Raw genomic sequence first — 72,089 nt, 5'->3', positions numbered from 1 at the left:
AGAGTTCTCACCGCTGTGCCGGGCGCATCGCCTGTGTCTAGTTGTCCTGGTTACTTGGCGTTCATCCCGGCTTGGTGTGCCCCGTTGTTACTGTAGTAACCTGACTGCTGGAAGCTGTCTCCTGTCAGGGACCGGGCCAGAGGGGGGGCGGGGCGGGGGTAATTACTGACAAGTAATCCGCTGCACTGGGCACATTAACTCCTCCAGTGCTGGGTCACTTCCGTCTTAACTGCTTAAAGGAGAAGTGCGTAAAAGTGACCCCCATCACCCGACTAATCATTTCAACACGCTTGGGCTCCATTCACATCTCTGCATTATGATTTGCAATAACAGCATATCGCAGGACGCCCGTGCGTAGCCCAGTCAATTTTAATAGTACCCCAAACGTGGTGCGTTTTTATTTTTTTATTTTTTTCGTGATTCGTCTGACCGGCAATCGCGATAAAATTGCACTAACAGAATCCCGTGATGCTCTTCACCCAAAAGAAGTCCACGAGCTTCTTTTGGGCGAAGGGTGTCCCGTGCTTCTATCTGTGCGATTTTTACCGTGATTGTCGCCCCCACTTCACACCCCCCCCCCCCCACCCCCATACACCAAGATGCGAACAGAGCCTTAATGCTCAACTCCATTGGGGGGAAAAAAATCAACCCTTGCATTAGCACCCACACCACCGCCACACTGCAAGCATTATTTGCTCGTTATGCCTGGGGCATGTGTCAGTCCGGCCCGCCATACTATTTCATGTGGCCATTGCACCTTAGGCCTTTTTTTAGTTTTTTTTTTTTTTTTTGCCTGAAAGCAAAGCCACCTCCGGCTTTTGCCCTCTGCTCACCATTGTCACTGTCAGAAGCCTTCTGTATTTATAAGGACTACTTTCCTCTTGGTGAGTCCCACTGGTTCCTGCCAGCCCTGCGCTCACCGTAGGGACCAGGTGCAGTGAGATTGTGTGTTTTTTTTTTTTTTTTTTTTGGGGGGGGGGGGGGGGGGGGCGGTGAGGGATGTGAAGGGAGATGTGTGCAGGGGTGGAGGATGGGGCAGAGTGGTGCAGAGGTCAGAGCTGAGGACGGGTGGAGGTGAGATGTGCACAGCCTGTAAGAGAACTGGACCCTGCACTCTGTTTATAGCACACCCCTGAATGCTGCACTCAGTGCGTAGTACGCCTCTGAACTCTGCACTCTGTGCATTGCGCACCCCCTGAGCTTTGTGCGTAGCTCATCCCCCCCTAGCACTACTGTTTCCCCTTCCCTTGTGTACACTTCCAAAAGTAATGAGACTGTTGCTGGATGCCGCCATCTTGGATGTGACAGCAGCCCAAGCAGACTCGAGCGATGTGCTATAGTAGTCCCCTTCATGTATACCTTGGCAGCTACGCAAAAGATTTTGAAGGAGGTGGTGGAGGAGGTGGTGGAGGAGCTGGGCCAGCACAGTAATTTCACAAGTAGGGACACTACATCTATATTACAGGTGCGCAGGCAGCAGACTTCAGTAAATAGTTTGGGTTTGGAAGTACAACACACAATGTCTTTGGGCATCTGGGTGGTGTACAAGTTTTGGAGATGAGGACAACTGACCTTTTGGGGTCTACACAGCTGATCAGGTCAGCCACTTAGGAAGTGTTGAAGTCAGACAGCCGACGTTTTCAGGAGGAGGGAAGTAATAGTCTTGGTGTGGTGTCATTGCCGGCGAGGTGGGGTGTTGGTGCTGGTGAGGTGGGGTGCCATGGTTGGTGGGTAATGGTCCGTACTGTTGCTCTCATTGGGCAGCTTATTTCCTGCATATCTATATCTCCTACACGGAGGACTCTATGGTCTGACGGTGTTCTTGTCTCTTCCAGCTGTATAGATTCCTGGTTTGAAGTGAACAGGTGTTGTCCGGAACATCCTTCTGATTGACTGGCAGCCACTCTATCTGGCTTTATTTTAAGGTAAGTAGAGGTCACCCCCTTGCTGCGCTGCACAGGTTTTTTGCCGGGCTCAGTGCCAGCTCTAGGCCCTTTTTATTGACCGGTTAGGGCGGTGTAGCCAGTATGTGGGCTCCACTGGGGCTACTCAACGTCGGTGCGATGGTTCAGTGTAAGCTGTGCTTGTCTCCTCCATTGAGGGACACGGGAAGGCTTTACCCTTCATGCTATACTGCCACCTACAGAAGGATAGGGCACTGTACACCATCTCAAGATAACCCCTTCCACTACCAGCATGCCTCCGGTTCTGGTTGTGTCCGAGGAGGATGGACATCTTCATCTATTCTGTATTAAGAGCTTTCTGCTTTTGTTTGTTTTTTTTTTTTTTTTGTTTTTTTTCTTTGACCACTTCAGCCCCGGACCATTTTGCTGGCCAAAGACCAGACCACTTTTTGCGATTCGGCACTGCGTCGCTTTAACTGACAATTGCGTGGTCGTGCGACGTGGCTCCCAAACAAAATTGACGTCCTTTTTTTCCCACAAATAGAGCTTTCTTTTGGTGGTATTTGATCACCTCTGCGGTTTTTATTTTTTGCGCTATTAACAAAAATAGAGTGACAATTTTGAAAAAAACGCATTATTTTTTGTTATAATAAATATCCCCCAAAAATATATAAAAAAAACTTTTTTTTTCCCACAGTTTAGGCCGATACGTATTCTTCTACATATTTTTGGTAAAAAATTGGTTTGCGCAAAAGTTATAGCGTTTACAAAATAGGGGATAGTTTTATGACATTTTTATTAATTTTTTTTTTTTTTTTACTAGTAATGGCGGCGCTCAGCGATTTTTTTTTTTTTTTTTTATTTATTTTTTTTTTTTTATTGTGACTGCGACATTATGGCAAACGCATCGGACATTTTTGACACATTTTTGGGACCGTTGTCATTTATACAGCAATCAGTGCTATACAAATGCAGTGATTCCTGTGGAAATGGCAGTGAAGGAGCTAACCAGTGGGTGGCAGTGTAGGGGTGTGTTACTAACTGTGGGGGCTGGGCTTTCTTTTAGTGAACACTGATCTCTGCTCCAATCACATGGAGCAGAGATCAGCGTCACTTGTTACTAGGCAGAATGGGGAGATGCTGTTTACAATGGCATCTCCCAGTTCAGCCGCCCCATGAGGCGATCGAGTCCGCGGGACCCACGGCCGGACTCACGGGGGTCCCGACCGCCACACGGCGGCGCGCTCGCGATGACAGGGCAGCATTTAAAAATTTGACGTACATGTACGCCAATATGCCTGCCGTGCCATTCTGCCGACGTACATCGGCGTGCGCCAGTTGGGAAGTGGTTAAAGTGGAGCTCCGCCATGTTTTTTATAAAATTATCTCAATCAGATTGCGTTAATGTAATGACATAAATCTGACTCCCCCCCCCCCCAAAGTACCTGTATTTTACAGATGTTCTTCTCTGCTTCCTTTTCGTCTAGTCTGCGGATATGGGCGGGTATTGTGCGGCTATTTTGTCATTTCCCTTAAGCCAGCACTGACTCCTGGGAGCTTGTGTCATTGTTCCCATTAGTCATTGTGGAGGCCTTGTGCCAGTTATCGCGGGATTTGAAGAACGGAAGTGACGCTGTTACGACTGTCGGTTTACTTTTTTTTTTTTTTTTTTGCCATCTCAAGGGGTGGGAACTTCCTGCGACGCCACCTGTTGTGATGGCAACCAACTAACTTTATGGCGCTCCACAAAGCTACTATTGAGCATGCGCGGGGAACGAGCAAAGAATGCTGGTAGCTCAGCATCGAGAGAACAAGGAAGTAAATGCTTGTGGCTTCACATGCCACAAGCAAGATTAAACAGATTGAATAGAAGTCGATCTTTACAACGAAAGCAGACAGGGCAAGCTCAATCTCCAAAACAGTGAGTGTGCAAGTGTCAGTGTTTTGATTGTGTTTAATGTTTGCCTAAAAAAATAAATAAAATTAAACCCCAGTGGAGCTCCACTTTAAAGTCGTTCTCTACATCACATGCTGGAGCTTCATATCTGTATTGCAGAGTGGTTGTCCTCAGCCAGGGAGTCACATTTGGGTGTTGGGTTTAGTGCTTTCCAGGTGTTTTTAATCATTTTCTTGTAGTCCTTGGTGGGGCAAAGGTCACCCCCTTTTGTGTTTGGGAGCATGCTGATGGTGGTAGTAGTAGGGACTATATTGGATCTTTATTTTTTTTTTATCCCCATTAATGTCTGATCCTTCTGTACATGACCTTATACATTGAAGGGTAGAGACCTCTGATGTCTCTCAATGAACTCCCAAGTATTTTATGGTGTATACCAGCGATGGCAAACCTCGGCACCCCAGATGTTTTGGAACTACATTTCCCATGATGCTCGACTACACTGCAGAGTGCTAAAGCATCATGGGAAATGTAGTTCCAAAACATCTGGGGTGCCTAGGTTCGCCATCACTGGTGTATACCAAAATCTTGTTTCTGTAGATATGATCCATGGTCTCAGGCAGGGTCTGTAGTTGGCCAACACAAGGGCAGCTCTTATGGCTAAGTGGTGAGCACCCTTGCCTTATTCATATTATAGCCATCTTCACCTCTTGCCACCTGCCGCGGGCAAATATGTGGCTCTGTGTAAACCACTTGCCATGCTGAGAGCGCGCTCCCAGAGCGATAGCTATTGGGGTATCCGTAGCTCCCAATGCATACTTGCGATCGGGGCTTTCTGATCATGTGACTGCTGCGACAGCCAATCACAACAGTCACATGGCCCAATTGCTTGCCTCTGCCGCCCTGAGCTTAGAACTCTTAAAGGAGTTTTAAAGGCAGAAGGTGCATTCTATGCATTAAGATAAAAAGCCTTCTGTGTGCAGCAGTCCCTCTAATACTTACCTGAGCCCCGTCTCTATCCAGCGATGTTGGACGGGAGCCTCGGCTGGCTGGAACTCTATCCTCATTGGCTGAGACACAGCAGTGGGTGCCATGGACTTTGCCGCTGTCGATCAATGAACCAATGAGGAGAGAGGGCGGGGCTGAGCTGCGGCTACATGCCTGAATGCACACACAGAGCAGCAGCTCAGCCAGGGTGGTCCCATAGCAAGCTGCTTGCTGTGGGAAACTCAGCAGGAGGGGAGGAGCCAGGAGCGCTGGCAGAGGACCCGAGAAGAGGAGGATCCGAGCTGCTCTGTGCAAAACCATTACACAGAGCAGGTGAGTATGACATGTTAAAAAATATTTTAAAAAAAGACCTTAATATCACTGTATTGGGCTGGGAGGCATTCGATTAGAAGACCATTGAACAGGATCTTCAATCTGTTAAAAACATTTTTTTTTTTAAATGTGATCGGAAGCGACAATACTGTAGCTTCTGACTTTTAATAAAAGGGGACTTGCCAGAGTCTGTTTTTTGACAGTCTCCGGGTCCCCAGCTCCCTGCTGCTTCACAGCTGGCTTCTCACTGTACTCTGCCTTAAGACCTGCAGCCTCCTGGGACCTGTGATGTGCCCAGGAGGTGAGCTGGTGGCTCAACTTCTGCCAGGATCACCTTAGCAGCCCAGCCGAAGTGGGAGCAGTTACCTTTCAAAACCAGGCCCTAGAAACACAAAAACCTAAAGTGGGGATGAGATGCAGAACTTCCCTTTTCAGGTGAGTACCACTTTAAGTTTTTTTTATTAAAGAATTGTTCCAGGCATTGTATAGTTGGTTGCATTGTTCCAGCTTGGACCTATATAACTATGTACCATACCTAGCTGATGCCCCTGGAGGCTGGAAATCCCTGTAGTAGGCACCGCTACTACAGTGATCTCCACTTCCAGGTCCTGTGCTGAGCGGCCGGCCTGATGCCATCAGAACACAGGAGGTTGGCTGCTGTGCACCGGCTCCATTCAGAGAATAGAAAGCACTCTGTGATTGGACGATGCAGAGTGGTGACATCCCTTTATCAATTTGTCATCAATCAAAAACTTGGAATTTTTTATTTTTTTTTGGGCTACCCATACACTTTGCTGATAGAGGAAGCAAAGAAAATACGTTATAATTTTAAATATAAAGGACCATGTGACTGCACAGGAGCTTGTCTATTGGCTGAGGGCGGTCACATGAGGAAAGGGAGGTGGGGGGTATAGGGGTTTAAGTTGAACCTGTTGGCTTTGCCTGCTTCAGCAGATCACAAGTCTTCTCTATTGTACCGGATTTATTATTTTCTAAATTTCCCGTTTTGTTTCGCTGTTGCTAGCAATGCTGTCTAAGACACCAATTCCATTTTTGTCTTTCAGATTACTGGGTCTCGCCCGCTTTAGGATCACAGAGGTCGTTCTCCACGTCCTCTCCGGGATGTCTAAACTGCTTTACACACACGTGTCCCTTCTTTCATGCGTTCCCTGCGTAATCCACGCCGGAGAATCCGGGGAATAGCAAAAGCCAAACTGAAGCCTCTTCCTATCATCCTTTAAGTCCTGCCGGGAGCAAGCGCCGGGGGTGAAGCTGCAAGAGGTGTAATCTTTTGCGCAGCCCAGCTATCGTTCCTCCCAAAGGTGGACAACGCCAAGAGGTCTTTAGGTCAGCGTCTTTCCTTTTTTCTTTTTTTTTTAAAGAGGGACTGAGCCCACGCAGTATGAGGACCCTGCCCACGTTTAGCCCTTTCACTGCTATCGGACACAGCAGGAGGCGTTGTATAATGTGACGACCACGACGGACACAGGAGGCTTTGTATAATGTGACGCCATGACGTACAAAGCAGGAGGCGTTGTATAATGTGACGCCACGAGACGGACACAAAAGGAGGCATTGTATAATGTGACGCCACGAGACGGACACAGAAGGAGGCGTTGTATGTGACGCCACGACAGACATAGAAGGAGGCGTTGTATAATGTGACGCCACAAGACGGACACAGGAGGAGGCGTTGTATAATGTGACGCCATGATGGACACAGAAGAAGGTGTTGTTATAATGTGACGCCACAACGGACACGTACTTTTTATTTCCTTGGCAATTTGCACTGAACATTTGGAGTTTATAAGGGCACGGAGACCCTGCCTGCGCGCAGCGGTCTACAGTCGGAGGACTGCGCGCACAGTGGCATGCTTGCGGATAGACTTTTGGCAGCAAGCTGTAAGCGGAGTTTCTTCTAAACCAGGGTCCTTTCCCAGTGCTTCCCAGAGGTCTGTAGGAGGAGGCAGGCACTGACCTGTTTATCGGGGAGGGGAGGGGGGGATGGTGGTGGGTGGGGGTTTGGCTGAAAACCATCTCGTCTCCAGCCGAAATGAGGTTTTTGCACATAACTTAATCGCAGAGCTGAGGAGAGTCCGGAGGAAACGTATTTTACCGGAATGAGGATGCAAGGTCGGGTAAAAGGGTGTTTACTTAGACAAGCTCGTAATTGCCAACTTCCCGGTCCTTTTCCTGTATATTATAGATAGGATAAATAAATTATTTCTGCTGGATAGTGTCAGACACATTTTGAAGGATCTGTTGGTGTTTTACAATCTGTTCCCACCCCCCCCCCCCCCACCAGTTCCCCCCTCCTGATCACCTTTCCGTTGCCCACTAACATTAGTGTTATTTTGTATATATATCGCAGTAATATTTGTACATCTTTAGGTGCTGGATTTTGGGGACGACTCCTGATTTTTACACATTGCTGGTCCCTGCTGCTGTAGCCGAGCTATCTGTCATATTAGCTGATCGGCTTCCATTTTGTTCCAGGACTTCAGGTGCTGAAGGTTGGCGCCAAGGTGCTGGTAATGCGTTAAACCCAATGATAAAAAGGATGCGGCTATTGAGGACAATGTCAGATCGGTGTTTATAAACCTGCTGCCTTTTTTTCTACCAGAAATTCGGTTTATCTTCAGCCAACTGAGCTGATTAAAGTTGAACTCCAGAGATGGATTTTATCACATGTTCCAGCTTGACTAATGTAAGGCTTCGTATGCCATGGCTGTGGGACTGCCATGGAAGTTGAGATTTGCTGTCTTCTGGGTCTGTGGCAAGAAAGTGACCGCCGCCGTGGTTACTTTGCAGCGGGGCGCCATTCACAAAACTACCGCAAACACTGGTATGTGTTCCCACATATGTGGCAAAAATATACACAGGTTAGCTAATTGCACAGACGGCATTCCATTATTTAATGGCCCTACCAGAATGCATTGCATTTTCTCAATGAATGCAAGGCATTCTGTTATTGGATAAGGTGGAAATTATGTCCTTTTTATCCCTTTGTCCGGTCAGTGAACATCTTGCATTCATTAAGAAAAATGCAAAAGCTTCTGCGAATGGCACCCAAGCCGAGCAAATGACCATCAATGAACATCTTGCATTCATTAAGAAAAATGCAAAGGATTCTGTGAATGGCACACAAGCCGAGCAAGTGACCATCAGTGAACATCTTGCATCATTAAGAAAAATGCAAAGGCTTCTGCGAATGGCGCGCAAGCCGAGCAAGTGACCTCTGGGAGGGCATAGAAAGGATTCCAATAACCGCAGGCTTTTATAGAAACAGAACAGAAACACTCCTGTGCATCAGTTGACACCAGACCGGCTATGAAAAGACACAACGGGCCTTGCTGCCCTCAAGTATGGGGAACTCTAGAAGTTAAAAAGAAAGAGAAAAAAAAGGGGGCGCACCAGCCTTGTGCATTATACTTTTGGATATGTGTTTATTGGAAACATAAAAAAATAAAAATACCCACAAACAGTAGTATAGATTCTTGCAGTAAGAATAGTCGTCAAGAAGCAGAATCTAGTAACAGATGAGCGGAACTCTCCAGAGGAGCTCACACAACTCACTGCCATCTGACGCGGTTTCAAAGGGGCCATCCCTTCTTCCTCAGAGCTCAGCAGTGGGTACTCCCTCAGCAGTCCCTGTAGTCATCCTTCATACAGGGAGCTCTGTGAGTTCTGGAGAGTTCCGCTCATCTGTTACTAGATGCTGCTACTTGATGACTATTCTTACTGCAAAAATCTATACTATTATTATTATTCAGGATTTATATAGCGCCAGCAATTTACGCAGCGCTTTACAATATAAAAAGGAAACAATACAGTTACAATACAATAAAATACAAGAGGATCCTGCTCAGAAGAGCTTACAATCTATACAACTGTCTGTGAGTAGTTTTCTTATTATGTTTCCAATAAACACATATCCAAAGGATAATGCACAAGGCCGGTGCGCCCCCTTTTGTTTCTCTTTTCTTTCCAGTAACCGCACACCGTCCTGAGCCGTTTATCATGGAGATGAAAGGTTTGACTCATTTCGCCCCATCCCAGGGCTTAGTCATGGAGATCCAGAATGGGACTACTTTCCAGCCCCAACCCTCCAGCGGGATCTGAATAGGGCCAGGGAAGTCTGAGTGGATCCAAAGCTGCGTTGAGGTTCAAAGTGACACCCTGGGGTTACTACACGGCAGGTTTGCTGCTCACTTGGCACGGGCGCCATTCACAGAATACCTTGCATTTTTATAAAAAAAAAAAAAAATACAAAGCATTCTCTTATTGGACAAGATAATTTGTGGCGTCATCTTCTCGTCTTTTCCTATTTTCAAGTTGGCAAACTCCTTGCATTCTTTCAGAAAAATGGAAAGGGTTCTGCGAATGGCACCCAAGCTGAGCAAGTGACCCCTTGTGGTTACTATGCGGTACGGCAGCCGTTCACTTGGCACAGGCGCCATTCACAGAACACCTTGCATTCATTAAGAAAAATGCAAGGCGTTCTGTGAATGGCATCCACACCCCTCGCGGGCCCCCTGTGCTTACTATACAGCAGAATAGCTACTCTGCACTCGGAAGACAGCAGTAATAACTGTAGTAGTACCACCTACTACTCTGATTAGCTGTTTCCACTACGGTCCCAAAGGTATGGAATATGTATACATTACATTGGCCCAGCCTGGATCAATGTCCCAACGCAATAGATCCATCGATCCTTATCTGGAGTTCAGCTTTAACTTAATTGAGGAACACTTTGCTTCTGTCGCACAACTTGGGGACCTGACCAAATCGCTAAACGAATCGAAAGACCAGATCCCTCAGCATAAAGTCTACTCTGCTCACCTTCCTGGCGGTCTTCTCTTTGCTCCAGTGCTGCATTCTCTATAAGACTTGTTGGCATTCAACTTTTCTAGAAATGTTGGCCGCCCAGGTCCCTCACCACATGGTATTTTTCAGTGAGCTTTTACCCTACGTCCTGTACTGGGGTAATGGTTAGAGAAAAGAACCACAGCGAGCCGCATAGAAGCTTTCTGTTAGACTGGGAAGTGTGGAATATTAAAGATTCTTACAGAGGCTGCAGCACTGAAATGAAGGCTGTAGGCCTGGGTTGAAGAGGGTTGAGGGCTATAGGCCTGTGTTGAGGGGGGTTTGAGCCCTGAAGACCTGTGTTAAGGGTGGTTTGAGCCCTGAATGCCCGGGTTGAAGGGGGGGTTTGAGGGCTGTAGGCCCGAGTTGAAGGGGGGGGTTTGAGGACTGTAGGCCCAGGTTGAAGGGAGGGGGGGGTTTGAGGGCTGTAGGCCCGGGTTGAAGGGGGGGGGGGGGGTTGAGGGCTGTAGGCCCGGGTTGAAGGGGCGGGGGGTTTGAGGGCTGTAGGCCCGGGTTGAAGGGGGGGTATTGAGGGCTGTAGGCCTGGGTTGAAGGGGGTTTTGAGGGCTGTAGGCCCGGGTTGAAGGGGGGGGGGTTTGAGGGCAGTAGGCCCGGATTGAGGGGGGGGGTTGAGGGCTGTAGGCCCGGGTTGAAGGGGGGGGGGTTTGAGGGCAGTAGGCCCGGATTGAGGGGGGGGGTTGAGGGCAGTAGGCCCGGATTGAGGGGGGGGGGGGGTTTGAGGGCAGTAGGCCCGGATTGAGGGGGGGGGTTGAGGGCAGTAGGCCCGGATTGAGGGGGGGGGGTTTGAGGGCAGTAGGCCCGGATTGAGGGGGGGGGGGTTTGAGGGCAGTAGGCCCGGATTGAGGGGGGGGGGTTTGAGGGCAGTAGGCCCGGATTGAGGGGGGGGGTTTGAGGGCAGTAGGCCCGGATTGAGGGGGGGGGGGGTTGAGGGCAGTAGGCCCGGATTGAGGGGGGGGGGGGTTTGAGGGCAGTAGGCCCGGATTGAGGGGGGGGGGGGTTTGAGGGCAGTAGGCCCGGATTGAGGGGGGGGGGTTTGAGGGCAGTAGGCCCGGGTTAAAGGGGGGGGGGGGGGGGTTTGAGGGCAGTAGGCCCAGGTTGAGGGGGGGGGGTGTTTGAGGGCAGTAGGCCCGGGTTGAAGGAGGGGGGGGGGGGGGTTTGAGGGCAGTAGGCCCGGGTTGAAGGGGAGAGGGTTTTGAGGGCAGTAGGCCCGGGTTGAAGGGGAGAGGGTTTTGAGGGCAGTAGGCCCGGGTTGAAGGGGGGGGGGGGGTATGAGGGCAGTAGGCCCGGGTTGAAGGGGGGGGGGGGGGTATGAGGGCAGTAGGCCCGGGTTGAAGGGGGGGGGGTTTTGAGGGCAGTAGGCCCGGGTTGAAGGGGGGGGGGTTTTGAGGGCAGTAGGCCCGGGTTGAGGGGGGGGGGGTTTTGAGGGCAGTAGGTCCGGGTTGAAGGGGGAGGGGTTTGAGGGCTGTAGGCCCGGGATGAAGGGGGGGGGGGTTTGAGGGCTGTAGGCCCGGGGTGAAGGGGGGGGGGGTTTGAGGGCTGTAGGCCCGGGTTGAAGGGGGGTTTTAAAGGGCTGTAGAAATCTAGTCTTTTGATATGGTTTTCCCCTGATGGGGTCTCTTCACAGGGCTGTGAACTCAGAAGTAGAAGACACTTGGGGCCCCGTTCATATCTTTGCATTGGAAGTTTTTATTCCAGAGGGACAGCTGAAAACCGGGTATTAGGCAGTTGAGATTTCTGTCCTGGGCCCCTGTGAGTGAATGGCAGCTGTTGATTTCCCGGTTTATCATCTTCTGTTCTGCATGGAGACATTTTAAATAAACTTTTACTGCCATCTTTTCCTAAAACACAAAAAACTGATACCAAAGAGTAAACACGTTTTATTTATTTTTTTAAACCTGATTACCTACTTGACTTTATGCTGATAGATGTGAATGGGGCCCCCAAGTTGCTTTACCTAAAAGTGAAATGTGGCTTCAGCATAGACCAGTCTGGTAAGAGCGGCGTGCTGGGATACTTACCTGACTTCACCGCTAAGGGCTGCATACAGACAGATGAAACCGACAGAAAATTGTCGCCTGCTTCTATGTGGCGCCGGGGGAGGGAGGTGTTGCTTCCTCGCTGATGGGAAAGCTTCACGATGCAAGTCACCAGCGAGGGAGGGAAGTCTTGCTCAGTGGTTGGTGGCAGTACTTCTCTACTCTTGTGCGGCCCTATATAGTGATCTGTCATCGGACACCGGAGCACTAGTGTGACATCATGTTCCCAGTAAGAGAGTGACTTCTTGCTCATCAGACCAGTGGTTGACTACTCTACCCTGTGTAGACCTGTATGACAATCTGTCACCAGTGACAAGAATGCTTGTGTGACTGGGGGGGGTCTCTATCACTGGCCGCATGAGTGAGGAGTTGCTCCCTCTCTCACGGGAAAGCTGCTCAATGTTTCCAGTAAGAGAGTGACTTCTTGCTCATCAGACCAGTGGTTGGCTTCTCTGCCCTGTGTAGACCTGTATGGCAATCGGTCACCAGTGACATGGGGGGGGGGGGGGGGGGTGGTATCTCTATCACTGGTTGCATGAGTGAGCAGTTGCCCCCTCTCTCACGGGAAAGCTGCTCAATGTTTCCAGTAAGGAAGTGACTTCTTGCTTATCAAACCAGTGGTTGGCTTCTCTGCCCTGTGTAGACCTGTATGGCAATCGATCACCAGTGACATGGGGGGGGGGGGGGGGGTGGTATCTCTTTTACTGGCCGCATAAGTGAGGAGTTGCCCCCTCTCTCACGGGAAAGCTGCTCAATCTTTCCAGTAAGAGAGTGACGTCTTGCTCATTGGGTTCAGAAGTGAGCGGAGTACTTCTCTACCTTGTGTAGCCCTGTATGGCGATCCTTCACCATTGGTAGCACTAGTGTGACATGGGGGGGGGGGGGGGGGGTCTCCCTCTGGCTGGATGAATGAGGAGTTATTGTCTCTCCCTGATGAGGGAAAGCTGCACAATGTAAGTCTCCAGCAAGGTGTTGACATCTTTCGAATTGATCTTCCACCAGTGTGACATGGGGGGTCTTTCCATCACTGGTCAGATGAGTGAGGAGCCACTTCCTCGCTCACAGGAAGGCTGCTCAATGTGTCCAGTAAGGGAGTGACGTCTTGCTCATTGAGCCAGAGGTGTAAGCGGAGTTCTTCTTTACCTTGTGTAGATCCGTATGGCGATCTTTCCCCAATGACAAGAACAGGGAGGGTCACTTGCCAGATGAGTGAGGAATCGTCATAAGTGAATCACAACAACCTAATCCTATGAGGATTCAAATAAGCCATGAAATGTTCGGCCAATAACCATTTAAAGTTCATAGATAATAAGGTGCCTCTTAGTTTTGAACCTTCTGCAGCCTTCTCCCTATGTGGGTCTAAAATACATCCATGTGCAGCAATCCCCGTCACCTGTTCACCACGCACTCACCTTCTATATTAGACCTGTAATAGGTCCAACATGACCTTCCCCTGCTGGGGGGGTGTACTCCCTGGTTACAGACAGCTGATTGTTATCCTTTCCGAGTTTCACTATATAGTGGACTGTATGGCAAAGACTCCTCCGCCGCCCCTCGATTAAAATGAACATGCTCCCATTGCGTAGTATTTTAAACACTTGGTTAAAAGCATACACTTACATTAACATTAAAGACAATGGATTCATTCCCTACTTCCAGTGCGGCCGTGGCTCCTGTATACTCCCGGATGCACTATGTCACCCGACTCCGCCCAACGCGCATCGTCACTACCACATGACTTCCTCAGGGGTCCTGAGAAAGGTTACACAATGGGAGCATGTTCACTTTAATCAAGGGGTGTCGGAGGAGTATTTTTCTGTACAGGCCACTTAAAAGTATTTATTGAAACTCTGAGAGGATACCAATCAGCTGCCTGTAACCAATGTGAGTACAGCCCAAGCAGGACCTATTACAGGTCTATTATAGAGCTGAGAGCAGTGAATAGGTGAGTATTGCTGCACATGCATTTTTAGATCCACGTAGGGAGAAGGTTGCAGAAGATTCAAAACTAAAGACCACCTTGTTTGAAGAATTTATTATCTATGAAGTTATTTTTGGATGACTATTTCATTGTTTAACCCATGAAGGATTATGTTGTTGTGATTCACTTATGAATATTTATAGAAGCGCAACCAAAATACACAATCTGATTTACACCTTATAGTGATCTACCACCAGGTCCATGAAGACCAGTGCAGCACCGGAAGTCTGTAGGGTGATTATCCCCTTTGGGGATTTTTTATTTTCTACCTGTGACCTCATAGTGGGAATTCCCCTTCACTTCCTGTCCTGTATTCATTAGGGGGAGGGGGGTTCCCCTTCACTTCCTGTCCTGGTTACATCTTCTGGTGCTTCTGGAAGTTGGTTAAATTTAGACAGCAATAACCAGACAAATTCTAATCTGTCCCCACTTCAATGCTCTGAGCTCCATCCCGTGTCGGAGCTCTGTGGGCTCCATCGATTGGCCCTCCCGCGTCGGAGCTCTGTGGGCTCCATCGATTGGCCCTCCCGCGTCGGAGCTCTGTGGGCCCCATCGTTTGGCCCTCCTGCGTCGGAGCTCTGTGGGCCCCATCGTTTGGCCCTCCTGCGTCGGAGCTCTGTGGGCCCCATCGTTTGGCCCTCCTGCGTCGGAGCTCTGTGGGCCCCATCGTTTGGCCCTCCCACGTTGGCGCTCTGTGGGCCCCATCGTTTGGCCCTCCCGCGTCGGAGCTCTGTGGGCCCCATCGTTTGGCCCTCCCGCGTCGGAGCTCTGTGGGCTCCATCGATTGGCCCTCCCGCGTCGGAGCTCTGTGGGCTCCATCGATTGGCCCTCCCGCGTCGGAGCTCTGTGGGCTCCATCGATTGGCCCTCCCGCGTCGGAGCTCTGTGGGCCCCATCGTTTGGCCCTCCCGCGTCGGAGCTCTGTGGGCCCCATCGTTTGGCCCTCCCGCGTCGGAGCTCTGTGGGCCCCATCGTTTGGCCCTCCTGCGTTGGAGCTCTGTGGGCCCAATCGGTTGGCGCTCTGTGGGCCCCATCGTTTGGCCCTCCCGCGTCGGAGCTCTGTGGGCCCCATCGTTTGGCCCTCCCGCGTCGGAGCTCTGTGGGCCCCATCGTTTGGCCCTCCCGCGTCGGAGCTCTGTGGGCCCCATCGTTTGGCCCTCCCGCGTCGGAGCTCTGTGGGCCCCATCGTTTGGCCCTCCCGCGTCGGAGCTCTGTGGGCTCCATCGATTGGCCCTCCCGCATCGGAGCTCTGTGGGCTCCATCGATTGGCCCTCCCGCGTCGGAGCTCTGTGGGCCCCATCGTTTGGCCCTCCCGCGTCGGAGCTCTGTGGGCCCCATCGTTTGGCCCTCCCGCGTCGGAGCTCTGTGGGCCCCATCGTTTGGCCCTCCCGCGTCGGAGCTCTGTGGGCCCCATCGTTTGGCCCTCCCGCGTCGGAGCTCTGTGGGCCCCATCGATTGGCCCTCCCGCGTCGGAGCTCTGTGGGCTCCATCGATTGGCCCTCCCGCGTCGGAGCTCTGTGGGCCCCATCGTTTGGCCCTCCTGCGTTGGAGCTCTGTGGGCCCAATCGGTTGGCGCTCTGTGGGCCCCATCGTTTGGCCCTCCTGCGTCGGAGCTCTGTGGGCCCCATCGTTTGGCCCTCCCGCGTCAAACTAGCCGAGGGAGCCGCCATTCATCTTTACACCAAGCTGAGGGAATTAGGCTGTGCCGTTTCCTGGAAATACTCCTCTGACGTTGTCCTTAGCCAAATTTCTTTAAATTTTATCTGATTATCTTTCCTGTGCTGCCTGCAGCCCATTTTCTGTTCTTGGTCGGGTAGCAGGGAGATGTTTACAACCTCGTTCTTCTTCATGAGCACCAGACAAATGGCTAAATACACGTTCTAACCCATTAAACCTGCCACTGGGTTTGTAATTCTGTTCAGCCGGTCTTGTGATTCACACACACACACACACACACACCTGCACAGCCAAAAAAGGTGGCCCACCGTTCGTTGAGCTTTGCAGCTCTGATTGGACGATGGATCTTCCTCACCCAGTGATGAAGGTGCCGTGAAGATCCACAGAGATGAGTCAGTCGCCATCTTCCTGGCTCTACTGTGTGGCAGAGGTGTGGCAACTGCAAAACTGACCAAACCGAAGCTTACACGTCAGAATTTTTGTTCAGTTGCTTAAAATTCTGTTTTAAAAACCAACCAGACCAAACTTGGTGCCAAAGTCAAACCTCTGATTATTCAGACGTCGCATTGATCGCCTTATTGATACATAGAAGCGATTGGGTTTTTAGTCAGAACCCCCTAGCTGGTATCTTCGTTCAGAGTGACAGCCATGTTGATAGACATGCTGTGTTCTGATTGGACACCGTGCGGTCACTCTGACCATGTGACAGTACATGTCTTGAGTTGATCGATAAATACCCGATCGCCCGTAGATATATATATATATATATTTTTTTTTTTTTTTTTGAAGAAATTCCTTTTTGTAATCAATCTCTTCCTCACTTGTGTCATGCTGGATATCTGGATAAAGGCCGTCTTTGGCTCTTAATGGGAAGAACATATCCCAACATGCAGGCAGGCAAAGCATGCTGGGATTTGTAGTTCTCCATCAGCCCGGCTGCTCCACCAATGCTGTGTATAGTCGATTGTTTTCAGGCCGAGCTACTGCAGTAGAGATGACTGCAACTGGTGATCGCCACCTAGTGGTGAGTTCATTTAGTACAAGTTGTTCTTTTGCATTCTTGTTCCCAGGGATTGGGTGTGGGGGGGGAACCAGTGCCAACGTATCATCCAATCACATTTTATCCTAATAGAACAAGGCTAGCTTTATTTCATCATTTTAAGTCGTATTTGCTTCGTTTTGTTTCATACGGCATATAATGCTGAGTCCGGCACACCGTTACAATGTTGCCATTTATTCCATTGCTTCTTTTCACCCTCATTGAAGGACATTATTAGAACCCGTATCCACTCACATATTTTGGTTTTTCTTTCTTTTCCCTTTTTTTTTTTCGCACGTTAACCGAACCTCTCCGGAGTTGCGAATAGCGGTGTACACAAGGCGGACGTGGATCTATTGCCCCTTGATGCCCCTTCGCTCCCCCGGGGGAGGAGTTTGCACTGTCTTTTATTGCCCCAAAACTGCTGGAATGACCCTTTTTTGTTGACCTAACGAAGCTTTGGGGTCGGGGATTCCCCCGGAAAGGCCAAACATCATTCACCCTCTTTTGTGATTTTTTTTATTTTTTTATTTTATAAATTTGGAGGGAGGTGAGATACAGACTGTGTTGTATATCTGTTGTTATAAAATAAAGGAATGTGTCTTTGCAGATCTGTGACTCTGAATTGTTCAATAATGTTGTGTTTTTGCTTTTCATTTTTGCTTCTAAATTTCTAAATCTGATCTCTGGGCAGAAATATGGCACCGAGATTTTGGCCCCTGTATATTGAGGGGCCCCAGGAGGACTTTAAAGAGGAGCTCCACCCAAAAATGGAACTTGTGCTTTTCGTATTAGTAGAGGAGATGAGATTTTTGCTGACACATAATACGCACATCTGGGGGAGGGGGAGGAGATTTTTGCTGACACATAATGCTCACATCGGCGGGGGGGGGGGGAGATTTTTGCTGACACATAATGCTCACATCAGAGGGGGGGGTGAAGATTTTCACTGACACATAATGCTCTCATCTGGGGGGGAGATTTTTGCTGACGTATAATGCGCACATCTGGGAGAGGAGATTTTCGCTGACATGTAATGCGCACATCTGGTGGGGGGAGATTTTTGCTGACACATAATGCTCACATCAGGGGGGGGGAGATTTTTGCTGACACATAATGCTCACATCAGGGGGGGGGGAGATTTTTGCTGACACATAATGCTCACATCAGGGGGGGGGGGAGATTTTTTGCTGACACATAATGCTCACATCGGGGGGGGGGGGGGGGGGGAGATTTTTGCTGACACATAATGCTCACATCGGAGGGGGGGTGAAGATTTTCACTGACACACAATGCTCTCATCTGGGGGAGGAGATTTTCACTGACATATAATGCGCACATCTGGTGGGGGGAGATTTTTGCTGACACATAATGCTCACATCAGGGGGGGGGGGGAGATTTTTGCTGACACATAATGCTCACATCAGGGGGGGGGAGATTTTTGCTGACACATAATGCTCACATCAGGGGGGGGGGGGAGATTTTTGCTGACACATAATGCTCACATCAGGGGGGGGGGAGATTTTTTGCTGACACATAATGCTCACATCGGGGGGGGGGGAGATTTTTGCTGACACATAATGCTCACATCGGAGGGGGGGGTGAAGATTTTCACTGACACACAATGCTCTCATCTGGGGGAGGAGATTTTCACTGACATATAATGCGCACATCTGGTGGGGGGAGATTTTTGCTGACACAATGCTCACGGGGGGGGAGAATTTTCGCTGACACATAATGCTCCCATCTGGGGGGAGGGGGGAGATTTTTGCTGACACATAATGCTCTCATCTGGGGGGAGATTTTCGCTGACACATAATGCACACACTTCGGGGGGTGTACATTTTGTCATGTTTGCCTTGGCTGTTCTCCGATCATGACAGCCCTCAAACCCCCCCCCTTTACATTAGATAAGGGGGTCCCAACACCCCCCAACATTCACTTTCCCATCACAAGTAATTTAGATTTTCCCAGCTGAGTTCTCTAGGAAGTTCAGCTGTAGCTGTTTATTGCCACCTAGTGACGAGGTCTGGAATTGCCGTTTTTTTTTTTTTGCTCCCTACTGATGAGTTCCAGGGGGTTCTTATTGGGGTTCCCCATAAAGAAGGAATTTTATAACAAACCTGTCATTGTAGAACAATAATTGTATGGAATGTTTGTATGTATTGTCTGGAAATGTGCTTCTTGCGGGGCAGGAGGGCGAAGATGGAGACATAAAGTCACTGAATAAGGACAAAGGAGCCAGCTGTGGAGCTACACCCCACCCCCGGGAGGGTAACTCCACATTGGGGGGGGGTTATTAGAAATTCCTTTTCCTTTGGCAGCTGCTGTACTTTTCTGTAAAATGCAATATGACCACCTGGAGGCGCTCTGTACACAGACGGTATACAGAATCCGCCCCCCCGCAGAAATGTCATTTCCTGCTTGTGTGATTGGCTCAGTGATTTTCCCAGAAGTCTGCACTGAGATACAAGTCAGATATTGAGCATCCCCTGCAACATAAATGTCGTGTTCCCAAAGGGAAATCACATCTAAAGGGGCGCAGACCCTGTCACTTTCCTTATTATAGCCCTGCAGGTGCAGCAGCTGATTGATAATTATAAAGTCACTCCCATTCACACTCACTGTACACATGGACACAGAGAAACAAACAGATATTTCTTCAGAATAACAAAAGGGAGGAATCTGCAACAAAGTTTGTTACAATCCCCGCAATGTACAGAGATCACCCAAAAAGGGGAGGGGTTTATTCCCTGCAATGTACAGAGACCACCCAGAGAGGGGGAGGGGTTTATTCCCCACAATGTACGGAGACCACCCAGAGAGGGGGAGGGGTTTATTCCCTCCAATGTACAGAGATCACCCAGAGGGGGAGGGGTTTATTCCCTGCAATGTACAGAGATCACCCAGAGAGGGGAGGGGTTTATTCCCCGCAATGTACAGAGATCACCCAGAGGGGGAGGGGTTTATTCCCTGCAATGTACGGAGATCACCCAGAGGGGGGAGGGGTTTATTCCCCGCAATGTACAGAGATCACCCAGAGGGGGGAGGGGTTTATTCCCTGCAATGTACAGAGATCACCCAGAGCGGGGAGGGGTTTATTCCCCGCAATGTGCGGAGATCACCCAGCGGGGGGGTTATTCCCCGCAATGTACAGAGATCACCCAGAGGGGGAGGGGTTTATTCCCTGCAATGTACAGAGATCACCCGGAGGGGGAGGGGTTTATTCCCTGCAATGTACAGAGATCACCCAGAGGGGGAGGGATTTATTCCCCGCAATGTACAGAGACCACCCAGAGAGGGGGAGGGGTTTATTCCCTGCAATGTACGGAGATCACCCGGAGGGGGAGGGATTTATTCCCTGCAATGTACAGAGATCACCCAGAGGGGGGAGTGGTTTATTCCCTGCAATGTACAGAGATCACCCAGAGGGGGGAGTGGTTTATTCCCCGCAATGTACAGAGATCACCCAGAGGGGGGAGGGGTTTATTCCCCGCAATGTACGGAGATCACCCGGAGGGGGGAGTGGTTTATTCCCTGCAATGTACAGAGATCACCCAGAGGGGGGAGTGGTTTATTCCCCGCAATGTACAGAGATCACCCAGAGGGGGGAGGGGTTTATTCCCCGCAATGTACGGAGATCACCCGGAGGGGGAGGGATTTATTCCCTGCAATGTATGGAGACCAAACCAGAGGGGGGAGGGGGTTATTCTCAACAACATTGGAGTTACCCTTTAAATATCTTTTTAGGGGAAAAATTGCTGAGTTTGTTACAGCTGAACTCCCAGGTAGTTATTAACCCCTTCCTGTTGGCCACCTCCTGGCCCTTTAGGGGTCCTAAATGTCGTGAGCATTCGGGTCATGTGACCACTGTGATTGGCTGTCACCACCGTCACATGATCAAAAAAGCTCCCAATCTCTAGTATTCATTGGGAGCTTTACGGTAACCACCGGCTACCGCGCTCCCCGCATGGTAAGTGGTTTACACACGGGGGCTGTATGTATGCGGCTCGCTCGGCCTGAAGGCCCACACACCAAGACGCCACATAAGTGCGCTTTGGCTGGCATGAAGAGGTTAAAAAAAAAAATGCAGATATGAGTTAAATTTATTATATTAAATACTGATTTTGAGTTGATCTTCGCCTCTTCTAAACTTCTGTGCAGCAGCACTCAGACTGGGAGAAGGAGGAGGAGAGGCACTTGGGGGTCAATGAGGCATCCTGCATTCATGTGTTGACCAGGAATGTGCTGAGTGGAGGAGAGAACAGCGGGATGAGGGCTGGGGGTGTAGTATAAAGTAGAATTATAGGCATTATAGAATTATGTAACCCCTGTCAGTTTTTATTATTTTTGCTATCTGTGTCCCCATTGCGGAGATTTCCCTTCACTTCCTGTCCCATAAACAAACAGGAAGTGAGAGAAATCCCTGCAACGTGGCTGTCACCAAAAATAGTGTCTCCGTTTGAAGATTTCCCCCTCTCTTCCTGTTCTGGTGACAACCCGAGTGGATCCCTCTCCAAAATTTGAAAAAAAAAAAAAAAAGTTAAACGTCAATGCAATTTGACTGAACCCATAGAGGGCTGATAACACCCAACCAAAACCTTCCTTTTTGTGTTGGAACCTCTGCTGGGACTTCTGTTTTGATTGCAGTCTGTGTCCCCCAACGGCACATTCCATGTCCCAGTGAGAAAGTAAGTAATGGCAGAGTCTATAATGAAGGGCAGGCTCTGTGGCAGAACTGTGTAATTTATAGGACTGGATGGACGGAGTACAAACCCTCCGGTAGATGACTTTTTAGCAAAAAAAAATGGGGCCTTCCACCACCACTCTACATTAAAAGTATCACTTTAATTCAAGAAGAAGGTGATGTGTTCTGTTCTGTACAAAACTACGGCCCCCTACCACGTAAGGCTAAGCCCATTATGGTGGGCGATGGAAGTGCTACAGCTCTATAGCAACTAAGGTTAAGTCCAGCATGATGTTCAATCGTTGTGCTACAGCACCCTATAAAGTCCAGTATGGTATGAATGGAACATGGGGGGGGTGAGTGGGACACCTTGAACATTACGGACTGTTCTACAGGAAGAACACTTGGCAACTATGGATAAGCAAAGCCTCTAGATCAGTGATGGCGAACCTTGGCACCCCAGATGTTTTAGAACTACATTTCCCATGATGCTCATGCACTCTGCAGTGTAGCTGAGCATCATGGGAAATGTAGTTCCAAAACATCTGGAGTGCCAAGGTTCGCCATCACTGCTCTAGAACAACCATTCTCAACCAGAGTTCCATAGAACCCAAGGGGGTTTTTCCACAGGTTATGGTTACTTGAGCAGTGGCCGATTGACCTCCCATCTAAATGGTGCCTTCCTTGGACCAACACCAACCAGAAACATGGCACCAGCGTTCTTTCTGGGCAGCCATCCCCAATAGGAGTTCCAAAAGGTTTCTCCAGAGGTTACTAGATGTTCCGTGTGACTGACTGACCTTCCATCTGATGGTACCTGCATAGTTTCGGGGGCCAACATCACTTGGCAGAACCAGCGGCATGACATCAATGGTTTTTGATCAGCCATTTTCAACCAGAGTTCAAAGGAGCCCTAGTGTTTCTCTAAAGGTTGTTATGGGTACCCTGAGCTGTGGCTGATTGACCTCACATCTGATGGTGCCGACATAGTCATTAACCCAACACCACTTGGTAGAACCAGACACTAGGGATCCTTCTGATCAGCCAGTTCCAATGTAAGTTCCAAGGATCTGTAGGGTTCCTCCAGAGGTTACTAGGGGTTCTTTGAACTGTGGTTGACCGACTTTCTATCTGATGGTGCCTAGATAGTTCGGGGGCCAATATCACAGAACCAGCAGCATGGCACCAATGATCTTTTTGATCAGCCATTCTGAACCAGAGTTCCAGAGGAACCCTAGGGTTTCTCCAGAAGTTGTTGAGGGTACATTGAGCAGTGGCTGATTGACCTCCCATCTGATGGAGCCTGCATATTTCCGGGCCACCACCACTTGGTAGAACCAGAAACATGGCACCAGTGTTCTTTATAAGCCATATAAGAACTCCAAGGAACCTTATGCTTCCTCCAGAGGTTACTAGGGGTTCTTTGAACTGTAGTTGATTGACCTCCTATCTGATGGTGTCTGCATAATTCTGGGGCCAACATCACTTGGCAGAACCAGCAGCATGGCACCAATGGTCTTTTTGATCAACCAGAGTTCCAAGCAACCCTAGGATTCCTCCAGAGGTTGTTAGGGGTACCTTCAGCTGTGGCTGATTGACCTTCCATCAAATGGTGCCTTCATAGTCTTTGGGTCAGCACCATTTGGCATAACCATAAACATGCTACCACAATTCTCTTTCTGATCAGCCATACTCCATAAGAATTCAAAGAAACCTTAGGCTTCCTCCAGAAGTTACTAGGTTGACTTCTGTGAACTGTGGTGGACTGACCTCCCATCTGATGGTGCCTCCATAGTTCCAGTCTGTAAGGATGGTATTCTGACCACCAATGTAAGGGGCATTTTCCCACTGATCACCAATGAACATGGTACGAAAGTTCAATAATATAATATTAGTGTATGGAAATATCATCTCTAAGCAAGACAAGCATTTTATATGACCATCAGTAAAATTTGATTCTGTCCCGAGAACATTGAGCTATTGTACAAATCCTGTTTGTGTAAAAAGTGATCCAATAAAGACCATTATAAAAAAAAAAAAAAATCTTTTCATTGGTGGCTTCCATCACACCCCCAGATCCGGAAAGCCATTGGGGTAGAAGCTGCATATTCAGACTTTGTCCGATTTTCTAGATTGTTTCTTCAAACTTCCTGCTGGCGTTCAGATTCACAAGTGAGATGTCGGGTTAAAGTTCTTGCACGTCAATATTATTTTACAAAAAAAATATGTATATACCGTATATACACACAATGGGGTCTGTAGGAGAAGAAGATCAGGCTTGAGCAGAAGCTGCGTTTGTTCCGGGACCTCGCCAGTCGGTGAAACTGAAGAAGGTGCTTGCACCGTAGGCAATCATCACCAGGCAGGCAAAGAACTGCAAAGACAAAAAGGTCAGAGGTCATCGGGGGGTTAGGTGGTTGGGTTCATCAACTGACCCAAAACAAGCGTGTGCGTATCAGGTGACTAGTTGTCAGGCGTATATTGATGTGACTGTGTAAAGAGTGAGTGGCGGGCCGGCAGCTCTGGCTCACCTAAGGAGTCCCAAAATTACCTTGGGTTTGTGGCCGAGATAGGTAAATCTAGAACGGAATTGCCACAGTGTAATATTTGAGCCCAAAAATAATGTTTTTTTTCAAAGCACTTAATGTATATACATTTCAACGCGTTTCAAGAACTAAACTCCGCCCCATTTTATCAAAGCTTGGAGAAGCAAAGAAAGAGAACCAGCTGCTAACCTTTGCTGTGCTTATCTATTCACAGACATAATAGTCATCGTCCGCACACTCCGTTTCTTTCTTTGATTCTTCAAGCCCAGGTGAAATAGCAGACTGTAGGCCCTGAAATGTGTTGGCTCTTATATGCAAGCCCTGATGAAGGGGTGGAGTGTAGCCCCTGAAACATGTTGGCTTTTATATACAAGCCCAGATGTGGGCATGGATTTTAGCCTCCGAAACATGTTGGATATTTTTTTTCCATTCAAGCCCTGATGAAGGGGTGGAGTTTAGTTCCTGAAACGTGTTGGCTTTTATATAAGCCCTGATGAGGAAGTATAGTTTAGCCTTTAAAAAGGTTTTTGGTTTTTATATACAAGCCATGATGAAGGGGTGGAGTTTAGCGCCCTAAAAAGGTGTTGCTTTTTATATATAAGCCCTGATTAAGGGGGTGGAGTTTAGTCCCCGAAGCATGTTGGCGTATATATACACACGCCCCTAAAAAAGGTTTTTGGTTTTTAGATACAAGCCCTGATGAAGGGGTGGAGTTTAGCCCCTGAAACATGTTGGCTTTTATATACAAGCCCAGATGTGGGCATGGATTTTAGCCTCCGAAACATGTTGGATATTTTTTTTCCATTCAAGCCCTGATGAAGGGGTGGAGTTTAGTTCCTGAAACGTGTTGGCTTTTATATAAGCCCTGATAAGGGGGTGGAGTTTAGTCCCCGAAGCATGTTGGCGTATATATACACACGCCCCTAAAAAAGGTTTTTGGTTTTTAGATACAAGCCCTGATTAAGGGGGTGGAGTTTAGCCCCTGAAGCGTGTTGGTTTTTATACAAACGCCCATAAAAAGGTTTTTGGTTTTTATATATAAGCCCTGTTGGAGAGTGGAGTTTAGCCCCTAAAAAAAAGGTTTTTGGTTTGTATATACAAGCCCTGATGAAGGGGTGGAGTTTAGCCCCTATAAAGGTTTTTATATACAAGCCCTGATGAAGGGGTGGCGTTTAGCCCCTGAAGCGTGTTGGGTTTTATATAAGCCCTGATGGGGAAGTATAGTTTAGCCCCTAAAAAGGTTTTTGGTTTTTATATACACAAGCCCTGATGAAGGGGTGGAGTTTAGCCCCTATAAAAGGTTTTTGGTTTTTATATACACAAGCCCTGATGAAGGGGTGGAGTTTAGCCCCTATAAAAGGTGTTGGTTTTTATATACAAGCCCTGATGAAGGGGTGGAGTTTTCTTATTTTCAGGATCAGGCAGAGTAATCATCGGTGCTGAAGGGGAAGGGTTGCTTTAAAAATGAGCAAGCAGCCCCCTCTATATGCCCTTGCTGCTTAACCAATGGCAGCCCAGGGAACTTGGGAGCCATGGCTTATGGGATTGCTGTGCATGCACACAAAAAAGTATTTAAAAAAAAAATAAAAATCTCCTCTATGCCCCTGCTAAACTGATGGGGCCCAGTACTGGAGGGCCGGCTCCACCCCCTATCAGCGGCCCTGTTCACGATCGGATATCTCTAACAATCCCCCTCCCCACGGCCGGGGCCTCCGTTCTCACTTACCGAAGCGGCAGCTCTCTTGTTGGAGTCGCTGACGTATAGCACACCCACTTTTGTGGAGGCAGCGCAGGTGATGAATGCGGTCACATAGAGGATGGTGGCTGCAGCATGATAGATGAAGAGCTGGAGGAAGAGGATGTCAAGATGTAAAATAATTCCTCTGCATACAAATGGTAACCATAAACCCAGCCGCACCCCCAGGGATTACAAATTCTGCTTCTGTGTGCGTCTAATCCATGGGTCTTCAAACTACGGCCCTCCAGTTGTTCAGGAACTACAATTCCCATCATGCCCAGCCATGTCTGTGAATGTTAGAGTTTTACAATGCCTCATGGGATGTGTAGTTTCGCAGCAGCTGGAGGGCCGTAGTTTGAGGATCCCTGGTCTAATCCCTGGCATCCCAGAAAATGCGAACCAGGAACAAAAAAAAACATTTACCATGATGCAACAGTGGCGTCCCCTTTTTCTGCTGCTGTGTTGACACTGGGGTTGATTTACCAAAACTGGAGAGTGAAAAATCTGGGGCAGCTCTGCATAGAAACCAATCAGCTTCCAGGTTTTATTGTCAAAGCTTCATTGAACAAGCTGAAGTTAGAAGCTGATTGGCTCCCATGCACAGCTGCACCAGATTCTGCACTCTCCAGTTTCAGTAAATCAACCCATGTGTGTTATTGTTAACCGTTGTTGGTTTCTTTTCCAGAATGCCGATCAGCTGCAGCACCGATCTGTGTGTTCTGACAGCAACAGGGTTTTTGCTCTCAGAATACATATGTCTGTGCCTGCAGCACTGCAGGAGGAGATTTCTCATCCACAAGCTGAAGTTAGAAGCCGATTGGCTACCATGCAGAGCTGCACCAGATTTTGCACTCTCCGGTCTTAGTAAATCTCCCCCCATATGGCTGGTGACAACACCCCAGGCTGTAATTGCATTGCTTTGCTATTTACTGTTTGTTGCACCCCAAACCACATATATAATGAGCGATCACACACCATAACCCGCAGATGTGACTGTGAAAATTGCTGCTACTTTTCATATGTTGAAATGCGGTCACAGCCTTCTCAAAAGGAACAGGCTTCCTATTGCACTGTGCTTTAAAGAGCAATTCCAAGTTTGTTGAAAAAATAAAAATAAACAACCCTCCCCCTCTGGGTGATCCTATATAGCAGGGATATACAATTAGCGGACCTCCAGCTGTTGCAGAACTACAACTCCCATGAGGCATAGCAAGACTGACAGCCACAAGCATGACACCCAGAGGCAGAGAGGCATGATGGGACTTGTAGTTTTGCAACACCTGGAAGGTCCGCTAATTGCATATCCCTGCCCACTGCAGGGATTGTAACAAACGTTGTTGCAGATTCCTCCCCGAAGAAATAGCTGTGTGTTTCTCTGCATCCATGTTCAGAGTGAATATGAATGGGAGTGACTTTATAATTAGCAATCAGCTGCTGCACCTGCAGAGCTCTAATGAGGAAAGTGGCGGGGTCTGCATCCCTTTAGATGTGATTTCCCTTTGGGAGTTTTTCAGCAAAAATGACATATGTTTTGCAGGGGATGGCCAAAATCTGATTTGTATCTTAGTGCAGACTTCTGGGAAAATCAGTGAGCCAATCACACAAGCAGGAGATGACATTTCTGGGGGGACTGGGGTTCTGTATACCATTTGTGGACAGAGTGCCTCCAGGTGGCCATATTGCATTTTACAGAAAAATTACAGCGGCTGCAGATTGAAGGGGAATTTTTAATAACATTCAATTGCAATATGACTTGTGTAGCAATTGTATACACTACTTTATTATTGTTTTTTTTTTTTTTTTGCTATTTTTTTTAATTTAAAAAAAGCGGAGTTACCCTTTAACTCCCAAAAACAGGGGGGGGGGGGAATGCACACTTTACTCAACATTGGATTTCCCCTAACTTTCTATTTAATAAACAGCAGTCATGGGGACAAAGAGGGTGAATGAAGCAAAAAAAAAACATCCGACAGGGGTTCTAACCCTTCTCTTTCTATCCAAAAAAATAATAATATTTTTATGCACTTGGGGTTTTTTTTATAAAAGTTTTTACAAAAGTTTTGGCCGTAATTTATGTAACAGATGCATCCCTAGGCTCATCAGCTCCATCTGGTGGCCAAAATGCAGGTTTTCTGAACTACCTCAATGAGATAACATACTGCATTTTGTCACTAGATGGAGCTGCTGATCATAGGAATTGATTGACTGCACACATTTTGTGCCATCATTTCTGTAATAGATCAATTCCTATGATCAGTAGCTCCATCTAGTGGCCAAAACGTGGGTTATCTGAACTACCTCCACAAGATAATATACTGCATTTTGTCCACTAGATGGCGTCGCTGATCATAGGAACTGATCTTTTACAGAAATTATGGTGAAAGATTTGTGCGATCTGCATGAATGTGCCTGGCATTCGTCCAGTGAATGTTTTAGAAATTGCCCCCCCCCTTTTATCTCCAGCCCTCCCATTGGCGACAAACTACCTGCATTGCACGGAGAAGACAGGAAACCGCTGAGTCTAAAATAAAAAATTATTTAGTTTAAAATGTAATTAAAATATTGATAGAGACTTACCACCATCGGCCAGGGTATAAAGGAAATTCTCCTCTGTATCTGTAAAATGAGGAGGATGAAGAGGATGAGGGTCACCAGCCAGCAGAAGAGGGCGACGAACATCACCCAGCCGTACGCGGCCGCCAACCAATAATGACTGTCCGCCACCAACGCCCAGACCAGCAGTCCAAACACCTGAGAGACCGCAATAAAAAAAGACACATTAAAGTGGATGGAAACTCATTAATGACCATGTCATTTCAAAAGGTGAATACAAATAATATTATATTATATATATATAAAATATATGTTGTTTTTATTCTTTTACTATCTGCAGTTTTCATTGAGGGCCCAATCACACGCGTGCGTTGTGACAACGGGGGCCAAAACACGCATTTTAATTGCATTACGATGCATTGCAAAGCACCTGTTCTACAGGATATTCATTGTGAATGGCAGAGAATCTCACCTCTTCCGAAATACCCCTCGTCTCTGCCCCCACCCACCTCTGAGTAACGTCCCTTGGTTCTATCCCCTACCCATCTTAGTGACGTCCCTTGGTTCCGCCCCATACTTACCTCTGAGTAACGTCCTTTGGTTTCACCCACCTCTTAGAGGTGGGTAGGGGCAGAACCAAGGGACGTCATTAAGAGATGGGTGAAACCAAAGGACGTTACTCAGAGGTAAGTATGGGGCGGAACCAAGGGACATCACTAAGATGGGTAGGGGCTGAACTAAGGGACGTTACTCAGAGGTGGGGAGAGGGCAAAACTAAGGGACGTTACTCAGAGGTGAACTAAGGGATGTCACTAAGGTGGGTAGGGGAGGAACTAAGGGACATCACTAAGATGGGTAGGGGCTGAACTAAGGGACGTTACTCAGAGGTGGGGAGAGGGCAAAACTAAGGGACGTTACTCAGAGGTGAACTAAGGGATGTCACTAAGGTGGGTAGGGGAGGAACTAAGGGACATTACTCAGAGGTGGGTAAGGGTGAAACCAAGGGATGTTACTCAGAGGTGGGAAGGGGCAGAACCAAGGGACGTCACTGAGTAACATCCCCTGGTTTCACCCTTACCCACCTCTGATTAATGTCCCTTAGTTCCTCCCCTACCCACCTTAGTGACATCCCTTGGTTCCGCCTCCTACCCACCTCTGAGTAACGTTGCTTAGTTCCGCCCCCTACTTACCTCTGAGTAACATCCTTTGGTTTCACCCACCTCTTAGTGATGTCCCTTGATTTCACCCCTACCCACCTCTGGTGGGTATATTTTCTTGGGGGGGGCGTGGCACAGCCAGCCCCTCCATCGATTGGTCGGTCACTAACACTTACCCCAGGCAGCACTTCCCTCTTTGGAAACATGGCGGTGTCCTCGCTCGGCCAATAGGGTAGCTCCTCCTTTACGGACAATGGAGAATCGGGCCTCAGAACCCGCTTCTCGATTGGCTGGGAGGCAGAATCTGTGTTACAATAGCAAATTTTCATTTGCTATTGTCACTCAACTGGGTGGGCTCAGAGCGCAATGCTCTGCACCACGAGAAAAAAAAAAAAGAAAACACCAACACAACCCCCCCCCATTGGAATCCATGCATCCCGAGGCCCTTATGGACAGGCCGCCACTGCTTGGTTCCATCCCCCTCCCAGTACCGCCCCTCTTAGACAACAAAGAATCAAGTATCATTTTGTGAAATAATAATAATAAATAATTTGTGAAAAAAACCAAACACACACACACAGATTCCCCCCAACAACAGACCCCTCCAGCAACAATCGATTCTCACCAGCAACAATAGACTCCCCTAACAAAAGACCCCACCAGCAACAATAGCTTTCCCACAGCAACAATAACACTCCGGGCAACTAGCGTCAATAAACCCCTCCCTCAACAGTAGATCTCTCCCAAACAACATAAGACCCCTTAACAGCAACAAATGATTCCCCCGGCAAAAATAGACTTCCCTAACTACTAAAGACCCCACCAGCAATAATAGCTCCACTCCAGCAACAACTGATACCCCCAGCAACAATAGATCCACTGCGGCAACAATAGATCTGCAGGCAGCTAGCATCAAAAAAAACCTTTAGCATCAATTGATCCCCCCCAAGCAACAATAGACTCCCCTAACAAAAAAAAATACCCCATCAGCAACAATAGCTCCCCCCAGCAACAATAGATCTCCCAGCAGCCAGTATCAATAAACCCCTTCCTCAACAGTAGATCTCTCCCAGAAGACCCTCCCACAAGCAGCAATAGATCCACACCAACATGGAACAGTGGCTGCGTTTGATGGGCACAGTGGCTGCAATTGATGGGCACAGTGGCGGCCATTGATGGGAACAGTGGCGGCCATTGATGGGAACAGTGGCGGCCATTGAGGGGCACAGTGGCGGCCATTGAGGGGCACAGCGGCGGCCATTGATGGGAACAGCGGCGGCCATTGATGGGAACAGCGGCGGCCATTGATGGGAACAGCGGCGGCCATTGATGGGAACAGCGGCGGCCATTGATGGGAACAGCGGCGGCCATTGAGGGGCACAGCGGCGGCCATTGAGGGGCACAGCGGCGGCCATTGAGGGGCACAGTAGCGGCCATTGATGGGCACAGTGGTGGCCATTGAGGAGCACAGTGGCTGCATTTGATGGTACGGAGGCTGCAATTGTTTGTTTTTTTCAGTTTGTGTGCGCACCCCCAAAAATTTTGAGCAGCAGCCGCCACTGTCAGGCACTGATGTTGGATGAGAAGGCCTGGCTCGCAGTCTCCGCTCTAATTCATTATTAGTGTATTCTTAGTATAGTTAGGAAGGGATAGAACAAATCACGACAATTTTTTTATTATTACTATCAGGATCTGGTTTGACAGGTTCTGGCTTTAAGAATTTATTTCTGATAATATTTTTCTGAGATACATTCTGTGATATTTCCCGATTATTCTATTTCCTGTTCTTGTTATAACCGCAGCCCCGATGAGCGCTTCAGCTGATTCTCCTGCATTATCATTCTGGTGTCATTGGGAGAGGAAATGAGCCAAAATCCAGCCAATGGGGTCACAGACAGAAATAAAAGAATGTTGGGAATTTTAGCACATTCCTATTCTATCGAATGTTTATTTTCCATTGCCTGGTGTTTAGGTTTGAATAATATAGAATAGAATTTCTGGAATGGCGTATCGCTGGACCGCTCTCGGTTTGCTGTACGGATCTGCGATGTTTTGTCTTCGCGGCGAGGCTTTGCCCAAGGCGTCCCTTATGAGCTCATCACCCCAACCGGTTTGCAGTTTCAGGTGCTCCCCCGGGGGTGGGGGTGGGGACACGCTGACAGTGTTGTGTAACAATAAGCCGCCTATCATTTACTAATCTTGGCAACTTCCACACAGCCGCCAAAAAAAATTCACAACTTCTAGAAAAATGTGTATTCGGAACGTGTTGTGTTCTTCAAAGGTGAAGATTGTGCTTAAAAAAAAAAAGGTGCCGGGAGCATTTCCACCATCAGGTACATACATACCATACAAGAGGTCGGGGGAGGGGGGTAGCCAGAGGACACGTATGTCCGATAAACGAGCTGAAAACTAAATTACCAAAAAGAAAAAAGTACATGGTTGGGGGGGGGGGGGGGGGGGCGTGGACGGGTCATACATGGTTAGATTTATGTTCAAACATTAGTAGATAAACTACTTGTCAGAATGTTCTTTCTTCCCATCATGGAGACAACAAATTTAATTTGAAATCCCTTAAAGTCTGACTGCAGACATGATACAAGAGATGGTCAGAGACTGCAGACCTGATACAGGAGATGGTCAGAGACTGCAGACATGATACAGGAGATGGTCAGAGACTGCAGACATGATACAAGAGATGGTCAGAGACTGCAGACCTGATACAGGAGATGGTCAGAGACTGCAGACATGATACAAGAGATGGTCAGAGACTGCAGACCTGATACAGGAGATGGTCAGAGACTGCAGACATGATACAAGAGATGGTCAGAGACTGCAGACCTGATACAAGAGATGGTCAGAGACTGCAGACCTGATACAAGAGATGGTCAGAGACTGCAGACATGATACAAGAGATGGTCAGAGACTGCAGACATGATACAGGAGATGGTCAGACTGCAGACATGATACAAGAGATGGTCAGAGACTGCAGACATGATACAAGAGATGGTCAGAGACTGCAGACCTGATACAAGAGATGGTCAGAGACTGCAGACATGATACAAGAGATGGTCAGAGACTGCAGACATGATACAGGAGATGGTCAGACTGCAGACATGATACAAGAGATGGTCAGAGACTGCAGACATGATACAAGAGATGGTCAGAGACTGCAGACATGATACAGGAGATGGTCAGAGACTGCAGACATGATACAGGAGATGGTCAGAGACTGCAGACATGATACAGGAGATGGTCAGAGACTGCAGACATGATACAGGAGATGGTCAGAGACTGCAGACATGATACAAGAGATGGTCAGAGACTGCAGACATGATACAAGAGATGGTCAGAGACTGCAGACATAATACAAGAGATGGTCAGAGACTGCAGACATGATACAGGAGATGGTCAGAGACTGCAGACATGATACAGGAGATGGTCAGAGACTGCAGACATAATACAAGAGATGGTCAGAGACTGCAGACATGATACAGGAGATGGTCAGAGGCTGCAGACATGATACAGGAGATGGTCAGAGACTGCAGACATGATACAGGAGATGGTCAGAGACTGCAGACATGATACAGGAGATGGTCAGAGGCTGCAGACATGATACAGGAGATGGTCAGAGACTGCAGACATGATACAGGAGATGGTCAGAGACTGCAGACATGATACAGGAGATGGTCAGAGGCTGCAGACATGATACAGGAGATGGTCAGAGACTGCAGACATGATACAGGAGATGGTCAGAGACTGCAGACATGATACAGGAGATGGTCAGAGACTGCAGACATAATACAAGAGATGGTCAGAGACTGCAGACATGATACAGGAGATGGTCAGAGGCTGCAGACATGATACAGGAGATGGTCAGAGACTGCAGACATGATACAGGAGATGGTCAGAGACTGCAGACATGATACAGGAGATGGTCAGAGGCTGCAGACATGATACAGGAGATGGTCAGAGACTGCAGACATGATACAGGAGATGGTCAGAGACTGCAGACATGATACAGGAGATGGTCAGAGGCTGCAGACATGATGTCAGAGAATGTGAACATATTAGAAGTGTTCTGGAGACTAGGGAAATGCTGCAGGAGATAGTAAAAAACTGGGGACATATGACATGAGACTGCTAGAAATCATTACTATAACAAGGGCTGCATGCTCCCCCTGGGTGCAGGTTGGGCACAGGGGCTTTAAAACAATGTCCACTCCAGCTACTTAAACGAAGAGCAGATTTCATTGTAATATGTGAGATTTGTTGAAAGAAAAAACACATTTACAATTAGAAAATGTGTTTGGGTCAAGAAGACTCTTCCATCCCGCTCCCTCAGATGTTCTCATCACTCTGGTTTAAAACAAAACGCTGGTTTGACCCCCTGCTAGCCATTAGAAAATGTAAAAAAAAAAAAAAAAAAGTGGTTCATTGCCAGCTTTAGAACCTCTGCCAGGTTTTTATTGCTAATACTGCAGAGAACCCCCATCAGAGAACGGGGCGGAATACAAACACACCAGAAAAATCTCCCTTTATACCGAGCGCATCTTCTATTTATAGCCGATGTGATTCACTTTATTAAATCGGGAACATCATATGTACAAGACGCACACAGGAGGAGGAATAGAATCATTATAGATTCCCTCAAACAGGACGGGCGGCACTGCTAACCTACCTCTGAAAAGTGATCCGCAGTGGTAGGCACCCTGCTACCTTTTTTAATCCCAAGGGGGATTTTGTAGTAAACAAAAAAAAAAAAAAAAAAACCCCACACCGCAACCGCAAGTCGATCGTTTGGTTGGCGATTGCGCTCTTCTTGAACTCCATGGGAGAGATTGACAGGCGGTGCTGCAGCCTGGATTAAAAATGTAGCAGCCATGAAGCAAAGCATGGCAGCCGCTGCATGTGAACAGCCCTGTCGGGCTATAATGTTAGCATTTGGGTGGGTGGCCGGGCAAAAAGGTAAAACTGCAGCTCAGCCACCTGTTTTTAGCATCCCCCCTGGTCACCCGTGTAAAAGAACCCCAAGTGAAGGAGCCAAATGATCCAGCTTCTAAGTAGGAGTCCTGCGCTGAAATGACCCGGGTCACCTCTTTATACATGAAGGGTTGTTATAAATATGCCATAAAAAAACACTACAGGTGAAAATACCATATGCATTACTACAGGATATTTGCCGATACCACCTCACTTTTGTGCCCCCCCCCCCTCGATTGCTAGCACTCTTGCACAGCCGCCAGCATTATAGAAACCAATGACTCTGCAGCATTGCTATGTAGGATACTGGTGGCTGAGCCCCATGTTGTCAGTGGTTGCTAGGATGCAGGCAGCTGGGCTCTACAGCATCATTGGTCGTTACAGTACAGGTGGCCATCATTGGTTGCTAGGACACAGGTAGATGGACCTCATAATGTCAGTGGTTGCTAGGATGCAGGCAGCTGGGCTGTACAGCATCATTGGTCATTACAGTACAGGTGGCCATCATTGGTTGCTAGGGCACAGGTAGATGGGCCCCATAACGTCAGTGGTTGCTAGGATGCAGGCAACTGGGCCGTACAGCATCATTGGTCGTTATAGTACAGGTAGCCGTCACAGGTTCCTCGGCTGGGACCCATAATGTCAATCGAAAAAATCTTGTAAAAAAGCCACCATGGGTCTTTTATCAGTGGTCGCTAGAATGCAGGCAGCAGGGCTGTACAACATCATTGGTTTTTATAGTGTAGGCAGCATTGATTAGTTGCTAGGTAATTGGCGGCTGGGCCCCATAATGTCAGTAGTTGCTAGGATGCAGGTAGGTGGGCTGCACAGCATCATTGGTTGTTACAGTGCAGGTAGCCATCAATGGTTGCTAAGACACTGGCGGCTGGGCACTGTAACATCAGTGGTTGATAGAATGCAGGCAGCATCACTGTCTGTTATAGCGTAAGCAGCCATCATTGGTTGCTAGGACTGGCGGCTGGGCCTCAATGTCCGTGGTTGCTAGGATGCAGGCAGCTGGGCCGTACAGCATTACTGTTACGGTGGGTGCAGGCGGCACCATAACGACCAATACTGCTATGCATCCTAGCTGTCTCTTCCTGTTGTATCTCCAGAACAGGATAGCAAACTTTCTCTAATTTATTCCAAAATCACATTTGCTCTATATTTGCTCTCTCTCTATGGGTGGAGCTGGCTCTCTATATGCAAAGTGAGCTCTCTATATGCAAAGTTGGCTCTCTATGGGTAGAGCTGTCTCTCTATATGCGAAGTTGGCTCTCTGTGGGTGGAGCTGGCTCTCTATATGCAAAGTTGGCTCTCTAATGGGCGGAGCTGGCTCTCTATATGCAAAGTTGGCTCTCTAATGGGCGGAGCTGGCTCTCTATATGCAAAGTTGGCTCTCTAATGGGCGGAGCTGGCTCTCTATATGCAAAGTTGGCTCTCTAATGGGCGGAGCTGGCTCTCTATATGCGCAGTGGGCTTTCTATGGGCGGAGCTGGCTCTCTATATGCAAAGTTGGCTCTCTATGGGCAGAGCTGTCTCTCTAATGGGTGGAGCTGGCTCTCTAATGGGTGGAGCTGACTATTAGTGGATTTGGCTCTGAAAGGGTTGAGGTCTCCTTAATTTTTATTTAGCTATGCAGAGTTTGGCGTCATATTTTCCTGATTTATAGATGGAGATTTATGGGAGTTCTCTTGTTTACAGTCACATTCTTTGAAACTTTTTGTCATTGCATAACAAGCCGTGTCATAGATAGCTTCTCCATGGATGGAGTTGGCTCTCTATAGGTCAAGGTTGAGCTGGCTCTCTACGGGCAGAGTTGGCTCTCTACGGGCAGAGCCGGCTCTCTATGGGCGGAGCTCTCCTAATTTTTATTTAGCTATGCAGAGTTTGGCGTCATATTATTTCCTGATTTATAGATGGAGATTTATGGGAGTTCTTTGTTTACAGTCACACATTCTTTGAAGCGCTTTGTGTCATTGCATAACAAGCCGTGCCGTAGCTCAGAAAACACAATGGAAGCTTTCTACACACTTGGAAGACGCACTCCGGCGTATGTGTGGGGAAAAATATATATATATAAAATTTTGTAAAAAAAAAATAAAATAATAATAATAATATTGGATTGGAGAGTATTTTTTAATAATTGTCTGGACTCTTAATCTCTAAATAGCCACTTTGAGATATCTCCCTGTGACACAAACGTAACGGCCTCGGTCTACAAAAGTTTCTCAATCAGGGTGTCATTTGGGGTGCCATTTTCTTTTACATTTTAGATCGGGGGGGGGCCTCCATGTTTTGCAGACTTTTAAAAAGGGACAGCAACGTAAAAACGTTGAGGAAAAAAAAAAACTCTGGTGTCCCGTGAATAATTCTATTACATAATGTACTCGTTATTTAGGACTCCGTGGGACCTGCTTAGGAAAAAAAAAACACCAGATTTTCACGTTTCCGGGAGTGTAAACACCCAGTTTGATTGCGCCGCTGACATGTTTACATTGCAAACAAACTTTATTTATACTTCCTATGGATGGGAATGTTAACTTTTCACACACTAAAGGTTGTCCTTCAACTGGCAGACTTTCTAAACCGGACACATCGGTATTACCTGGTCAGCTAGGATGATAAACGATTTCGCCGATCGACATTTAATAAACTCACCAGTAATGGTCACGTCTAGGAGGGCCTCCTATTGTCCTGGGTTGTTAAGCCAGTTCTAGTAGCTAAAAGAGGCTCCACGTGGTCCTCAGCTTGGCAGGAACAGAGGGCTGAGATGCCACACGTGTCCCATTGGTTCCAAAGTACAAACACTTTCCAGGACATGTGTGTTACATTGGCCACAGATATGGGTGGGAACCATGCTGGAATCATTGTGCAACCACAGAACCTAGAGGCCCCGAGATTCCAGGTTCCTCCCGGTGTTCTTGTCCTCGCTGAGGCCTCTAGGTTCTGTGGTTGCACAATGATTCCAGCATGGTTACCACCCATATCTGTGGGCAATCTAACGCACATACCCAGATATCACTGTGGAATGCACCAGTGGAATCTTCCTGATCATTGCAACCAACCACCACCACTCCCATCCTAAACCAACTGCTACTTTGTCAGCCAGGATAATGAATGATTGAATATTTGTCCCCCCCCCTCCCCCCCTCAACCAATGGTTGGAGACCACAATACATGTGCAAATGGGTTGTCTCTTGCCAGATCAGTCCCCATCTCATGGTCCGGGCAGATTTAGAAGTGCACACTTTACTCTGTACTTTTCGTAATGAGCACCATTTGGATAATTTGGTTGACTGCTAAACTTACAAGTAGTGGTCTTGTTTAGAAGGGATCTTTCTCTTCCCGAGTTGTTAAGTCAGTTCCTGGACCTAAAGGCGGTCCCAGGAGGTCCACAGCTTTGCAGGAACAGCAGGCCAAAACCCCAAACTTGTCCCTTCAGTTCCAAAGTTTCACCACTTCAGCCTCAGGGCTAGATGGATGTACTAAGTTCTTGTCACTACAGAGACCTCTAGGTAATGCAGTCGTAGGACAATTCCATCATGGAAAAGAAGAAAAGTAACAGCGCTCTCTGCAGGGACAACTCAATCCATACACCAGGTCCACTCACAGGTGCCAAGGCTCAAAGTGTCCCAACACACTCCAATGCAACAGTAGTAAGATGAGTCGGCAACACTAATCCTTGAAGTGTCGTTTATTGGTACATCAGAGTGACAGTAAAACAATAAAGCTAACGCGTTTCAGAAATAGCCTTAGTCGTAGCAACAATTTCATCATGGTCACCGTTGGAACCTTCCCGGTCATTACAACCAACTACCACTGCTCCCACCCTGAACTAGCCGTTACCGTGTCAGCCAGGCTGATGAAGATTTGTGTCCCTCCCCTATTGATTGAAGGCCACAATATTTGTTCAGGGGTTGTCCACCGGAAGATAAGACTCTGCCTCCGGGTGCAGACGGATTTAGAACTGCATAAGTAAGGTCTACTTTGTTGACTGCACCCCATTGGGCAATTTTGTCTGACCGGTATATAATAAGCTCACATGTAGTGGGTCAAGTGTAGGGGGGCTTCTTAGCATCCAGGTTGTTAAACCTGATCTGGACCTAAATAGAGCCCACAAGGTCCACAGTTTTACAGGAACAGCAGGCCAAAGCTTCACACTTGTCCCATCAGTTCCAAAGTACAAACACTTTTTGGGTTCTACTACTTCAGCTGCAGGCCTAGATGGAAGTATCAAGTTCTTGTCACTGCAGAGACCTCTACGTACTGTGGTTGTAGGATGACTGTAGCATGGTCGCCACCCATATCGGAGACCTGTATTGTACCCAGATATCTCAGCAGGTTCAACGGTGGAACCTTCCCGATCTACAGGGGCCTGCGGTTTGTTTATCCATAATAAGCCAAGATTACAGCAATGTTTGGAGGCCTGAAGTCCTGCTATGAGGATTCCTTCGAGGAGGTGCATTCCTTGCCGCTACCATCTCTACATCTCTCTTTCCTTCTCAACCCTCCTTGCTCTCTACACCCGCTTACTCTCCCAGGGCCACATCCAGCCTTTTGGCTGTCCCTATCTGGCCCTCGATGCCTCCACTGTCAGCATACCTCTCTGACCCTCACCGAGGAAGCTGACAGATGTCCATGTGGAGAGCTGCCAGAGCTGGAAGGAGAGACCCTGAGGAGCTGATAGGTATTGCCGGGTGGCTCGGTTCTGGTGGGAGAGTATTGCCTAGAGGACCTCCCAGAGCTCTCCCACCACTCTGCTACCCGGCTAAGTTCTTCCTGTGTCAGCGCCTCCACGCGGCAAACCCTGGGAGCCGTACCCCTGTTCTTCACTCCAGGTCAGGCTCTGCAGAGATCCCCGCTGTGCCCACCCTAGGCTCTCTCCTTCCAGTTGCAGTACTTTTCAGAGGACATTTGACAAGTAGTGAGGAGGTGTTATATCGCCTTCTCCCGCCTGATTCAACCCTATAATGCTGCACTACTGCTCCGCGAACCCTTGCATTGTACGGGATTGCAGTGCAGTCCCATTGAACTCAATGGGCGAGTTTGACGACCGGTGCCGCTTGTCAAACTCTGCTTCCAAAGCCAAAAATGCAGCGGGCGCGACATGTGAACAGCCCCGTCCAGCTGTTATTTTACATTTCGGCTGGGCAGGGGCGGTAAACCGTTGCCCCCCCGACCACCCATCTAAAAGGAAATCTATTTCGTGCCTATTATTCCAAGCCAGGTGTTTTCTATAGGTTTGTTGGCATGCCTTACAGAGCTTCCCAGGTCCAACATTAATATCGAGCAGAATTCGGCCCTCCACAACACTCCCAGTTTCTCATATGACCCCTTGGGAAAAATTAATTGCCCCCCCTTGCTTTAGAAGACCCTCCCACCAATTGGACGGAACCACCCAGAAGGGAAATAAAAACCCTTTTGCCAATCTGCTAAATTTCATAGGCATCAGTGGAGAGGGCAACATGGAAGAACGAGCTCCATTTTATAATATAAAATATTCCAAACTGCCTGGCATCCACGGATATTAAAATGTCCCCATATATTGGTGAATTGTTGGTGGAAGCGGCATTTGCGGGTTTTCCATATGTACAAGTCAAGTCACCCCATTATTATACAAGTTACCCCATTATAATACAAGTCAAGTCACCCCTCCCATTATTATATAATTAAGTCAAGTTACCATTATACAAGTCAAGTCACCCCATTATTGTACAAATCGCCCCATTATTGTACAAGTCACGTCACCCCATTATCGTACAAATCAACCCATTATTGTACAAGTCAAGTCACTTCATTATTATACAAGTCACCCCCCCATTATACAAGTCAAGTCACCCCATTATTGTACAAGTCACCCCCCCATTATTGTACAAATCACCCCATTATCGTACAAGTCACCCCATTATCATACAAGTCAAGTCACTTCATTATTATACAAGTCACCCCCCCATTATCGTACAAGTCAAGTCACTTCATTATTATACAAGTCAAGTCACCCCATTATTGTACAAGTCACCCCCCCATTATTGTACAAATCACCCCATTATCGTACAAGTCACCCCATTATCATACAAGTCAAGTCACTTCATTATTATACAAGTCACCCCCCCATTATACAAGTCAAGTCACCCCATTATTGTACAAATCACCCTATTATCGTACAAGTCACCCCATTATCATACAAGTCAAGTCACTTCATTATTATACAAGTCACCCCCCCATTATCGTACAAGTCAAGTCACTTCATTATTATACAAGTCAAGTCACCCCATTATTGTACAAGTCACCCCCCCATTATCATACAGGTCAAGTTATCCCATTATTATACAAGTCACTCCCTCCCCATTATTATACAAGTCGAGTCACCCCATTATTGCATTTGGGAGGACTACCATTGCATCGGGGGAATTGATTAGGGTGCCCTCACTACTTTGGACTGTGCAGGTTGGTTTATTGCCTCCAATACGGACTATTTGATATAAAGGTGAAATATTCGGGAATGAATATAACTTGTTTATTATGATGTAATTATGCGGTATGAGATGTAGGGCAGGTTGGAATTTTAATTAGATTATTTATTTATTTTTTACTGTGGTGTTTTAACAATATGCTTGGGTAATAAAGATCTAACCAAGGGCACAGCTCTATAATTATCTTACGGAACGTGCAAAACAAGAGAAATCTATATTTGTGCCGTCCCCTCTCTACATTGTAAGGCGCTGCGTAAACTGTTGGTTTATATAAATTGTGTATAATAATAATAATAATAATAATATAGTCCATGTAGACATTTTAATGACACCCCAATGCACATTTGCAGTAAAAAAAATAATCAAAACGCACCTATGCTTACATTACCAAAAATAGCGCATGTGCGTCATTTCATAATGAAGGGCCTATTTAAGGTGAGCAGACTGCCTTAAAGTTATTGTAAACGATCACCTTGTAAAAACAACACAGTCATTTTAAAATAGAAAATGAAAAGGCAAAACATTTGTGTATAGATATAAAAAAAAAACAAAAAAAAAAAACACACATTTATATAAAAAAATATATTTTTTCAGTTTTTTTTTTCTCTCTGTGCTGCTTAAGAGCTGGGGGAGGAGGAACAGCAGCACACTGAGCCTCCCAGTGAATGGCTGTGCAGCAGGGCGTGCCAGAACAAGTCTGATCACTGGAGGAGAGTACACCGAGTTCCCAGCATAGCTAGAGAACTGATCACGGTGTGCTCTCCTACTTAGTGTGGTCAGTTTTTTTGTTTTATATGAAAGCAAAGGGACTCAAAAAGGAACATCAGGGCTTTCACACAAAGGAAGCAATACAAAGAGAACAGAAGAGTTTCTCATACAAGTACATGGTACAGCAGTCAGATATCAGGAATATGAAATGTTGGGGTAATAAACACTTTAAAGGGTAGCTCCACTTTTTTGGGGAGAAAAAAATAGCAAATAAAAATAATAATAATCTTCCGTATACAATCAAAATCATATTGTGATTGAATGTCATTAAAGATTCCCTTTCCTTTTCAATCTGCAACTGCTGTACTTTTCCGTAAAATGTAGTATGGCCTCCTGGAGGCGCTCTATACACAGATGGTATACAGAACCCCGCCCCCCCAGAAATGTCATTTCCTGCTTGTGTGATTGGCTCACTGATTTTCCCAGAAGACGTCTGCACTAAGATATAAGTCAGACTTTGGGCATCCCCTGCATCAAAAATTTCATTTTGTTTTGGTGAGATACTCCCAAACGAAAATCATGTCTAAAAGGGATGCAGACTCTGCCACTTTCCTCATTAGAGCCCTGCGGGTGTAGCAGCTGATAATTATAAAATCACTCCCATTCACATTCATTCTGGCCGAAGCTCCAGGCTGTGGGTGGTCCCTCGGCATCATAATGTACAGTGCAGGGCTGTTACAGGGTGCGCATGCAACTGGGGCCTGAAGCGTCTCAGAGAGGACTCAGTACTGGACGGGTTACATAAATAGAGGAAGCCTGCCAGAGCCCGGGGGGGTGGGGTGGGGGGCGGGGGAGTAAGGAGGTAACTTAAATGTCATTTTTGGTGAGATACTCCCAGAGGGAAATCACATCTAAAAAGGAATGTAGACCCTGCCACTTCCCTCATTAGAGCTCTGCAGGTGCAGCAGCTGATCATTCTAAAGTCATTCCCATTCACATTCACTCCGCACATGGATACAAAGAAACAAACAGCTATTTCTTCAGACTAACAAACAATAAGAATCTGTTACAAAGTTTGTTACAATGTACAGAGATTACCCAGAGGGGGAGGGGTTTTTTCAACAAAAGTGGAGTTACTCTTTAAATGCAAAGTACGTCATTGGCACTCCATCACATCTTGCCAAAGCACCCCAACATCGCTCTCCGAGTTGTGGTGAGGTTTGTTAGAAGAAACTCGGATGCAGTGCCCAGCCAAGGGCATCCAGTGCTCAGGGCAAAGATGCCAAACTGTGCCACCTCCTCCCCCATTCATGATCCTACACCCAGCAGCCAATGGCTGCCTCTGTCACTACTCCCGTCAGCCTTGCAACAGAAGAAAGGTGCCCCCCCTCCCCCATTCTTACAGTAAACCATTGCACCCAGGGCAACTGTCCCTCCCGCCCACCCCTCCTCCTGGACCTGATTGGATGTGGCCATTGTTTTCTTTCTTTTTTTTTTGCGTTGTGGTGTTGTCCTGTTCATAATAAACTGTCTGTCTTAACACAACTCAGGACTTTCATGATAGGCGTGTGCACCGCTTTGACCCCATTGGAAGGGGTCCTTTGCACTGGGGCCCAATAGGCCATCTAGAGAGAGAGAGGAGATACCCCTGGTTTCTACATTGGGTCGCAAATTCTTCGATGGTCGCAGGAATTAAGTGACGATTCCCGTTTTGCTCTGAGATACGGAACAAGTCAGTGTGGGCGGAGCCAGTGGGAGGGATGACCACCCGGCCCTACGCTAGCTCGGGTTTTGGAAGGGTCGTAGATATGCCAGTCGAGTTGAACATCCTATTTAAATGCCTGGGGCGCCTGATGATCCTGATCATATTATTTTTTTTATTTTTTTTAATGCCTGGGGTATTCAAACCTCCCTTCCCTTTTGGAGCTTTCAGAGAGGCCCGTTAAAGTCTCAGTTGTCTGTAGACCCCCATTCCCCTCACCTCTTGCGTGATCACTAAGACAGGGAGTGAGCAAAATCTCTGCGGTGGAGGAGGGGCGCTTTCAGTCAAGTTGAATGGGAAGGGGGTTAAAACCACTGCCAGGTTTTTACTTTTTGAAGTGGGTGTTTCACTTGAGCCAATGTTTTTCAGAGTTGATTTAAACTCCTCCCCTCCAATTAACCAACAAAATTCCAACTAAACCGGTTATTAAACCCTGATGAAGGGAGGGAACCCTAAAGCCCCTGAAAAGCGTTGGGTGTGGTCTTTGGACTTCTGAAATGTGTTTACTTGGACACCTATGCATTTGGGGTGTCACTCTTTTTCTCCTTGCACATTCCATTATTAACCCGGGCCACCTCTAAGGCCCCCCGCCCAGTCAAAGTGCTCCATAGTATGGATAAAATCAGTTACTGATCCAGTTAAATATCTGGAGGATTCTCTTACCATCTTTGCCCCCACTGTGGGGATGTCCCCTCATTTCCTGTCCTGATGACCCCAAGTCAGGGGTCAGGCTCGGAGACCAGAAGCTATAGCAGTAGAGAGACTCCCACTGACCAGCAGGATAAGGACATCCCTGGTGGATGACATGGGCTCACCCGAGGTGCGGGGTCTAAGTACTAGCCGGTATTCCCCAGAGCTTTTGATGGTGGGAATGGGTTTTGTTGTGTGTAGTACCAGGTTGCGGCCATCAGGATTGCCCCACCAGGAGGTGAGCAAGCCGGTGGGTCCAGTAGCAGATATATAACAGGGAGAGATCAAGCAGAGCATAGTCAGTACACAAGCCATAGGTTGGTAATGGGTTGTTGCAAGTTGGGATCAGGCAGAAGTTGAGGAGCAAGCCAAAAAAGGTCTGTAATGAGTGGTAATGGAAATACAGATGCCAACAGGAGTTGGCTGCGAGATATTGGCTGGAGAGAGAACAATAATCTGGCAAACAGGAAGTGCAAAGGCATGTCTTAAATAGGAAGTTCGTGGGAGGAGCAACGGGTTCAAGGTTCACCAGAAACAAGATTCAAGGCAAGTTTGTCTGAGGGAATCAAGAAGGGAGCTGTCCAGCATCTCATGTGGATCAGCAAGAAGAAATACGGCTACCAGATACAGCAGAGATTGCAGGTTCAGATCCGGGTCCTGACACCATAATAGAAGAAAGGAGGAGATCTCCTCAACAGGGTCAAAGGTGGCAATAAAAACGTTCTCACCCTTCCTTATTCTGTCCAATACTAAGAAATATTTTATATGGTAAACTATTAATTTGCTATAACCCATGAAACTAACGGGAAGACTATTCCTCTTCCAGGATTCAATAGGTGCCTTTGGCTTGCAAACTTGCTGAAAGTATGCAATATCTCAGTTTTAGATGTGTCAGCATTAGGGATGCTCCCAGCATTATAATGTATCCTACAGGTGGGCCCCGCATGCATTGTGGGGGGATGGCGAGGACATTCTTCAGGGCAGACATTTCAGAGAGTGGCTCCTTTTATCCAGGAAGGTATCTGGGATTGTTCTACTCAGCAGAGACAGTCCAGAGATTCAGAGATTGAAGTATGACCAGGGGCGGACTGACCATTGGGCTACTCGGGCACTGCCCGAGGGCCCTATGCCACTAGGGGGCCCCATCAGGGTTGCCAGCCTCAGTAAAACCAGGGACAGTATGTAAATCCCGAGATTATAGCTGCCCCACCTCTCCAGTACCTTCTCAGCCAATAGAAACATGTCTGTGTGTACTGTGTGTGTGATTGTATATTGTGTGTGTGTTTGTGTATACTATGTGGCCCCATAATCTCTGATTGCCTGGGGGCCCCATAATCTCCTATTGCCCGGGGGCCCCATGAGTTGTCAGTCCGCCCCTGAGTATGACGATCAGCAACGTGTGAAAATCCTTTTCCCTTCAGCAGGGTCAGAGGTCATAGTTGGTGACCGGCTTGCTAAAAATTCAGACTGCAGCTAAATTATATTTGAAGTTAAAGTTTAACATTTCTGATTTATTTTCTGTTTGGCGTAGAGGAATGCTGAGGACAGTTCTTCCCAACCATGTCACCACGGGGGGAGCCATAAAATAATGTTCAAGTCTCAAGGAACCCAACAAACATGATTTGACAACTTACACTGGTAATCAATACATTGGTGATCAGTGAGAAGAATGTTCCTTACATTGGTGATCAGTGAGAAGAATGTTCCTTACATTGGTGATCAGTGGGAAGAATGTTCCTTACATTGGTGATCAGTGAGAAGAATGTTCCTTACATTGGTGATCAGTGGGAAGAATGTTCCTTACATTGGTGGTCAGTGAGAAGAATGTTCCTTACATTGGGGATCAGTGAGAAGAATGTTCCTTACATTGGTGATCAGTGAGAAGAATGTTCCTTACATTGGTGATCAGTGAGAAGAATGTTCCTTACATTGGTGATCAGTGAGAAGAATGTTCCTTACATTGGTGATCAGTGGGAAGAATGTTCCTTACATTGGTGATCAGTGGGAAGAATGTTCCTTACATTGGTGATCAGTGGGAAGAATGTTCCTTACATTGGTGATCAGTGAGAAGAATGTTCCTTACATTGGTGATCAGTGAGAAGAATGTTCCTTACATTGGTGATCAGTGAGAAGAATGTTCCTTACATTGGTGATCAGTGAGAAGAATGTCCCTTACATTGGTGATCAGTGAGAAGAATGTCCCTTACATTGGTGATCAGTGAGAAGAATGTTCCTTACATTGGTGATCAGTGAGAAGAATGTCCCTTACATTGGTGATCAGTGAGAAGAATGTTCCTTACATTGGTGATCAGTGAGAAGAATGTTCCTTACATTGGTGATCAGTGAGAAGAATGTTCCTTACATTGGTGATCAGTGAGAAGAATGTTCCTTACATTGGTGATCAGTGAGAAGAATGTTCCTTACATTGGTGATCAGTGGGAAGAATGTTCCTTACATTGGTGATCAGTGGGAAGAATGTTCCTTACATTGGTGATCAGTGGGAAGAATGTTCCTTACATTGGTGATCAGTGAGAAGAATGTTCCTTACATTGGTGATCAGTGGGAAGAATGTTCCTTACATTGGTGATCAGTGGGAAGAATGTTCCTTACATTGGTGATCAGTGAGAAGAATGTTCCTTACATTGGTGATCAGTGAGAAGAATGTTCCTTACATTGGTGATCAGTGGGAAGAATGTTCCTTACATTGGTGATCAGTGGGAAGAATGTTCCTTACATTGGTGATCAGTGGGAAGAATGTTCCTTACATTGGTGGTCTTGCACAATTTATCCAAAAAATTAAAAAGTGTTTTTTGTTTTGCGGTTCTACATTAGGGCTTGGCTCTGACTGCACCATTCATAACTGGATTATTAGGACTTCATGGCATATCCTGGCAAGAAGCGATAACGGCCTCGATTCTCAGGGGTCAGAAGTTGATCAGCTGCAGTAAAACTTTATCTCTAATTAATATTTAATAGATTTATAACGAGAGGACTTGGGTTTCCTCCACATTTGTGGTCATACGCAGAATTATATTTTGTGCTTAACCTGCTTAGTCACCAGCAAAGGTGTCAGTAAAAGGTGTCAGCCAAAATCTGAACGGGGGGGGGGGGGATTTCCTCATTCTATGCCAATTGTATTCATTGGGTTTCCTATAATTGTCTATTATGGCCGCCTATTGTAATGCTATCTCCTTTTTACTGAAAGTAAGAAAATATATTCTATAAAAAAATGTTTAAAAAAAGGGGGTTTCCCTTTGTCATTGTTCGGGGAGGAAGCATTTATGCAAACTTGTAAGTAACCGAGAGGTCAAAGTTTAAACTACATGTAAACCCAATCACTAAAATCTGATAAAAGCACCAATCTTTCCATGTCATTACAAGTTATTTAAAAAAAAAAAAAAAATTGTAACCTTCATTGACGTAATCCTCTGTGATCCTGCCATGAAGGTTCTTTATTAGGCATTTCCTGTTAAAGTGATACTAAACACACACTGCTGTTTGCAGTTGTGCCATACTCTTTCCATTTTCCAATGATGGATTGAACAGAGCTCCGTCAGATGTTCAAAGCTTGGGAGATTTTTTATTTTTTTTAATAACCTAACCCTGCTTTATATTTCACAACTTTATCCCCGATCTGTCTGGTGTGTTCCTTGGCCTTCGTGATGCTGTTTGTTCACGGAGGTTCTCTAACAAACCTCTGAGGGCTTCACAGAACAGCTGTATTTATACTGAGATTAAATGACACACACGTGGACTCTATTTACTAATTAGGTGACTTCTGAAGGCAATTGGTTCCTCTAGATTTTAAATGGGGTTATCAGAGTAAAGGGGGCTGAATACAAATGCCCCCCCCCCCCCACACAAACACACACTTTTCACATATTTATTTGTATCATTTATCATTTTCCTTTCACTTCACAATTATGTGACACTTTGTGTTGGTCCATCACATAAAATCCCAATAAAATAAATTTATGTTTTTGGTTGTAACATGACAAGATGTGGAGAATTTCAAGGGGTATGAATACTTTTTCAAGGCGCTGTAATACACCGTTCATCATTAATAGTTTATGATGTGGGTTTAGTGACACTATAAAAAGGAATTACAAGACTGTTCATGTCTCCAATTGTTCTCCTGCAGTCACACATGAATGATGAAAACTCCATGTGGCCATTTCAATAAACATTACCCGGACATACTCCACTTTCATCACCACCGGGAAACCCACCCTGAGAAATGCTATACAGCCAGCACTGGATTGCATGTGGACAGGAAATGGCTGCAAAGTGGCTGCAGGGGGATCAGCAGCCCAGAAATGCAACAGAGGAAAAAGGTGAAAACAGGATTTAAATTTTTTTTTTTTAAATGGCAATTGTTTATGGTACACAGTGCTTTAACAAAACCAAAGTTTAGTTAAGGCTTGCATCTGCTTTAATGCATACACTGCATATGTCTATGGTAATTGGGTGGGCCATCTCCTATGGTGTTCAGGAAATGAGATGCTTGGAGACTGCAGACATGATACAAGAGATGGTCAGAGGCTGCAGACATGACACAGGAGATGGTCAGAGGCTGCAGACATGACAGAGGAGATGGTCAGAGGCTGCAGACATGACACAGGAGATGGTCAGAGGCTGCAGACATGACACAGGAGATGGTCAGAGGCTGCAGACATGACACAGGAGATGGTCAGAGGCTGCAGACATGATACAAGAGATGGTCAGAGGCTGCAGACATGACACAAGAGATGGTCAGAGGCTGCAGACATGACACAAGAGATGGTCAGAGGCTGCAGACGTGACACAAGAGATGGTCAGAGGCTGCAGACGTGACACAAGAGATGGTCAGAGGCTGCAGACGTGATACAGGAGATGGTCAGAGGCTGCAGACATGATACAGGAGATGGTCAGAGGCTGCAGACATGATACAGGAGATGGTCAGAGGCTGCAGACATGATACAAGAGATGGTCAGAGGCTGCAGACATGATACAGGAGATGGTCAGAGGCTGCAGACATGATACAGGAGATGGTCAGAGGCTGCAGACATGATACAGAAGATGGTCAGAGGCTGCAGACATGATACAGAAGATGGTCAGAGGCTGCAGACATGATACAGGAGATGGTCAGAGGCTGCAGACATGATACAGAAGATGGTCAGAGGCTGCAGACATGATACAGGAGATGGTCAGAGGCTGCAGACATGATACAGAAGATGGTCAGAGGCTGCAGACATGATACAGGAGATGGTCAGAGGCTGCAGACATGACACAAGAGATGGTCAGAGGCTGCAGACATGACACAGGAGATGGTCAGAGGCTGCAGACATGATACATGAGATGGTCAGAGGCTGCAGACATGACACAAGAGATGGTCAGAGGCTGCAGACGTGATACAGGAGATGGTCAGAGGCTGCAGACATGACACAGGAGATGGTCAGAGGCTGCAGACATGATACAGGAGATGGTCAGAGGCTGCAGACATGACACAGGAGATGGTCAGAGGCTGCAGACATGATACAAGAGATGGTCAGAGACTGCAGACATGATACAGGAGATGGTCAGAGGCTGCAGACATGATACAAGAGATGGTCAGAGGCTGCAGACATGATACAAGAGATGGTCAGAGGCTGCAGACATGATACAGGAGATGGTCAGAGGCTGCAGACATGATACAAGAGATGGTCAGAGGCTGCAGACATGATACAGGAGATGGTCAGAGACTGCAGACATGATACAAGAGATGGTCAGAGACTGTAGACATCCTACACAGTTTGGAGTCCCTTGTCTAGGACAGTGATGGTGAACCTTGGTACCCCAGATGTTTTGGAACTACATTTCCCATGATGCTCATGCACTCTGTGGTGTAGTTGAGCATACATTGTGAAATGTATTTCCAAAACATCTACACTGCCAAGGTTCACCATCACTACTCTAGGAGATGGTCAGAGACTGGGGATGTTCTGCAACCAATGGTGAGAGACTGCAGACATGATAGAGGACTGGTTGGAGAGGCTGTAGACATGGGAGACAGAGACTGCGGTCTCTTTAGAAGAGACTGCTAGAGATCACTGCTATTACAGCCCCTTTACAAATCATGGCTTCCACATGTGTGCTCCCTAAAGCCAGCTTACAAATGACAGATTGGATAATCCTCTCCGTGACAAATAGCCAAATAAATATATATATATATATATATATATAAGAGAAAAAAAATAAGAGGGTGTGAAAGGAATAAACCAAAGAGTAAGCACCCACGAAGGGAAAACTCTGGCTGTTGGCTGCTGGGGCATCGCCAGCAGCCCGAATCATTCAGTGTTGGAGGAAGTACAAATATTTCTATTCTTTGTTGCTCCCCAGCCGATGGGTTGGCCACAAGTTGCACAAGAATGAAATGAGTCCAATGTGGTTTGTAGCCAAAGACATCACCCTTTTCCGTGATACACCACATTCCTGACCCACAGAGCTTACCATCTGATTACACCAACCAATTCAGCAACTAGATCTGAGATATGTGAATTCCGTGTCCCGTTTTTTGAGACAAAAAAACGTAAGTTCCCGTTTACTGTCCCTGTTATCTTTGTATATGTGACTGTAATACAGAATACAGGGTTACAGATAACAGGCAGTTCAATCGTCACACTTGTACTTGGCAGCACAATGGTTCCCGGGAGGGAGAGGAGAGTAGAGGGAGGAGGAGGAGGAGGAGGAGGAGGAGGAGGAGGAGGAGGAGGAAGGTAGCAAACAAAGACAAGGATTTTATTGCAAAAATCGAAAGGATCGCTTTATCTTCTCAAACAGGGAACTTTAATCTGCAGATCCAACAGAAGCAGCAAAGAATAGATCCCCGGATAGTAAGGTTTTCACCCAGATAACGAGTGAGATTGCACCATAGACAGCAGAGGCGGTCCTGGCAGCGGTTTTAGGAAACGTCACTTTGTAGATTATCTCCAGGGTTTGGTTCCCACACCTTTACAATCCCAAGATCTTCCGCAATCCCACATCAATGGGAAAAGGGACAATGAATAATGAAGGTTCAGCACCTTAAATGGAAGCTAAGGCTGATGTTTCATAAAATTTTATAGGATCTCTAGCGGTGGAGAATGCAAACCAGGGAAGGGTGCCTCACTTTTTCTGCTGCATACCCCTTCAGATGAATTTAATTAGTCCTCCAGAAGCACGGGCAGGACTCCCCCGGTAAGGACTGTGGCTAGTTGGCGCACCAATGAAAAGAGAATGATGTACTCTAATGTCTAAAACCTGCCTGTTCTCTCCCTCTTATATTACGGCCTAACAAAGCTGCTTACAAATTGACCAGCCACTGCACAGAAATTGTGGCTACTGTCCTTCTAATGTTTAATTCAAGGAAAAAAAAAAAAAAAAGGTGAGGGAGGGTGTACACAAGTATCTGTAGCCCACCACACCTCAATCCACAGTAATATGGCACAGTACAACATCACCATAAAGAAATGCTCTTATATTACAGCCTAACCAAGCTGCTTACAAACTGTACGGTATTTGTGCCTATTGTCTTTCCATAATTACACTCCAATGTCAATTTCAAAGCAAAAAGGTGGGGGAGGGTGTAAAAAAAAGTATCTGTAGCCCACCACACAGCAAGCCACAGTATATAACCATATAGCAATTAAAGAGGAGTAAAGAGAAGGTCCAGCCTGGGTGAGAAAAATTAAAAAAGTGATCAGCTACAAATACTGTAGTTGCTGACTTATATTAGGGCACTTACCTGTCCAGGGAGCCCACAATGTCAGCACCCCAGTCTGATCGACTCCCAGGTGCTGCCGCCGCCATTCCTGGTAAGGGAACCAAGCAGTGAAGAATTTAGGCTTCACTCCTGGTTCCCTACTGCGCATGGCCTGGCGGCGGGGAACGAGGGGGGGCGAACACTTGGGACATCAGGCCGCGACCCGTCCCCGGAAGTGGGGAAGGATCTGTCAAAAACAGGTCCCCCATTTCCCCCTCCCCCTGAAAGGTGCCAAATGTGGCACCGGAGGGGGGTGGGGGGAAGGAAGCATATAAGCGAGTGTTACACTTTTGGGTGGAACTCCGCTTTACGGTTCTTATATTACAGCCTAACCAAGCTGCTTACAAACTGTCCAGCCATGGTACAGGATGTGTGGCTATTGTCTTTTCATTAACACACTACAATGTTTAATTCAAGAAAAAAAAAAAAAGGTGGAGGAGGGTGTACACAAGAATATGTAGCCCACCATACAGCAATTCACAGTAATATGGCACAACATATCACCATATAGCAATGAAGGTTCTTATATTATAGCCTGCTTATAAATTGTCCAGCCACTGTACAGTATTTGTGGCTATTGTCCTTCCAATAACACATTCCAAAGCTTAATTCAAGAAAAAAGGTGTGGGAAGTGTACATAAAACAATATGTAGCTCCCCACACTGCAGTCCATAGTAATATGGCACAGCATACCACCATATAGCAATGAAGGCTCTTATATTACAGCCTAACCAAGCTACTTCCAACTATCCCGCATTTGTGCCTATTGTAGTTCCAATAATACTCTCCAATGTTTAATTCAAGAAAAAAAAATAAAAAAAAGTGGGGGAGGGTATACATAAGAATATGTAGCACACCACACTGCAATCCACAGTATATCACCATATAGCAATTAAGGTTCTTATGGCCTAATCAAGCTGCTTGTAAACTGTCCAGCCACTGTACAGTATTTGTGGCTGTTGTCTTTCCAATAATACACTCCAATGTTTAATTAAAGAAAAAAAAAAGTGGGGGAGGGTGTACACAGTAATATGGCACAGCATATCACAATATAGCAATGAAGCCTTCATTTAACCTGAGTCTACCTCCCCTCTGAAAAGTGATCTGTGGTTGATAGCTTTTTAGAAGGCAGTAGAGCAGCGGCTTCTAGGCGGCGATACTGAATACCTCCTGAATACTTCTTTTTGGGCTTATCTTTGGGTTTTACAGGGAAATACCAGACCGCAACACCGGACTTGCCCCTTTGACATCAATGGTGGTGAGTTAAGGCACTGCCTGCCAAGCACGCTGAGTTAAAATTTCCTGCAGCTGGCTTAAGGCTTATGTTTTAGGTGGACGGTAAAACCATGTTTCCACCGCCCATGTAGTAAACAACACCTTAATCTGTCAGCTCAGATCTAAACTTCTTCTACGCACATTGACATCAGGGTTGCCTCCTCATCCCTTTAATCTCAAACACATGAATTACACGGGTTCTGAGGCTAATTCAATGCAGGTAAGGCACCAAGTGAGATTGATTACCACCTTAATCACCCATAGGACCTGTCTAATTCATAGGTGTGTTCAGGTTTAAAGGGACGAGGTGGCAACTCTCATTGACATATGGCTGCTTGGAACCCACCCTATTATAGTGAAGGGGGCTTACATAGAGTAAACCCCCCCCCCCCCCGTATTGACCCTTCTAGTCCAAGTTCAAAGGCCAGGCAGAACATTAGGGTTCCAATTCCCTCATGAATTCACCAAATATGGGAACCTGGGACATGCAGGGCTCATCTGTAACCCATGGTAACGCCAAACCTGAACCTCATCCCTAGACGGAGACATTCAGACGAGCTCATCATGGTACTCACAAGCTCAACAGCCATGAGGATGGCAGGGATGGACTTGACGAAGGATAGGTCCGGCCGTAGGAAGTATGCGACTCCATGGCCGGCAGCGTCCGCCGTGCTGGTCTGTGTGCTGACTTTGGCAGGGAATTCGGCCATCGCTGGGCGATGGGTTCGGCGTAACGTAGCAGAGCAGAAGACCCGAGCCTTGTATGAGGTGTGCGAGGACAGCCAAGCAGCACAAGGCAGGTCTGAGGTTCTCCCTCCTACCTGTCATAGGTAGGCTTCCCTAACAACGCCCCAGACATCAAGGTGCAGGTGGGCGTGGAGCAAGCCAGGTTACACAGTAACAGGATCCCTGACACACGGTGCAAAGTCTGGTACAGCCGGTTCCCACCTGTGCTGGGCACAGAGCGAAAGCTCTCCCTTTTAATTAACCCCGAACACGCCTGATTGCCAGTAAAAGAATTCTACACCCGATAGCAAAATATCAGATATTAGAGATTGCCGGTCCTTGGATGGTAAACGGCTGCATTCGTTTTCTTTTTTCAGGCTGGCCAGAGATGCCTCATTTATTTTTATTTCGGGGCCGATCAAATAAAAAACATATTCCCCCCCCCCCCATCTACACAAACAAGATGGATGAAGGAATCCTCCCCACTGTGCCATTGAGTTCTGACAGCGGGGACCCCCTAGGGTTGCCACCTCATCCCTTAAGCCCTGGTTCACACTGATAGACGGAATGAAATTGGGCGAGTTCAGCTGAGCGATTTCATTCCCGCTTGTCAGCCCCGAATTCCGAGGGAGATTTCAGAGACATCTGTGCGGGTTTTTGCACAGATGTCAATGGAAATCGCACCCCGAAGTCGCCAAAAGTAGCACAGAAATGATTTTTGGTGTTTGAACGCTCGGTTCTCAAAGCCGGCGGGGGACAGATGCAGCATCCACCTAGAGAAGGAAAAAATCCAAAACTTCTCCTTTTATCTCCTTCCTGTCTGTCCTGGTGTCCCTAAAAGGTTCTGAATGTCCGGGGGGGGGGGGGGGGGGGGCAGAAAGGATTGGTGACCATGTGACCACTGTGATTGGCTGTCACAGAAGTCACACGATCGGGAGCCGGTCCCATCAATTGTTAGCGAGGGGACAAGAGATGTTGTGCTGGGAGTGTGCAGTGAACGCGCTCCTGGCACAGAAACATCGGCCGCGCTGTGATGCATTTATAAAGACGGGGAATTCTTTTGTTTACATGAAACATCAACTTTGTAACTAATACTGCAAATCAGGGAAATGAAATGATACATTTGTTTGGTTAAAGGGTAACTCCACTTTGTGGGGAAAAAAGAATAGCACACTATTGTGTGAGGGAAAAAAAAGCGCTCTGTACGAAGATGGTATACAGAACAGATCTGTAGCCGGATGGTGATCTTGCTCTGTGCATGCGTGTGACATCACCGCGGGTTGCGGTGGAAATTTTGCTCTTCAGATTTTAAACTCGCTTTTAAAGTGGTTGTAAACTCTTACAATCCACTTTGACCTACAGGTGAGCCTAGATTAAGGAGATCAAGAAAAAAAAACGTATAGGTTTAGGAGATATTTACCCGAAGACAGTGGCGCGCAGGCGCACTGGGCAGGCCGCAGATCGCAGCGATATGCCGCGAGTGTTGGCTCCCGTGCACATGCGCGTGAGTGATGTCCGGCTAATCACAGCGCCGGAGCCGCGAGACCCGGAAGTCGCTCCGGGATCCATGGCAGCGGCGAAGATGAAGACGGAGGACCGCTTCGGGGGCTTCGTTCTCAGGTAAGTTATTCATAATGAGCTAGTATGCTACGCATACTAGCTCATTATGCCTTTGCCTTGCAGGGTGTGTTTTTAATTTTTTTCCCTTTACTTCCTCTTTAACAGCGATTTTTAACCACTTGTTGCCCGCCCACTGTCATATGACGGCCTCCCAGAACGAGCGCTCTCGTGCCTCCCTGGAGGCGCACGGCAGCCGCGCCACATACCAGCAGCGACCCCGATCTGTGTAAAGAGCAGTGGCCGCAGACCCTTAACCATGTGCTCAGCTGTGTCCAATCACAGCCGGTCACATGTAAACACGGAGATGTCGGTAATCACTGACAGAGTATGAGGAGAGGAGAGCCTATCAGTGGCATCTCCTCACAGGGGACAGCCAGGTATGTAATCAGTGCCCTGATTACAATTAAGTGCCAACTAGTGCCCACAATTGCCACCAATCTGTGCCAAGTGCCAACAATCAGTGCCCACAAGTGCCAGCAATCAGTCAGTGCTGGCTATCAGTGCTGCCCATCAATGCCCATCACTGCTGTCCATCAATGCTCATCACTGCTGCCCATCTGTGCCCACCAGTGCCGCCTATCTGTGCCCAGTGCCACCAATCAGTTCTGCCTATCAGTGCTCATCCGTGCCACATATCAGTGCCCACAATTGCGTCATAATCGTGCCTCCACATCAGTGCCACCTAATCAGTGCCCATAAGTGCCACCTTATCAGTGCCCATCAGTGCAGTGGGGGCGCTCTAATATAGGAGGAGTGTCACCGGACAGATCGCCAGGTAACAAAAAAAGCCTAAAAAAAGAAAACGACTGCAGCCACCACATCGAATGATTGGTAAACTGCGATATTTTTGGGATTAATACGGCTTTGAATCTTTCTATCGGGACAGACGGGGTGAAGATGGCGGTGAAGGGAGCTGCGCGCTCTCTAGTCGTGTTTTCCGTCCTCTGTTGTGTTACACCTTAGAATGATTTCAGAGCTCCTTGGAACGAGTGCCGGGTGCGTCCACACCCAGATATCGCCGTGATTCATCCATCACCGCTGGGTTATAATAACACGCTGTGTGCAGAACCTGCATGCGCGGTGCAGTGCAACCCATTTACAGTACACAGAAACCTGATTGTTACAATTGTATATAAACGTTTAATTTGCTAATCTTAGTTTCCAATTAATTTTTATTATTGTTTAAATCTTCAGCTTTCATTAAAGTAACATTTTGTAATCCAGCTTTAACCCCTCCCCCGCCCCAAAGGTAAAACAAATCGAAATGTCCGAGCGCACTGAGGATTGCAACTTCAACCCGTGTTAGTAAAACCGTCACTGTGATTATTCAGAATTTTTTTTTTTTTCAAGACAAATTTCATTTGGTGGTAAATGGATATCTCCTGATTTATTTATTTTTATTATCAAAGAAAAACTGGCCCAAAATAGTAAAAAAAAAAAAAAAAATTACATTTTTTTTACGTTACAGCCTTATTCTAAAATAAAGCTAAAAAAAATGTAAAGTAGGCGCTAATTAAGCGACATAATCCTAAAATGAACATGTGCTGGATAATAAAGATTACACCCACTGCAATAATAATCACTATTGTTGCAATACCAGAAACAAAAGAACTCACAAAAAAAAGTTGCATAAAAAATAAAACAGAAAATTCCTCAGAAATGCTGTGGAGAATTTGTTCATTTTGTTTGGCTGCATTTTTTTGTGTTTTTTTTTTTTTGTTTGTTTGTTTCTGGTGTTTCACAATAGTGATTATTACAGTGGGTGTAATCTTTATTATCTAGCACATGTTCATTTTAATTAGCGCTTACTTTACATTTTTTGCTTGATTTATTAGTGTGATTCACACTTAAAGGGGCAGCTGGTACAAATATCTACACGGGGGTTGGTGCCTTTTTATATTTTGAAATAATCTTATTTCAAAATAGATTCAATGTATTATTTTCCTCAAAATTCTACAAACATAATGACAACGTGAGAGAAAACTCCCATATACATACATATCACAGGCTCCTCTCATGTACATACATATCACAGGCTCCTCCCATGTACATAAGTGTCACAGACTCCTCCCATGCCCATAAGTATCACAGGCTCCTCCCACATACATAAGTACATAAGTATCACAGGCTCCTCCCATGTACATAAGTATCACATGCTCCTCCCATGTACATAAGTATCACAGGCTCCTCCCGCTCCTCCCATGCACATAAATATCACAGGCTCCTCCCATGTACATAAGTATCACATGCTCCTCCCATGTACATAAGTATCACAGGCCCCTCCCATGTACATAAGTATCACAGACTCCTCCCATGTACATAAGTATCACAGGCTCCTCCCATGTACATAAGTATCACCACTTCCTCCCATGTAAATAAGTATCACAGGCTCCTCTCATGTACATAAGTATCACAGGCCCCTCCCACGTACATAAGTATCACAGGCTCCTCCCATGTACATAAGTATCACAGTCCCCTCCCACGTACATAAGTATCACAGGATCCTCCCATGCACATAAGTATCACAGGCTCCTCCCACATACATAAGTATCACAGGCTCCTCCCATGTACATAAGTATCACATGCTCCTCCCATGTACATAAGTATCACAGGCTCCTCCCGCTCCTCCCATGCACATAAATATCACAGGCTCCTCCCATGTACATAAGTATCACATGCTCCTCCCATGTACATAAGTATCACAGGCCCCTCCCATGTACATAAGTATCACAGACTCCTCCCATGTACATAAGTATCACAGGCTCCTCCCATGTACATAAGTATCACCACTTCCTCCCATGTAAATAAGTATCACAGGCTCCTCTCATGTACATAAGTATCACAGGCCCCTCCCACGTACATAAGTATCACAGGCTCCTCCCATGTACATAAGTATCACAGTCCCCTCCCACGTACATAAGTATCAAAGGATCCTCCCATGCACATAAGTATCACAGGCTCCTCCCACATACATAAGTATCACAGGCTCCTCCCATGTACATAAGTATCACAGACTCCTCCCATATACATAAGTATCACAGGCTCCTCCCATGTACATAAGTATCACAGGATCCTCCCATGTACATAAGTATCACAGGCTCCTCCCATGTACATAAGTATCACAGACTCCTCCCATGCACATAAGTATCAAAGGGTCCTCCCATGTACATAAGTATCACAGACTCCTCCCATGTACATAAGTATCACAGGCTCCTCCCATGCACATAGGTATCACAGACTCCTCCCATGTACATAAGTATCACAGGCTCTTCCCATGTACATAAGTATCACAGGCTCCTCCCATGTATATAAGCATCACAGGCTCCTCCCATGTACATAAGTATCACAGACTCCTCCCATGTACATAAGTATCACAGACTCCTCCCATGTACATAAGTATCACAGGCTCCTCCCATGTACATAAGTATCACAGACTCCTCCCATGTACATAAGTATCACAGGCTCCTCCCATGTATATAAGCATCACAGGCTCCTCCCACGTACATAAGTATCACAGGCTCCTCCCATGTTTATAAGCATTACAGACTCCTCCCATGCACATAAGTATCACAGGCTCCTCCCACATACATAAGTATCACAGGCTCCTCCCATGTACATAAGTATCACAGGCTCCTCCCATGTACATAAGTATCACAGGCTCCTCCCATATACATAAGTATCACAGACTCCTCCCATGTACATAAGCATCACAGACTCCTCCCATGCACATAAGTATCACAGGCTCCTCCCATGTACATAAGTATCACAGGCTCCTCCCATGTACATAAGTATCACAGGCTCCTCCCATATACATAAGTATCACAGACTCCTCCCATGTACATAAGCATCACAGACTCCTCCCATGCACATAAGTATCACAGGCTCCTCCCACATACATAAGTATCACAGGCTCCTCCCACATACATAAGTTTCACAGGCTCCTCCCATGTACATAAGTATCACAGACTCCTCCCATGTACATAATTATCAGGACAAGGTCAACTGGTGCTCATGGGAAAGATATCAAACTGTATCGCCCCCCCCATCCCCCCAGGGGGGTAATAGAGGGGCTAAAAACACTATGTGTGGTGCTGAGCAGTGCACATGGACTGACAGAAGTTAAGGAAGAAATGACCTGACATTAAAATGAAAGAAGTACATGCACTTCAAAGTGTTACTTTCCCAGCATTGCACGTTCCTTGTCTTTAGTGGCAGGGTCTCCACTCACCAGATGGGCCATTGTCCAATCACATCCTCGGTTGGAGGTTGAATCCCGGGGGGTTATGGCAGCAGCAACATGCCATTGCCCCAGTATTGTTTATTTTTCAGCCGGCGATTCTCTAACTGCTACAATTGATTATCCGCTGGATCACTTTTAGAAGTGGTGGGAGGGGTTCGCCTCTCATGGTGCCGTATTTCTTAGGAAACCAATTCATTAAAACAGTGAAAGGTTATCCAAAAAGCCAACGCAAAAAACGAGCATCACCGAATCGTATCCTATGAAGGTGCCGACAAGAAGTTTTCCCCTTGTGTGTAATATCCACTTGTGGGTACCGGCTGGCGCGATCGCGCCACTCTCATAGGCCTCGTCCCGCGCGTTTCGTCACCACGGGCCTCATCAGGGGGAGTGGTCATGAGATGGCGTCACGCCATACCCTTTATATACTGCCTGAGATCACAAAAGAAAAGTACACTGCGCATGCTCCCCATTTTACAGGAATCACAGAGCCAAAAGGTAAACTGTGCATGATCCAAGGGTTCGGGAAGCCTGGAGTAAAATTATCAGCTGCTTATAAAACACCTGACAAAGACAGCAACCGCATTGCTACTACTCCTACTCCCCAATTACATCAATACACAACAGCGCCGCCACTACAGCGCCACCTCCTGTGCATATTTAATATGCGTCGCCTATGGAGATTTTTAAAGGGGTGTTCCAGCGGGGAAATTTTTTTTTTTTAAAGTCAGCAGCTACAAAAAAAAAGTAGCTGCTGACTTTTAATAATGACATTTACCTTTCAAGGGAGCCCGCGACGTCGGCCGCCCGAGGACGACCCGTCCCTCAGGCTCTCAGGTTCCAGCGCCGCCATCCTCACTAAGGGAAAAGGCTTCACTGCTGTTTCCTACTGTGCATGCGCGAGTTGCGCAGCGCTTTGTGAATGTTTCCAGAACACAGCGCGCCCCATTACCCAGAAGACAACATGAGGAGGAGAGAAGACCGTAGATCACCGTGGCGTAGGAACAGGCAGATTAGGAATACTGCCTAGCAACAGCGATTTCTGGTAAGGTAAAAAAATATATATTTTTTTCTAATTTAGAAAGAAGAATATTAATGCTGTTTTTTTTTTTAGGGTGGCCCTCCACTTTAAGTACCATAGTTTGGCACCATTCCACGAGCGTGCGCAATTTTAAAGCATAACATGTTGGGTATCTATTTACTCGGTGTAACATCATCTTTCATATTTGACCAAGAATATTTGCTTCGTATTGCAATTTTTTTTTTTTTAACTAAAAAAAAATATAGATTTTTTTCTAAAAAAAATCTAAAAGTTCTAATTTTCTAGCAAAAGAAAAACCTCACAGATTTCTACATATATGAGAGAAGTGTCAGAATTGGCCCGGTGTTCTGGCAGATAGTGTCCTGCCATCATATAGTGTCCGCCCTGTGCATGCGCAATACGGGGCAGAAGAAGCTTCGGAAAATCTCCGAAGATGAACGGCGCCTGCGCCGTGAGTGGAGGTGGTAGCCCCACCATCCAAGTGGACATAGGGTTGGGAAAGTTAGAGGGCCCCTCGCGGGCGAGCTTCGCTCGCCACGCTTCGGGCTGGGCCTCGCTGCGCTCAGCTCTTTTATATTCCAACTCTATGTCCACTTGGATGGTGGGGATAGAACCTGGACTCACGGCGCAGGCGCCGTTCATTCTCGGCTATTTTCGGAATCTGTGTGTGCTGTGTACTGCGCATGCGCAGTACACAACGGACACTATCCGATGGGGGACCTCATATGATAGGACACGGGCAGGCAAGTGGGTAAGACCCGCATTCAGCATTCCCAGGCCGGGCATGGTCAGCATTGCCAGGTCTTCTAGAAAGCTGATCGGAGGTTGTGAAATGTTTTGCAGAGGTTTGCCGTACACTTGGCCCTTCCCAGTAGTATTTACAAGCTCATGCCTGCCGCGTGAATTGGGCGACGTCCAGCACAGCAATGCCTTCTCTCCGAAGGCAGAGACACCGGGCAGTCAGGTGGAAAATCTGCCTTGTTTGCGTTGTCAGGTAATGTGTGACTAGTGCTGGAAAATATGAATGGATGAGGTGACATCGATGGGAAAAAGTCTGACTAGGAGAAGGTTGAAGTGAACTTTTCACCCAATACTAAAACCATCGCTCCCAACTGTCCCGGATTTCGAGGGACTGTCCCGGATTTCGAGGGACTGTCCCGGATTTTGAGGGACTGTCCCTAATTTGGAGCAGTGTCCCTCTGTCCCTCATTCCTCCTTATTTGTCCCTCATGTTGGTCTGATCCATATAGATGTATATAAAATGCACCTTTTATCTATCAAAAAGTGTTTCCCAGCGCTAATCCTCTAAATCTCTAGATCTGAAAATTTATACATTTGTAAATTCCAAAAGCCAATTCAAAGGAAAAAGTAGTTGTAAAAATAAAAAGCACTTGTGGGTTTAAAGGATCACTAAAGGCAAAAAAAACTTTTTTTTAAAAATAACAAACATGTTAAACTTACCTCCACTGTGCAGCTAGTTTTCAATCCATCCACTCTAGCCAATCAACGGCCAGGGTGAGCGGCGAAGAGGACGTTCGGGGGCGAGCGTGGGACTTTCGAGGGGTCAGGTAAGTAAAAACGGGGGGGGGGGGGGGCTGTTGGCGCCGGTGTCCCATCATATATTGGGATTTTATGTGATGGACCAACACAAAGTGTCACATAATTGTGAAGTGGAAGGAAAATGATAAATGATACAAATAAATATGTGAAAAGTGTGGGGGGAGGGGCATTTGTATTCAGCCCCCTTTACTCTGATACCCCTAACTAAAATCTAGTGTGACCAATTGCCTTCATAAGTCACCTAATTAGTAGATGGAGGCTCAGGCATAGACACCTTTCATCCACCATGTATCTGCCGGTCATCCCCCATGTATCTGCCGGTCATCCCCCATGTATCTGCCGGTCATCCACCATATATCTGCCGGTCATCCCCCATGTATCTGCCGGTCATCCCCCATGTATCCGCCGGTCATCCACCATGTATCTGCCGGTCATCCACCATGTATCTGCCGGTCATCCCCCATGTATCTGCCGGTCATCCCCCATGTATCCGCCGGTCATCCACCATGTATCTGCCGGTCATCCCCCATGTATCCGCCGGTCATCCACCATGTATCTGCCGGTCATCCCCCATGTATCCGCCGGTCATCCACCATGTATCTGCCGGTCATCCCCCATGTATCTGCCGGTCATCCCCCATGTATCTGCCGGTCATCCACCATGTATCTGCCGGTCATCCACCATATATCTGCCGGTCATCCCCCATGTATCTGCCGGTCATCCACCATATATCTGCCGGTCATCCCCCATGTATCTGCCGGTCATCCCCCATGTATCTGCCGGTCATCCACCATATATCTGCCGGTCATCCACCATATATCTGCCGGTCATCCCCCATATATCTGCCGGTCATCCCCCATGTATCTGCCGGTCATCCACCATATATCTGCCGGTCATCCCCCATGTATCTGCCGGTCATCCCCCATGTATCTGCCGGTCATCCACCATATATCTGCCGGTCATCCACCATATATCTGCCGGTCATCCCCCATATATCTGCCGGTCATCCCCCATGTATCTGCCGGTCATCCCCCATGTATCTGCCGGTCATCCCCCATGTATCTGCCGGTCATCCCCCATGTATCCGCCGGTCATCCCCCATGTATCTGCCGGTCATCCACCATATATCTGCCGGTCATCCCCCATGTATCCGCCGGTCATCCACCATGTATCCGCCGGTCATCCTCCATGTATCTGCCGGTCATCCCCCATGTATCCACCGGTCATCCACCATGTATCTGCCGGTCATCCCCCATGTATCTGCCGGTCATCCCCCATGTATCTGCCGGTCATCCCCCATGTATCCGCCGGTCATCCACCATGTATCTGCCGGTCATCCCCCATGTATCCGCCGGTCATCCACCATGTATCTGCCGGTCATCCCCCATGTATCTGCCGGTCATCCCCCATGTATCTGCCGGTCATCCCCCATGTATCTGCCGGTCATCCACCATATATCTGCCGGTCATCCCCCATGTATCTGCCGGTCATCCCCCATGTATCTGCCGGTCATCCACCATATATCTGCCGGTCATCCACCATATATCTGCCGGTCATCCCCCATATATCTGCCGGTCATCCCCCATGTATCTGCCGGTCATCCCCCATGTATCTGCCGGTCATCCCCCATGTATCTGCCGGTCATCCCCCATGTATCCGCCGGTCATCCCCCATGTATCTGCCGGTCATCCACCATATATCTGCCGGTCATCCCCCATGTATCCGCCGGTCATCCACCATGTATCCGCCGGTCATCCTCCATGTATCTGCCGGTCATCCCCCATGTATCTGCCGGTCATCCCCCATGTATCTGCCGGTCATCCCCCATGTATCTGCCGGTCATCCCCCATGTATCTGCCGGTCATCCACCATGTATCCGCCGGTCATCCACCATGTATCCGCCGATCATCCACCATGTATCCGCCGGTCATCCTCCATGTATCCGCCGGTCATCCCCCATGTATCTGCCGGTCATCCCCCATGTATCTGCCGGTCATCCCCCATGTATCCGCCGGTCATCCCCCATGTATCCGCCGGTCATCCACCATGTATCTGCCGGTCATCCCCCATGTATCTGCCGGTCATCCCCCATGTATCCGCCGGTCATCCACCATGTATCCGCCGGTCATCCACCATGTATCTGCCGGTCATCCACCATGTATCTGCCGGTCATCCACCATGTATCTGCCGGTCATCCCCCATGTATCTGCCGGTCATCCCCCATGTATCTGCCGGTCATCCCCCATGTATCTGCCGGTCATCCACCATATATCTGCCGGTCATCCCCCATGTATCTGCCGGTCATCCCCCATGTATCTGCCGGTCATCCCCCATGTATCTGCCGGTCATCCACCATATATCTGCCGGTCATCCACCATATATCTGCCGGTCATCCCCCATGTATCCGCCGGTCATCCACCATGTATCCGCCGGTCATCCTCCATGTATCTGCCGGTCATCCCCCATGTATCTGCCGGTCATCCCCCATGTATCTGCCGGTCATCCCCCATGTATCTGCCGGTCATCCACCATGTATCTGCCGGTCATCCACCATGTATCCGCCGGTCATCCTCCATGTATCTGCCGGTCATCCACCATGTATCTGCCGGTCATCCCCCATGTATCTGCCGGTCATCCCCCATGTATCTGCCGGTCATCCACCATGTATCTGCCGGTCATCCACCATGTATCTGCCGGTCATCCCCCATGTATCTGCCGGTCATCCACCATGTATCCGCCGGTCATCCCCCATGTATCTGCCGGTCATCCACCATGTATCCGCCGGTCATCCACCATGTATCCGCCGGTCATCCTCCATGTATCTGCCGGTCATCCCCCATGTATCTGCCGGTCATCCTCCATGTATCTGCCGGTCATCCACCATGTATCTGCCGGTCATCCACCATGTATCCGCCGGTCATCCACCATGTATCTGCCGGTTGCTGAGCTTCAAACTTCCAGACCACACATTCCCTTTCCTGAGGCACAGAATGCCAGGGATTGGAGTGTGGGCGGGCAGACAGAGGGGTAGGGGGCGGGAGGAGGAGGAGCGGATCTCGTCCTATTACCTTTCCTGTCCATGTATGGGGGATGGGGCCCTTGTGCACCCCTATGCACTCAGCAGTTGTGGCATTCGGTTACTTGAGGAGCCGCAGTCCATTCTGAATCACGTGTCCGGGTTTCAGGTGGTCTAAAACCCAGACACATGATTCAAAACCCGGACTGTCTGGGTGAATCCTGGACAGGTGGCAACCCTAATTGTGTGAGTTTAGGTGCGGGAGATAACTTCATCTATCCGCAGCTAAAAGTTGAATTCTGTCCAGGACTTCTGATGGTGGTGGGGGGGGGGGTTCTTGACATATGATGTAAGGGGGGGGGGTGCTCGAAACAAATGCAGAGGCAATTATTTAACAGGGTAAAGAGTAGATACATTTATACAGATCTTACTGTACCTTACAGATATAACCAGCCCTTTTGCTGATGCGGCCGGTGATGAAATCGCATTTCCCACCTCTGCCCTATAGGATTCCCCTTCATTCTCCCTGGGAGCTACATAAAGTTTCTATAGGGAAGTGAGAGGTGGGGAGCTGGGTCAGCACAGAAAGTAGTTAGATATTCTCAGTAGAGGATAGGGCCGTGACAAGCAATGGGGGGGGGGGGGGGCTGTGCTAGGAAATTGACTTAAAGCGGGGTTCCACCCTAAAGTGGAACTTCAGCTCATCAGAACCCTCCCACCCCCTCCGGTGTCACAGTTGGCACCTTTCAGGGGGGAGGGGGGTGAAGATACCTGTCTAAGACTTTCCCACTTCCGGGCATAGACTCCTAATGGGAGTCTATGCCTCTTCCTGTCCCGACACGCTGTCTGCTGGGACACACACGGGTCCCAGAGACAGCGCGGACCATTACCATTGCGCTGCGCGACTCGCGCATGCACAGTAGGGAACCGGGAAGTGAAGCCGCAACGCGTCACTTCCTGATTCCCTCACCTAGAATGGCGGCGGCAGCAGCCGAGAGATCGATCGGCCTCGGCTGCCGACATCGCTGGACCCCGGGACAGGGGAGTGTCCATTTATTAAAAGTCATCAGCTGTAGTATTTATAGCTGCTGGCTTTTAATATATATTTTTTTCCAGTGAAATCCCTCTTTAATTCCTAGAGTCCCACGTGAATAAAAATATTTCTAGAAATGAAAATCATTGTAGTAAAGTATTTAAAATGATTTGTTTGTGTTTTTACCGGTGTTCTGGCAGATAGTGTCCTGCCATCATATAGTGTCCGCCCCGTACTGCGCATGCGCAGTACGGGGCAGAAGAAGCTTCGGAAAATCTCCGAAAGATGAACGGCGCCTGCGCTGTGAGTGGAGGTGGTGGCCCCACTATCCAAGCGGGCATAGGGTTGTGAAAATTAGAGGGCCCCTCGCGGGCTCGCTTCGCTTGCCACACTTCGGGCTCGGCCTCGCTGCGCGCGGCTCTTTTATATTCCTACTCTATGTCCACTTGGAGGGTGGGGCTAGAACCTGGACTCATGGCGCAGGCGCCGTTCATCCTCGGCTATTTTCGGAATCTGTGTTGCTGTGTACTGCGCATGCGCAGTACACAGCGGACACTATCCGATGGGGGACCATATATGATAGGACACCGGCAATGTTTTAGGTTGGTGACAGGGTCTCTTTAGCATATTAAACATTATACAGGATTTGGTGTGATTAGGTTTATATCTATCTTTCATTACTAGAAAAATAAAAATAGAATGTTTGTTAGTCTGAACATATCTGTAGCCAATCATCATCTTGTATCTGTGGGCTTGGCCCTTATTACACAACAAGCTGCATAAGCAGATGGAACGTTATCATGCAATAAAGTGACAGCAGTGGAAGCACGAGATCTGTCATGTAGACGGGATTGGAGAGCAGTGAGTGATACGCCCTTCACATAACTAAACCTATCAGGCATCTGGGCAATTCACACAAGGCATATGATGATGATGATGATGATAATGAGTAGAGGTCATGTTCCGTGAAAACCACTCCAGAGATACGTAACGTAGTGACAACATGAGGTTCAGAGGACATCTTCCCGGAGAGGGAAAGAGCCTACTGAAGCAGTGTGAGATCCTTCACCAGTGCCCCAGGTGCTCTACACCACCACACTATAGCAGGCGTAGATGGGTACCCCCAATTTCCCGGGTCACACACCATGCTGAAAGGATATAGTAGGTATTCCGGATGACCACCCATCTATTAGGTACACCAACAGGGCCCCAGGGGTGGATCCAGGGGGGGCAACGGGGCAATTGCACCCCCCCCCCCCCCCCCCGAGAAAATAGTGAGCGGGTGAGCTGGTGGGTGACTGAACAGGCCAGCAGGTGAGCGAGCGGATGGGCAATCATGCCGGCAGGCTGGCGTGTGACTGAGCAAGCAGACAGGTTTTGTCAGGAAGCCGCTGCTCATCTGAATATGTGACTGAAGGGACGTTGCGTCGCGGCCATCTTGGTACTCCAGCACTCGTCGACAGTAAGCAGTCTAGTGTTGTAAGTCGGCAAACGGACATCTTTATACACCCACCGGAGTATTGCTTTTCTCAGGTATTTTTAAAAGTAAACTCAACTTATATTTCACTAAATAAACTGAGTTTACTGTTAAAAATAACTGTTAAAAGCAAGACTCCGGTGGGTGTATAAAGATGTCCGCTTGCTGACTTCTAACTCTAGGCTTACTGCAGACAAATGGGGGTGTACCAAGATGGCCACAATGCAACATCACTTTGTGACAATCTGCATATTGTGGCAGGTGACGTTGGCAAGTGACAATTCACATCTGGTGGCAGGGGATGTGGCAAGTGACATGGCAAGTGACAATCTGCATTTGGTGGCAGCCAATGGTGGCAAGTGACATGCTGCATCTGGTGGCAGGCGATGTGGCAAGAGACACGCTGCATCTGGTGGCAGGCGATGTGGCAAGAGACACGCTGCATCTGGTGGCAGGCGACGTGGCAAGAGACACGCTGCATCTGGTGGCAGGCGATGTGGCAAGTGACACGCTGCATCTGGTGGCAGGCGACGTAGCAAGTGACACGCTGCATCTGGTGGCAGGCGATGTGGCAAGTGACACGCTGCATCTGGTGGCAGGCAACGTAGCAAGTGACACGCTGCATCTGGTGGCAGGCAACGTAGCAAGTGACACGCTGCATCTGGTGGCAGGCAACGTAGCAAGTGACACGCTGCATCTGGTGGCAGGCGACGTGGCAAGTGACATGCTGCATCTGGTGGCAGGCGACGTGGCAAGAGACACGCTGCATCTGGTGGCAGGCGATGTGGCAAGAGACACGCTGCATCTGGTGGCAGGCGACGTGGCAAGAGACACGCTGCATCTGGTGGCAGGCGATGTGGCAAGTGACACGCTGCATCTGGTGGCAGGCAACGTAGCAAGTGACACGCTGCATCTGGTGGCAGGCAACGTAGCAAGTGACACGCTGCATCTGGTGGCAGGCAACGTAGCAAGTGACACGCTGCATCTGGTGGCAGGCAACGTAGCAAGTGACACGCTGCATCTGGTGGCAGGCGACGTAGCAAGTGACACGCTGCATCTGGTGGCAGGCGACGTAGCAAGTGACACGCTGCATCTGGTGGCAGGCAACGTAGCAAGTGACACGCTGCATCTGGTGGCAGGCAACGTAGCAAGTGACACGCTGCATCTGGTGGCAGGCGAAGTGAAAAGTGACACGCTCAGGGCTCCCACTGATTCTACATTATGGTGAGCTGAACTATTTAATTTTATATTACAATGTAATAATAGAAATAATGCGCTTCAATCATCCTGACACCATATTAATCATGACGCTGTGATGATTGAAGCGCTAACACCAGCCATTGCCCCAACAAATTGCCGTAAAATTTTCTGGCAGTGCTCCTCCCGAGACTAGGCTCTGGATCCGCCCCTGCAGGGCCCTCAGATATCTGGAGACACCATGAAAACGAGAAGCAAGTTGTGCATTCGTAAAATGTCTGCCTTTATTAGGTGTGTTACCGCTTATATATGGTTAAACATACCAATAGAAAGAGGGGAGGTGGGAGTGGTTAGTAAATGATGTATAAAGGAAAAAAGGGGTTGGGACTTTGTTTGAGGCATAAGACAATTACGTCACAATTGCCTCTATCCCTGTCAAAACGAAGCAAGAGAAGAAGTTGGGACATTGCATGAAGCATGCAGATTTGGAAGCAAAAAATGAGCTGTATAGGTCTGATAATGTTGAATTTATTAAATATCACACAGTAAAATACATCAAAAGCAGTGGTACATATTGCATCCTCCATCGTGATTAATTGATTCAATACACTGGCATATTGCACATTGACGATGATATTCAAGTAAATTAGGTAAAACAGAATATACAGAATATGTTACAAAACTGCATGATTATAGAATTTATGGCATCTGAAGCTCGATGCGTTTCGTGGCTAACTTGCCACTCATCAGGAGCTGATGTAAATTGGATGTCTATAAAACGAAAGTATTATATCAGACAAAAGTCAAAATACAGATAGATGGAATTTTCTTGAAAGGGCCTATAATGGAGGCAGGCATATAGAACAATGGCTACAATGTTTTCTTCCTATTTTTTTTTTTATTATTATTCAATAAAGTGTAATCCCCCCCCCCCCCCAAAAAAAAAAATTGTGTTTGAAAGACCACTACGCAAATATTGCAACGATTATCATTTTATTCTCTAGGGTCTCTGCTAAAAAAAAATATATAGATATAGTTTGGGGGGTTCTAAGTAATTTTCTAGCAACTGGTTTTTAAAAAGTTCCAGAAAAGGTCTACAAGAGATGCCGGGGGTTGAACAGGAAGGGGTTAATAAACCTAAATCCAAACATAAAGCGCGACCTGTACAGAAAGCATGACATCACTTTGCTGTGTAGCCATTGTTCTTTTATTTTTATATTTTTTATGCAATAAAGATTTATTGTAGAGATTGTAGAAGACATTGTAGCCATTGTTCTATATGCCTGCCTCCATTATAGGCTGAAGAAATGTGACAGAGAACGATATTTATTAGGTGTGGAGGAAATCTCACTTCCTCGCTATTATATAATCCAGGCGCAGTGCCGCACCCCGCCATTGTCAGTGCCGCACCCCACCATTGTCAGCGCCGCAACCGACTGCGCATTCCCAACTGTCACTCTGTCATTATTGTGTCAGATTCTATACGGGAACCCGTGATTGGGTGACACATCTCTGGCATGGGCTGTATGATGACATATAACAGCCGTACAGCTCCTGACCTCTGCACACACACAAAAAAAATAAAACAGAATGGATTGTAATACCCCTGAACTAGAGCTGCACGATTCTGGCCAAAATGATAATCACAATTTTTTTGCTTAGAATAAAAACAGATCACGATTCTCTCAACGTAAAATCTTTCACATTATACAAAAAAAAAAAAAAAAATTGGGCTAACTTTACTGGTTCGTTTTTCTTATTTTTATTTATTTTTAATTTATTAAAAGTAATTTTTTCCCAAAAAAATTGCATTTGAAAGACCACTGCGCAAATACAGTGTGACATAAAATATTGCAACAACCACCATTTTATTCTCTAGGGTCTCTACTAAAATAAAAAAAAATAAAAAAAAAAAAATATATATATATATATATATATATATATATATAAATAAATATTAAAAAAAATATATATATATAATGCTTTGGGGTTCTAAGTAATTTTCTAGAGGAAAAAAAATGATTTTAACTTGAAACCAACAAATGTCAGAAAAAGGTTTAGTGTTTAAGTGGTTAAACTTTCCTCACTTACACACAAAGTCTTTTCCATTGACAAATTGTTACAATGTTTATACTTAAAGAGGAGTTTCCCTTAAAGCGGGAGTGCCGCCGTTTTTTGTTTTTTTTTAAAAGCCAGCAGCTACAAATACTGCAGCTGCTGACTTTTAAAATAGTGACACTTACCCGCCCAGCGCGCCCGCGATGTCGGCACCCGAAGCCGATCTCTCGATCGTCTCTCGGGTGCTGCCGCCGCCATCTTGGGTATGGGAATCAGGAAGTGGAGCCTTTCGGCTTCATTTCCCAGTTCCCTACTGCGCATGCGCGAGTCGCGCTGCGCAATAAGGATGGTCCCCGCTGTCTCTGGGATCCGCGTGTTTCCCAGCAGGCAGCGGGGGGGGACTTTCGGAAAGGGGCGTAGATTCTGCGGAAAGGGGCGTACCTTCTGCAGAATCTACGCTGGAAGTGGGTGCAGATACCTGTACTGTACAGGTACCTGCACCCCCTCCCCCCTGAAAGGTGGCAATTGTGGCGCCGGAGGGGGGGAGGGTTTCAATGAGCGGAAGGTCCACTTTAGGGTGGAGCTCCGCTTTAAGAAGCGAGTTGCGCAGCGCTTTGTGAATGGGGCGCGCCCTGTGTTAGGAAACACACAGTCCCCAGAAGACAACGTGAGGAGGAGAGAAGACCGAAGATCACCGTGGAGTAGGAACAGGCAGATTAGGAAGACTGCCTAGCAACAGCGATTTCTGGTAAGGTAAAAAAAAATATTTTTTTCAAATTGAAAAAAAATATATTTTTTAAAAATATTAATGCTGTTTTCTTTTTTTAGGGTGGCCCTCCACTTTAAAGTGGGGTGCCCCTAAAAAAAAAAAAAAAAAATTAAAAGTCAGCAGCTACAAATACTGCAACTGCTGACTTTCAATAATCGGACACTTACCTGTCCCAGCGATGCGGGGGAACGAAGCCCCGCTCGTCCCCCCCCCCTCCTCTCGGCGGCGCCGGCATTGCAACTGTGGGCACCCGGCTGTGGCTTCACAGCCGGGCACCCAATGCGCA

At 47.4% G+C, this 72,089-nt stretch overlaps 1 protein-coding gene and 1 long non-coding RNA gene across 2 annotated transcripts; one reads left to right on the top strand and one right to left on the bottom strand.

The window, feature by feature from the left end:
- Window positions 1-1,471: 1,471 nt before the first annotated feature.
- On the top strand, window positions 1,472-7,362 carry LOC143927184 (uncharacterized). The gene is made up of 2 exons (XR_013262244.1): window positions 1,472-1,925; window positions 6,183-7,362. It is a non-coding gene; the product is annotated as an uncharacterized LOC143927184 (long non-coding RNA).
- Window positions 7,363-23,295: 15,933 nt separating this feature from the next.
- On the bottom strand, window positions 23,296-53,909 carry PLLP (plasmolipin). Its single transcript, XM_077451147.1, has 4 exons — window positions 53,644-53,909; window positions 28,286-28,459; window positions 25,697-25,816; window positions 23,296-23,798 (listed from the first exon to the last, which is right to left on the bottom strand). The coding sequence occupies exons 1-4, from the start codon at window positions 53,776-53,778 to the stop codon at window positions 23,697-23,699; spliced, it is 531 nt and encodes a 176-aa protein (XP_077307273.1). The 5' UTR covers window positions 53,779-53,909; the 3' UTR covers window positions 23,296-23,696.
- Window positions 53,910-72,089: the final 18,180 nt, after the last annotated feature.

The sequence above is a fragment of the Lithobates pipiens genome, unplaced genomic scaffold, assembly GCF_037356315.1.
Source record: "Lithobates pipiens isolate NorthernLeopardFrog02 unplaced genomic scaffold, aLitPip1_a1.2 Scaffold_10, whole genome shotgun sequence".
NCBI lineage: Eukaryota > Metazoa > Chordata > Amphibia > Anura > Ranidae > Lithobates > Lithobates pipiens.
The sequence above is the reverse complement of the archived record's forward strand: the minus strand, read 5'-3'. Positions and strand labels throughout refer to the sequence as shown.

Coding starts and splice junctions, on each gene's coding strand:
- PLLP (XM_077451147.1), bottom strand. CDS start 53,778: ATGGCCGAATTCCCTGCCAAAGTCAGCACACAGACCAGCACGGCGGAC. Junction 28,460..53,643: donor TCCTCATGGCTGTTGAGCTT/GTGAGTACCATG, acceptor GCGGTCTCTCAG/GTGTTTGGACTGCTGGTCTG. Junction 23,799..25,696: donor ACAAGAGAGCTGCCGCTTCG/GTAAGTGAGAAC, acceptor TTGTCTTTGCAG/TTCTTTGCCTGCCTGGTGAT.